Genomic DNA, 72,089 nt, shown 5'->3' on the forward strand with positions numbered 1-72,089 from the left:
GAATGTGAACGAAAAAGTTTGGCCATACAAAAATCATCGATAACCCAAAATAGGATGTCTTTTGAAGACCATACGTTAAAAAATATATTTGAAGACTAGTAAATTCAAAAGTTATTTATAAATTTAGCTTACAAATTTGTTAGAACAAAAAACATGGGGAATAATTTAGCAAATATGATAGACTATCCAAATTACAGACCGGACTGGATAAAGATTGTCGAGGATAGAAGCATGATACAAGGAAATCCAGTACTTTTAGTTGCCCAACATTAATTGTACTCAGTGAGGGGTGGGAGTTAATACGCGCAAAAACCAACACTACTGAAATGCTCAATTCTACGTTTACTATGGTAGTTTTGATCACTTTATGACAGTCTACGGTCAAGCCAGAACGCACTCACCTTTCAAAGGGTCAAGCGTTGACGAAGTGGTAAAGAAGCAACTCAATCTGATGGGCGGGGCGTTCTAGCTTCACCAACGAACGGTGGTCCCTGTTTCAGCTGCAGCTGTGAAAAATAGAGCGCATATTTCTTTTCTAAAATATCTTCTATGAGCGAAAAACCTTAAAATCCCAGCATATAGATCCAAATGTTGTGAATTCAAGTGTTCTAAGTAGGAAACAGCAAAGAGGTCCAAACTACTTTTACGGTGAACAAAAAACCTCTTAATGAAGACATTAATTAGAAAACTGAATCAAACAGGGTCGGCTCTTTTGAATGTTTTAGTCCTAGGATATCGAAACAACAACCGATTACATGAAACGCGACCTTCGTGTTCGAAGTAGGCCCAGTGAACGGCAAGAGTGCGGTTGACCCCTGGATTGCTGGGTGTGTTTGAAAGTGCACAAATGAAAAGAAAAGCTGGAGAAGTCGTAATTCCCACTGGAGAACATTTCTCAAAAAGACGCTAAAATCTCTATCGAAATCCTTTCGCAAAAGATGGAAGCGCGAATAAGCCTCCTCTCTCGGAAAGGTGTAACTATTAGAGCAAATCAATCACCTTCGAGTGTAGTTTGCTGATTTTAAATAACGCTGCCTAATGGCAGCCGGTCCGCCAATATTCCGAAAAAGCTTCTGTTCTGTCAACTTGAGGGTAGTCTATTAATCTACCATTGCTATTATGGGTAACAGAAAATAAGGGTTCGACTCCGGAGAGGGAGTGTCAGAAACGGCTGCCAAATGCAAGGAAGAAACAGAACTTATCTCCTCATGAAAAGATGAGAAAGGGTACAGTATTGACAAGCATTTCGAGTAGTAACTGCAAATATACTGCCTAAATCTGTTGTACCCCTTCAAGGATTTCCGATGTGAATCCCTGAAACTCCTATTTTAATGTATTGTCTTATTTAATTACTTGTTACTTATTATTGGGCGGGTGTGGCGCAGTCGGTTAGAGGTCCGTTGTAGCCACACGGTCGAGGGTTCGAATCCGCCCCGTGCTCCCAACCTTCATCCTCCGGGTCGATAAATTTACCAGACTTGTTTGGGAGGATAAAAACACTGACTTGATCATCGGCTGGCCCCCGCAAGTCATTGTATAGGCCAACACGCGTTCCAAAACCTCAACGATCACGAATTCCAGTAAAACGCGTTGGCGCATCCTGAGTGGATTGATACGCCAGTGACTTTACTTTACTTTACTTTTAATGAGCTTAGCTAAATAATTCCTGATAAATTTTTTTAGAACTTCCATGGCCACATGGACATTAATAAAGCAGGTCGTCATACATGCGATCCATGTAGTGAGACCACAATTCATTCTGAAAAAAGGTAAGCAGCAAGAACTTATTAACACTCTTAGGTATGAAAACAAATTCCCAAGTAGTAGATGAATGAGAAATTACTGCGGAGTATAGTTTGCAGGGCAGATTCAAACGAATACAAGACGAAAAATTGCTGAAACGACAAACGTGACGTAACACGTAGATGCATGGATCTCTCCACTATAAATCATGAACTTAATAATTTCCATAGTGACATTTCAAGTCGGTATCCTCACAACAAATCTCTGCAAAACTGCGCCATTTTTCGATCAGATTAACGACTCGTGAGGTCCACTTCATAGTAAGCAGTCATCGAAAAAAAAGTTCTAGATACGAAAAATTCTCCATAATGCGGTAATACATATAGCAAAAGATGAAGGAAATCCAGATCTTCATCAGAAAAATGCAGAATTCTGGTGACCTCCTTGAAGCTGAGCAGTGAAGTACAAGAAAGTGAAGATCCTTTCTTTATCTAATATTTACTTGTGTACGAAAATCCGTCGCAAACCGTCGGAAGCACTGGGAGTGGGTAACATTTTGGGATTATCAATCGAAAGCAAATGAGTTGCTGAATTCAAATACACTTACAGAATTCAGCTTTGACAAATGTGTGGGTAGCCTGAAAGTGGGCGACGTTTCGCCAACCTTCGTTAATTGCATTCACATCTCAGAAATCCTGCCATTCGAATATCCCGCGGATATATGTACATATAAAATGGAGCATTTGACGTATCAATTCGCTTCGGATGCGCCAACGCCTATTACTGCAATTCGTAATCTTTGAGATTTTGGAACGTGTGTTGGCATCGCTTGCGGGGGCCAGCCGATGTTCAAGTCAGTGTTTTTGTTCTCAGGTTCGCTACCAATTCATCGACCCCTTAGGCCCCAAAAGGCTTAGTAGGGACCGGGACGATATCGAACCTTCGACTTTGCGGCCACAGCGAACTTCCTACCGACTTCGTTACATCTACACACATAAGTACACATGAATTAAGCAAAATTATGAACATATCCACAGTTAGGTGGTCATCTAGAACATTTTGGATCCCCATATAGCATGATGGTTCGAGATTTCCATTGTCTTCGAAAATTGGTGAAAAATCCAGACTGAAAATAAAAAGACACGCATTCCTAGCTCTGAAAACTTATCGGACTATTTGTTCCTGACAACAGTTCAAAGTGTAACCTTCTATTACGGAAAGATTTGCTGGTTTTGGTCGGATCTGCTTGGTTTTCCTAATGCCGAACTTACAACTTGCTCTATTTCGTTACTTGTCGAATCTTTGAACAGCTGTCAACCACCTACAATCAATGGTTATGTCTCGTGACTCGGTAGCTGTTTCGGCCTCTCCCTTCTTTATAAAATCTTTTTTAGGGACATACATAAGATAACACCTTGTCGTTGTTCTCGAGTGACCAATTTGAGGAAAATTTTGACTGTTTCCAAGAAAACTTTATTTTTCCAGCCGAATTGTTTTGAATTTTTGAAGCCGAAAATGTGTACGAGTTGTTTTCGTACTTGACATACCCAGTTCTTATCGTGGACAGAATTTTTCGAATGATGTTGTAGTCAGTTCGATTTACAGGGTTTAAAATTTCTCTGCTGACTCCGTCCATCTATATAGCAGGCATGGAATAGCTACAGCGGTTCCGCTATGGTTCGCTGGGCATCTCATACCTTCGCTGAGCGATCCCGCCGGCTGCTACCAGTGTTCGCGGCGGCACAAATGGTACAATCTGGCAGTTTGGTGACTCTGCGCCTTGGTGGTTATCGAACATCCAAAACTGTACGTCCAATAACCGACAAACCACACACTCGCCAGGCCACACGGCTGTGAACGCTGTTGAGAACCTTCGGCAACTCCGCTCCACAGAGATAGAATTATTGTATATTTGAATATAAGTGGATCAGTAGTGGAAAAAAGAGAAAAAAAAGAGGCAGTGCTTCCTCTCCGTGAAGGAGACCGCATAAAAGAAGACAACTATTGTAGTCAGTATCCGTAGAATCTTTTGTACTACCCTGATAAAACATTCTGTGTTCATTGTGTTGCTTAAGACAAGTGAAGTTGATCAAGCGCACGTGTTTCTGAAAATTCAGTATGTTTCATACTATTACATCCTCATCTGTGTTGCTCAGAGCAAAATTTCCACCCGATTTTTTCCCAGAGATTCTTAAGAATGGAATAAAACTGTACCTAATAGAAGATCACATGATCTCCAATGAATAGAACGATAAGAAAACGATTGGAAAATGAACGCTTAGTTTCAAAATGCAGCAACTCAATTTCTACAATCAAGGAAGAAAAGTTATGCGAAGCAACCCTAGTGTGGAACCAATAATCAAGATAATCATAATAATTCGTGAATAAGAAGAAACCAAACACTCATATCGATATTTAGTTCAACGAGAAGAGAAAGTAAAGAAATAAAAAAAAAAGTAAAGAAATATTTGAAAAAATGTAAAAATAATGGATGTTACCGGAAACAGAGTAATCGTTTCCAAGATAGCAAATACTCTAGGAAAAAAAATTAATGCAATATATATATATATATATATATATATATATACTTTTTCAGACGTCTTTTAGTTTATTTCGGTGATCAACAGAATCAAAACATAAAAAAAGAAATCAAAATTATCTTTCACACACTACATCCAGCTACGGGCTTATCTTTCACTCGTAGGACAGAAGAAATCTAATTTTTAATTATTATTATTTCTGCACTAAACGAGCACAACAGGGGAAAATGAATGGACGCAAAGATGACTGCTACAAAATCCAGTTCAGCAAAGTCAGCAAAGTAGAGAGAGATTGCAACTGCTTCTAAAACTAGTGGGGAAGGAAATTGTTAGCTTAGTTAGCGGTAGTAATGGATCGGTTGTCTCCAGTAAACTACAGAACTGTTCGCAGCCTATTTTCGGATCTATACTCACATCTCTCCTCAAAAATATACCAGTGAGGACGACTCAAACCTACATCTTCAGAAGATCAAGGTAGAAGTAACTATGTTGGACGAAACCGGAACACGCACAACCCAACCCGACAGCAGGCAGACTTCCAATGGAGAAGGAAGGTTTCTTGGGTTGATAGCTGTCGCAACAATATTTCAGCGCTATTACGACTTCATTCTCCTAGCCCCGAAAAGACAGCAGTAACAGAAAAGTAGCAAAGAACAGAGCACTAGGAGAGAATAATGAGTACGAAGAACATCGCACTTTGTAAATAAATTCTATGAGCGGAATTATCCTTTAAACAAATTCCCACAGTTTCCCCTTTATCATCTCTGTTTTGTGTTTCTTTGTTGTTTGTTTGTGTTGGCTCTGTCCTCCGATAAATGCCGTTCATTTATCATCTTCTTTACAACAGCACCACCTTTTGGTAAAGAAGTTTATCGAAGAAACCTAGTGTGTTAAAAATTTTTCACGCCAACAGCGTAATGACTCCCTTAACCATAACGTCGTCCCATTTAGGAGTCGGGATGTCGTGAGTTATTTCCAGGATATTGTACGCTCTTCTGCGGAACAGTAGTTAACAGAGCTTCCGCCACAAAAACCTTACACGTTAACGATAGTCATAGCCAACATTAGTGACTATTAAAGGTGCATCGAATTTGTGTTTGTTACGTTTGTTTATCATTATTCTCCCTCGTCTCAAATTAACTTCACTTCACATATATAATCTCATTTCAGAACCCCTGATCTCGATGCCTACATTTTTGTTTGTAGTTTAAAACAGAAACAAGAGAAGAAAGTTCGCAGTTACGCGCGGCTCGATCCACAATTCCAGCCGGACGCCCTAACCTAGGATAAGCGCGCTCAATGACGGATAGAGTCCAGGAACTACACGAAAATAAGCTGAAAACAAAAATACGCCGAGCTTATCGACACCTTTTATCACACCATTGTGCCACATCTGGCCGTCGCTCCAACTGCTGGAACGACCGCTCAGATGCTTAAGGTAGCAAAATCAATTACCCTTCAGGAATTAATGAGATTGGTCGGCCTTTACCACTGATTAGTAACCCCGATCAGCACCAGTCAAAGCAAGTATTTTCAAACCCCACTCCCACTGAATGGCATCAAAATTGAGGAAACATTAAACAATGAATGGCTCATAAAAAGTGTTAAGGGCTCAACCCAGTGCGATAAAAATTCGTTCGTTATGCTCCGCGCAAAAATCAAATAAACAAAAAAACAAAAACAGAGAGAAATATGCAATACGGCAACAAACAAATTCGCCCTATGCGCGAAAGCGGCAAGAAACTCTAGTCATCTCACCTAAAAAAAAGAAAAGCTTACTATGGTCATCGGTTATCATCCCTAGCAATACGAACACTTCTGAAAACTCCCAGTACAACGAATCGACGTGGAATTTGTAGGAAATGAGAATGCGAATTGTTCACAGATGACCGAAAAGATATGCTAGTGCTGTCTGAAATTGATGCAAGAATAAAAACCTCATAAATAGAATCGGTGCCTGCAAGAGTTTAAAGCTTTGCAACTCTCGGACAGAATCACCTTATAATGTAATAGACATCGACCGGTCCGGCGTTGAAGACAGCGGGATCGGAGGCCATTACACAGAATTGGTCTATTCGCATAGTGCTTTTACTTGCGAAGGAAGAATTTCATCATCCTCAGTTCGCAGCCTTCGTTCGATACCTTCTAAAGAGAGAAAATGTTTGAAGGAATTCATATATGTTTACGATATATCTATTTAATACGGCTACGCAACGCCTTGTTTTTAAAATATAGACAGAAGCACCTTAGGTAGGTAAATACAGTAAGAAATGGGTCCCGCTTAATTAACTCTGGACGGTGAAAGAGCGTGGTCGACTAGAATGTTTGCTTAGGCATCAAAGCATAGGAAAGAAAATAGGTGGTGTATAGAAGAGTCAAAACGATATAGAGCACATCCAATTGGGTAAACGGCTGTTCCCGAAGCGTTGCGGCAGAGCGCAGCGGTTCAAATCTGCGAGATAAACGGACGAGAGTACGGCTGTCAGAAATTCATGAAAAATTAAATTAAGGTAATTGGTATATTGGGGTCGAAACGACCTGAAGCCTAGTGATGTTGCGTAAGCAGTAGCGTTCGATGCGGCGCAGCGGAGCTAACGCTTGAAATCGAGGTGACACCATTGCTGGCTCTACTCGTATAGGTAGGCTCCCAGCTGGATCGGAACCGCTGGCTCCACCACACGCTTCGAGCGCGGCTGCGTACGCAATTGCACCGAGCTTCAGTTCGTTTTGATCCGACTGTACGGATGAACAAATCAGAGAATAGTAAATAGGAAAACACAGAATAATACATTTATCCGTTAACCTACTTTTGTTGTGTGAAACATTCATCAGCCTCATCGTAGAGTTGTTGATATTCGAAGCACGACAGACTGGCTGTTGCTCATTGCGAACAATATCCGAACATCTAACCTGGTGTTAATTTGATTTGATGATGAAAAGAACGAGATTTGTGTTTTCTTGTTTTGCCAGCGAGATATTAGTGAAACTTTATTCATGGTCCGACGTTTCGTGCACCTCGTTTTTATAAAAGTTTGTCGCATGCTCAAAAGTGGTTCAAGATTTTTCGATATGCATATCTTATCAAAATCCTCCTCGCTCTTTGCCAAGCCTCGATATCATTTTAGAAACCTGAGAAAGGAAAAAAAAAGAAACTGATCAGTCCCATCGACCACAGAAGCCGATGAAACGTCGTGTTTATTTCATCTATTCGTTTTTTTTTTTTTTTTTTTTTTTGGAGTTCTTACTGGTGTACTTAGAATGATATTCGAGGCATGGCAGGGAGACAGGGGTTTGGTGGGATATGCATCGCATCAAAAACCTCCAACAGTCTTCAAGTCTTCGATGAAGACGACACCGTCGAAACCAGGCCATAAATAAAGTTTCGTCAACTTCGTTGACAAAACGAGAAAACACAAATCCATTTCACAATGCCGAGTTTTTAAGGAGAGTGACATTTAGATTGGAAGTAAAATTGCTACTAGAACGAATAATAAACGAGGTATAGGAGAATGGACAAACAAAATGTTTAGCACCTAAGGCTTTAGGGGGAAAATATAGTTGGGGGGAGGGGGAGGGGGGAGAGGGAATGGCACTCAATCGTGTTCTTATTTCTGGAAGTTCTCTCTTTCTTTTTTTTTCTCTTAGTAACTTTAGCGCTTACAACTCATAGATCCTCTAAGACTAATACTTAAGTTTTAGGGTCCCCAATGATTTAGTTATTTATTTTCAGAACCCCCCCCCCCTTCCCCGTAATCCCTTCCTTCCAATTACACTTCACCCGGCTTTAGCTTAGTTCAGACGAAAACTCCCTACTTGGTTAAGGTGACAGACGACAAGATGACAAAGAGAATAATCGATACTAAGGAAATCAAGTTACCAGCAGTAGCTCAGTACCAGTAGGTATAGTCGGGTGAAAAAAACATAAAGTCAGGTGCAGTCACGAAATCGCTTGCGCTCGAAGCGGCGCGGTAGAGACAGCGGTTGGGATCGGGGTGGGACCCTCGATAGCTTCTCTGGGACTGCAGCGATGAGCGGAGCTAGCAAGGGTTCTACCACGATCGTACCCGCTACTACCATCGCGCTGCATACGCGGATGCACCGAGCTTCAGGTCGTTCTAACTGGACTATAGACTTACTTTAGCGCATCAGTTGATCCGTAAAATGTTGTTTATTTTTATTTGTTCATGAGATATTATTTACTGATGGGTGTGGGACGTTTCACTAGGAAAAGAGAGTTCTGGGAAATTAGGCGAACATACAGCAATAACTGTAAGAAAACCAGTCGTGAAGGTTAGTTTCAAAAAAACAAGGATGGAGATCGACAATCAAGAAGATGAGTCGCAAATCACTCAAAAATTTGTTTTCAATCAAAAGAGTCTTCTGTTTTCTTAAGGTAAAGGAACATGACAAACTAAACGGAAATTGCGACCGCCCAAAGATGGTGGAACGAGGCATCCTGTCGCATATTTTTGATCTACTCAATAAAGGAGATTCGTAGAGAATTACGTGGGAAATAGGTCTCTTGCGTTCTCCACGATCACAATGGCATCCAAAATATCACTTATAACACTCTTTTTGTTATCCATGGTTTATCGATCTGTTAAGACAGATTCTTAGCACCATTTTGGCTCTATTTTTGACATTCTTTTTTCTTAATTTTTGCAAACCCATACGTTGTCACGTAGCTGTTTATTGATTTGCTTGAGCTGTGGCCAAGATTGGTATTCATATTGATTAACAGCTAACGTTTCAGGATTTTCGCTTTCATCTCAGAGCCTGAAAAAAATCAAAGCCATTAGTGATTTATACCCTCAAGCACCTTATCATCTTACAGAAAGAATCCAAACGGTAGGTGAACTCAAACAACTACACACTGGCTAAGGCTTACCTCATTTGCTGGATTTGGTAACGCAACAGACCACCACGTACCATAACTACGAGTCACAAGAGTTTTATAGGGACTTGGCTGCCTGCCCCGTAAATCAAAACCCGCAGAGATCTTGGTATGGGCCTAAGTCGCTTGTGATCACAATGCACTTATCCTTCCTCTTCATTCTTGGACTTTTGGCTGTGATCCAAAATTCCTCTAGTACATACGTTGTAAGTCAACGTGTCAGACAGTACGGTACGTTAAGTTCCGTAAAAACTATACAACTGCCCTAATATCCTGTGTTATAAGACCACTGGTCCCAACAGGAAAATCTTCGAAGCTTTTGATATGAATATGAGATTTCTTGTGGATTTAGTCTTTTTTATTTTTATTATAAGGTTACCCTGATTGTCCTTGGTTATGTTTATCTTTGCGAGCAACTTATAAAATAAACATAATTTTTTCCTGCTTATAAGGCTCCCGTGCATATGGCCAGTCTTCCATACGGGAAATTAGGGTAGGGCTCTGTCGGCTTGGTGGTTGCGCTAAGCAACGAACACGAAAATAAAAGTAATATAATCCAATATCTTATATCTTGATGTAATAATATATTAATATAATAATGTCAGTATGTAATAGGTAAGTAATATAGTAGTATTTTGTTGATTTTTTTGACTTCAATCCAAACACGACTGTGGAACATGTGATTTTAGCATTAGTTCAGAGTATTCTCATTCCCTACTGTTTCCTTTGTCTTTTCACTTATCTTTTCTTTCTTTCGTTTTTTTTTTTCTTTTTGATATTCCCAGATCCTCACTTGTCCATCTTCTCCTTCTGTGTGTATGCGCTTATCTTCACAACTAATTATTTCTGTACCCGTACTGTTTTCTCTCCATCTTTCTTCCTTTTTCCAACTTTCTCAAACAAAACAGAAATGCCCAGAGCTATGACATTTATCTCATGGATGAAAAATAGTGGTACATGAATGCTAAGAGAAGTTTTTAAGCAGTAATCCTTCAGTATCTTATTTCTTATACATGGGGAATTATAGTAAATCCTTCTTCTTAGACCTCTCAAGAGAATGCTGCTCGGGTGGTGGCTTCCTGAAGGGAAGCGTTTACATTTCACAACTCAATATCAAGACGTCACTAACCCAGAAGAGATCGAGATGAGTATTTGTCAAATTCCAATACTTGCAAATCTCATGGGTTATTTAACGTATAATTTAAGGCTGAATCTCTGGAGTTTTTTTTCAGTATTAACATTATTGCTCGGATAAAAAAGTCTCACTAAAATTCTCGCTCTAAGAGAGCAACTCTTTTCTCCTCGTCGAATTCCTTTCCAACTTATCTGATCAGCTAAATTTTGAAATAGCGTGGTTTTTTGTTGTTTTCAAAAATCAAACTACTGTCAAGGAATAATTATGACGCTGGAGATCATTGTCCTATCCTGTCCATCATTTCTTCGACATAAGTCTCGGTGAGCCATAGCTTTTTGTCATTTTGATGTATGCGGATCAACTACGTCCAAAGTAATCCCATATTCTTACATATGATCTATGAGATTTTAAAAGAACACTTTTTTTGTATATTAGGCTTATGGTCATCACTCATTCTCTGATTTATGCTTGGATGAAACACAGCACAGAGCTGCCCCACCCACATCTATCAATTTTGAACTGGTTGAAAATTATTGGAGTGCAGTCAAGAAAAATTTCAACCGATGCGCTTATGAGCATGAAAAGGGGTGGTTTAACTGAAATAACTATTTCATTATCTGCATTAAGTACATTCGAGTCGGAACGACATGAACCTCGGTGTAGTTGCGTAAGCGGCTCATAAGTGCGATAGGGAGGAGCCAGACCTTCTGGTTCAGGTGAAGGGGTCTAGCTCATGTAGTGCAACTCAAATGATGAGGATCCTTTCGCCAACCATCCAAAAGTGAAGAGGTTCGAATCAGCAGCTCCGATGTATGGAACGACTGCGCGGTTGAAGTAGCGGTTGAAATCGGGGTGGGACCATCGTGAACCGCAGCCATAAGTGGTTCGCCTAGACCCTAGCAAGGGTCTCCGCTAGATCCTAACCTCTACGCTCCTTCGCAGTGCTTCGAGCACAGTCGCTTACGACTCGACTATACTTTAGGACCACAAACAAGCACTGAGGACACATAGATGAATAACGCGTGCAGGAAAACGGTTCACATTCGTCTTCAGTGGATCTGGTGTCGTAGGAAGATCATGGCAAAAGGACCAGAAGGCCAGAAAGGTACATAGGCAGTGTGGTTGAGTGGAGTTGAAGTTCAAAGTTGATCACAAGTGTAGAACGAAAACTACTTATCCGTTAACCTCACTCCGTCGACTATATTCTGCTATAGTCGACGGAGTTTTTTTTTTATTGAGTTTATACTTTTACTACTTTCTCTATTACTCTACACTAGTTTTTTTTTTCCTTCCGAAAAAATTCATTAGGATATTTTTGAGCTTGCTTCAACTACAGATAAGCAGGACGTGGATGAGCTGTTCCTTCGAAGTTTTCCTGGATGCTCTCAGATCAATGTACTGTTTTGAGGATATCACAGAAAACAATGACGCGACACACTCAGAAATTAATAACTCCATTTTCTCCGAATTACAAAAATGGTTCGCATGCGGAATCGATTGAAATGCTGGAACCAATGTCGTTTGTTGTTCTTTCTGTATGCGACATGCCGTAGAGCCTGGTCAAGATTTTTTGAGGTGGCGGTTACGAACCAGTAGGACTGTTTGATTAAGTGGAGATGAATGGAGTCAGTGAGGATCCCACCTCGATCAGAACCGCGGTTAGTTTCATCGCGCCGGTTCAGACGCTGCTTTTTATGCAACTGTACCGTGCTTGATGTCTTTTTCACCCGACTACACCTATGTAGGATACTGTAACTGTACAAACGTCTTGTTGAAAAAAAGATGTCTTAATTGTAATCAGCATGTGAAAATACCCAAACTGAGAGATTTTAGATCGCTTTCAACAGATAAATAACTGAATATGATACAATCTATCTGCTGCTATCTCGTATTGCACTGAATGTAGTTAATATTGATTAGTGATTAGAATGTCTCCCGTTCTTCACTTCATCTTCATCATTCATCTTCTCTTACACTCCAATCTGAAATCAGTCGTCATATTTCTGCCCTACATTTATCGATTCACAGTAGATGTGTGTACAACAACTATATAAACATTTATGCATTTTCGAAACAACATACAGCAGCCTAGAATTTACTCCATGTGCAGCGCATCTCTTTGCGTCAACATATAGACCTTATAACACCTTACGAGTGCTAGCTATATGGTAACAAAAATACGACCTGTTAAACGAAAGGGAGGACATCCACATACGCAATCAGGTGTAGCTTAGAAGCAGATATCACATATCATACATGATTGATGGATGGTGGATGTTTACACTAATCAAAACCGATCGATACCTCCAGAAACAAAGCATATATGATACGTCATGAGCGGTGGCGACGGGGTGAGTCATACACATATATAAGTTAGAAATTAAATAATTCGGTGAAAACTTACTTAATTACACACCACGGTCATCAAGAATGTGACCGCATTCCCACTTTTATAGAAGGTACAGTAATATACTGTAAAGAAACAATACACTTAGAAGGTTGCACCATGCACTCACACGCACTAAAAGCAGGACAGACTGATAGATGAGAATGAAATTTAAAGAACACCACTGATAGGCTGGTTCTACCGGATCAATGAAACGTTAATAGAGGCACCTGGACGCGTTGGGATGCTATCATAAAGCCGATATAAGCAAATAGAATTGAATAAATGTGTGTGACTGGTGGGTTAGACAAAATGGGGCTACGAAACCCGCTCGCGCTACATATTACGCGTGCGCAAGTATTGAAAGAAACAATAGAAACTATACAACAAAATCGATTATCACAAACAACGTGACTATAACGATAACAACATGTTCAGGTAAGAGAATCGGTGAGCATATGAAATTCGGAAGAGCATTATCCACAACAAGAAGTGCGCCATTAATCGGTATCATGTATCGTGTCTGCGTTTCAGGATTTCCTTATTGGAACTGGCAAAAATAAATAAAAATAACTTTTTCCACGCAGGAGACAAACGAATCCCGGAATTATGAAGAAGATAAGGCCCGTCAATCACACGCTACCGCTAATGGCGCATAGTTTAGCCAGTAAACTATTGTTGATTCGTCCTGGATAAAGGAGAAGAAGGAGACTGTGGGAGTGCTGAGATGTTGGCTTGCTGCTTTGATATAGGTTCCTGAAATTTGAAGAGAAATAATGTCGTATAAAGAAGTTAATGACTATAAAAACAGTCATCGCTATCAGAAACAAACTCAAAAAAATCTTCCTCTAAATTGATTAGAGAACAGTTGGTAAGAAATTTCTTGAAACCCCCAAAGTCCTCAACATGTCCATTGCTACACGCGCTTCGAGGCAACTCCGTTTATCAGAAATGAAAATTTTCTAGCGCTTGCATTTGTTGCAGCAAACGATATTGAGATGTTAATATGAAGAAGAGGATAATCTAGCCCTAATGAAATAGTTCTCCTATATCAACCTGAGGGTTAATTACCTACACAAAAAAAACAAGTAAATGAAGAGCCATAACACACATTGAGGCGGTCAACGTGTTATTATTATTATTATTCTGTGAAATACCACCATAATATGAAGGATACAAAAAATATCCGAGCTTTAACAAACGCTACGACGCCTGTGAGAAGCGACACCGCCTATGAGAAGCGCCCCATCCGCTAACTCACAGAAAGCTACAGTTTTGAAAAAAAACTGAGAGAACGAAAAATATGCGGAGTCAAAGACTTGCCAAATAAGGGTTCTCACAACTAGTTGATGACGTCGTGGTGTTGCCATCTCGACCCAACGATGAACCTAAAATTATAAAATAAATTATTATAAAATGTTCATCAATTTCATTTCCATGGTAACAAAAACAGAAGGCCGAGAAACAATCCTCCACGGTAGCTACAAGCCAGTAAACCCTTTTAATCCGGATATAACGCTGAACAAACACCTACCCTCAGAGCTTTTACTGGTCGTACTTAAAGGTCTCGTACGATGCATCTGTTCAATGTCTTGCTTCGATCCACCCAGCTGTTTCACTGGATGTGTCGAAGTAGATGACGAGCTAGTGCTTCTCATTATTGGAATCAGTCCACGTACCTCAAAATCACCAAATAACAAATAAAAAAACAAAACCAAGGAAAATTTAATACAAACTCGATCGCCAGCTGATTGGTTATGCCCTCCTTGAGGTTGCAGATCGATGAAACTCTGCAACTCGTGCACAGAACCAGGACCCATGTGAACAATGTGCATAAAATCACTTGGACCAGATATAGGCAAATTACTTCGACGATCACCAGGACTGAAAGAAATTTTCTTCAGTGCCAAATAAAGAAATAAGGGCGGAACCATCTACGGTGGATTGATGAACGACACATTTCCATTTGAGCTAATTTTCGTTAAAATAGGTATATTCCGATTAGTTTGGATGAACCACCAAGGAATAGATAACGATGACAAAAGTTTTTAGTTGAAATGCTAACTGCGCAATACCGCATTTAGTCAAGAAAAAAAGAAAGAAAACTTGGAAGGAATTAATTCCTCCCTCCTAAGAGAACCATCCGAAATTATAACCGAATACGTGATTCAACCAACCAATTAGTTTCGATTAAGTAAATTATGAAAAACTATTTCATTATGAGGAAAATTAACACGAAACCAACCGAGGTTCGTCTTTTCCAGGCACTCTTACGGAAAACTTTCGTTTCCCTTTACTTCGCTTTCCTATTGAAGATGTTGATGTGTTGGATGAAGTTTGCGGCACGTACAATAAGTCTTCGTCTGAAGTGAATAAAGTATGCTTTGAAGAAAAGGCCAATACGCCAGCGCCAGCCAGCGGTATCAGAAAAAAAAATTGAAGGAAGAGGCTGGCTTGTTAGGAAATGCCAACTACGAGTCACTCGAGTAAGAGTTTTTGAAAAGAGAACAGAGAAGAGCTAGAGAAATTTGTTTGGAAATGGCGCAAAAAAAAGAAGTAAAAAGACCACAGAATATAGAAGCGGTGAAAAATGATACCAATGTTTCCACAAAAAAAAAACTTGACAATTGGGAGTTTCATTTCTGAGTGAAACAACACTTCCAGAATAATTGAGGAATACCCTATCAGATACCTTTGGACCACGTTTCAACAAACAAAAAAAAACAATTTTTAAGCTATTACCTGAAAGCACGTCGCAGAGCATTACCACAAACGGTGCATCGTTCACCACACATAGAGATAAAAGTCCATTAGGTGTTAAGGGAATAGCGGTTCTAAAACAGAATATTAAGAAGAGGATACTTGGAATGGAAGCCATAAATGAAAGATAAAAATATTTTCTTCGCGCTACACACCTTAAATTGATGGTTTGAATCCACTCTGCGGACATCACGTTGAACACATCGATTTCGTTTTCAGAATACACGCACAGATGAGGGCTGAGATGTGCAAAGCCGCCAGGACGAGGCGCAGACGGAAACATCAACTCTTGTGAGCGACTCCTTCGGCCTGATAATTATTGCATTTCTCTGAGTGATAATTTACGTGGAAGTTCAGTATTTAACAAGGTCGAAGGTGAGGAATTCAGTTATAGTCTACATTAATATCTGATATCTGAGTGCAAACACGACGTGCACAACTTTAGATATGAATAAAACGCATCCGCGAAAAGGAAAATCTACCTTGCGCATCCACGTATAGGCCTAGCTTATCGAATACGAGTAGATATTCTCTCGACGACGGCTCCGTAGACTCTCCCGCTACTTCAACCATTAGTTGAGCCTCGTAGTTCGACTGGCTAAGGAATTGCAACGACTGGTCTTCCATATTCACGAGAGCTTAAGAAGAAATGGTTATTGAACTATATAACATTCAAACGAGATCTAACAGAAAGCAAATAAAGTCGAACACAAGACACACTCACAGATGTGCTTCGTGTTGTTCTGATCACCGAGCGCCCATGCTCGGAACGAGTGTGTGAATCCAACAACAAGTCTACCACCTTCAATCGCCAACGACTGAGGCAATCCTGGCATCGCTAGTTCCTGCAATATTGCTATTTGAACAAATTCTGGAAGAACATATGAGGCTTGCGAATATGATATAACAACATGCACTTCTCTAAGAATTCTACGTGCTGACAGGTAGCAGGATTGCCTTACAGATAAAAAGAGTAAACTGTTATGATTTGAAGCACAACTAATATCCAATAGGGGTATCTAATCTTCCACACCGTTAGCACTAAGCAATTTTTATAAGTTAAATACAAGAAGTTAAGTCAATTACAATGAAGTTCAGAAGTACAATCAGAAACAGCTGTTTTCTAAGAAAAATTGAAATCAATTACCTTCCACTTTCTGTGCCTCTTTTCACTGCGATCGATTTGGTACACGATAACGCTCTTCTTAATTGCCACAGCAATATAGTGCACGTTTCCTGCAGGACTTACGGACGCCGTACCGGCAACCGAACCAGCACCCATTGCCATCAAATGACAACCTTTTGTGTCGGCAACCTTCAGAAATTTGTTTCAAAACTTTAAAAACTGTTCCATATCGAAAAAAGGAATAGACTTTTTGGCAGTAGGAGGAGCTCTTGGATGCGTCTCAATCGGAAAGACTGTTCCTTGTATCACTAACCCTCACCTTAATCCATTTCAAATCGCGACCATCGAGAGCAGCTGAGGGAATGAGCCGAACATGTCGATCTTTCGGAGGTCCAACCATAACGAGTAGAAGCTGAATGTCATTACGATATCTGATGAGTTAGAAGGTTCAGATGATGACGACATTCATTTAAGTTTGAAAATACCTGTTCCGAAGGATTGTACTCGACTTTCTCTACAAATCTTCCCTTGTTCTCTTTCTCACCACCAACTGCCACCAATGTCTGAAAAAATACGTCTTTGCTTACATTATTTTTTCTTGTATTAGTAACCTTTCTAAGCAAGAAAAGCATACAACAGAAGATAAAGGAGCAAACTCGCTACTCTACCTCTCTATCCAATTCCACACAGTACAGTCCTACATCTGCAAAACCAATGACCACTTTAGTTCGATCAATTACAGTGGCACATTGAGCTACTCGGATTGAGGGTAAGCTGGCAACATCGAAAACTTCCTGAATGCAAAGATAATTTAGAAATACAGAATTTTATCCAACCCTTTAAAGAACACGAATTTGTACGATTATTCACCTTTACGCTGAACGCGCTTCGATCTGCCAACCGTGACCTCTTGAGGAGGGTTTTTAACTCATTGAGTGCTATGACCCATTTCTTCCGTTCCTAAAATGTGAGCAAATGCAAATAGAGCTCAAAAACCCATAATTGGTCAAGGAAGCACGCGGTTATGAAAAATAAATTTAAAAACAAACAAATCAAAACAAAGTACGAACGGACGGAACTTCACTAGCTGTTTCTTATTCCTTAACTTCATATTTTCTGTGTTTCTACAAAGCAGAAGAATTGATATTATTTACCTCTTGACTATCCGCCATCAGCAAAGTATATTGTCTATTTGCTGTTCCGTCGTCGGTAACGGAAGCTCCTTGGATTTGGCTGGTTGTTATCCGGAAAATCTTCGCCAGATCGTTCCTAGGAAAAAATACTCCAGTGAATTTGCGTTACAATGTTGGAAATGAGAACTTTTGGGCAATCAGTTTTCGCTCTTTTTAATGCTAAACAATCTGTACAAGAAAAGTTTGAAAGACATTAACACACTTATTGGCATGGATCACATCCTGCTCGCTAACTCCAGTCACTCCAAAATCCGGGTCTCTCATGTCTAGCACCTGAAACATGAGATATTTGTAGCAGCACTGCGTCTGAAGATAGTTTAGTCGCGCAGAATATCTAAGCTTTTTGGTGCGTTTACAGAATCAGACAAACGCGAGATCAGACGAGAAATATACGACCCTCACGTATCAAGAATTATAGAACCAAGAAAAAGTGCGCGTAGTCCAATGAAATTCAAAAATGCACTTCTACCGCAAAAAAAAAAAAGAAATGTTACCGTTAGAAAGTTATCAGAAAATGTGGTCGCGAACTAACCTGTCGAATTACTGGCTGGATTTCGTTAGCCTTATTTTGACGATCGGTTACACAATCATACAGATACAGCTTGAAATCGCACACAACAACATAGGTATGTTGCCAACCCTGAAATTTTCCATTCACACTCTACTCCTCGGGGTTTCTAAGAAGAACGAAAATAAAGAAATTCTAACCTTTTTCACTCCACCAGCTCTCGGCGTTCTCACTAACCCTTCGTATGCGGTTCCAACACCTTTCAGGGGATCAATACCAAGTGGTCTCCGCGCGTCAGGTGGTACAGGACATTGTGGTACAACTCGGGAGGAACAGTGAACATGGCACGCGTAGTGACACGTTTGGCAATAGAGACCTACAATGCAATTCTTGGCTGTTATAAACAGAAATGCGAGGTCTTCTCTTCTCTCAGAGATTTTCCATCCCAACTTAGCAAATATAAGGAGGATAATACAAAAGTAGGGGTTCACACAAGTAGAATGAAATTGTTCATGATGCAGTAAATCAATGATTACCTTGCCGATCTAATCCAACCAGTATTGAGGTACAATGTCCACATTTTGTTGGCGCATTTAAATGAACATGTTGGAACTGATGACCTCGTCCGCTCAACGCATTGTTAAGTGATTGTATCACCTGGAAAATATCAGAAGAAATTATTACCGGCTCTACTTGGGTCAATAAGGAGAAGCGGCAAAGAAAAAGGATGTCAATGTTGAAATGTCGAAAACGACTAACCTTCGGACTCGCTCCTCTGTTACCAACCAACATTGTGGAAGCTGTTGAAGGAGTTTGGCTGTGTCTAACGGTGTTCTCGTAGGCCGGTGGTGGTGGAGCTGGTGATGATAACCTGAATCTGCACTTTTCGTTTTTGAATCAAAACATTACCGTTGAATGACTGATTCTAATAAACATCCGGTAACGGAGACAATATCGCTTACGCTGTACCACCGTATCTTCTGCTATTTGATATTTCATAGTCAGTACTGAATGAGTTATGCACAGAATCACGTGGAGTTGAAGTACGTCCTGGAGAACAAAGAACTACACCGATAGGAGTGGAAACAAACATCGAGTAGAACAAAATCGACAAACCCTCTGGCACCATATTAAAGAATGCTCGTCCATCTTCAACACTATCGCGGCTCCCAGCACGAAGTTCAGCTTTCAATGACTCGTTCTCTCTTCTCGATGCAGCTAACTGTAACGAAAAATGTTGTATATAGAGGTACAGACGAAGTAAGTCTTAGGCTTCCGGTAACAAGGAGGTAACTTATTCCCTCTAAGATAATTAGGAGTAAATAACAAGCTTAAAAATATGGATTTTTTTTGGTAAATTGCGAGCCCCTCAACCCCCGAAAAAACATGCAGCTTTTCTCAAATTCTCATTCATTCATCAAAATCATTCTCAAACTTCGTTTCTTTTCTGACACAAATTCAAACTAATTCATCTCAGGATGTCTGAGATCTAGTCGAACAAATCAAGGAACAATTTCCACACATGGCTAGAAAAAAAAAGCTAAAGTTCATAAACAAAAACTGAAAATTACTACATACCCGCTCCTCGCACTCATCCAAACGAGCTTTGGAGGCAAACAATGCAGATCTTGTTTTGCTCAACTCTTCTTGGAGCTCACATTTCGCTCGGATCTCTGCATTCAGGGCTTTCTTGGCATCCAAGATCTGAAAAAGTTCTTCTTCAGAACAAAGATTTCGTGAAGATAAAAAACCCAAGGCCTTCTAAAAGTCTCTCTGACTGTAAAATTCTTCACTCACCTCCATCTTTGCCGCTTTGTTCATACGCCTTGATCCCCATCCAGATGCAGGTGTCGTGATATTGCTGTATTGACCTGAATCATTCATCTATCCATTTCGATTCTGCACATGACATCCGTAATTGACGGCATCTTTTGTTGACACAAAAACACAGCAGACATGGCCGCCACTAAACAAACCATTTGGCGTACCGCCATTAGTGCCATTCTGAAGCTTCAACGTCTCAATATCACCAGTTATTCGTCGAGTCAGCAACTAAAATAGTGTCCTCATCATTTGAAAATATGTAGTGAATTAACTGCAATGAAAAAAAAGTATAAAAAAAGAAACAGCAATTCAAAGAAACATTTTCTTAGCCGAGAGAAGAAAATCTCACCTCCATCTCCTCCCTTGTTGCTTTCTCCTCATTAACCCAGTTAAGAATCTCATGAAGTTGTTGCTCGTTGATGCCAGGTCGAGTCATTTCACTTAAAAAGATAAAATGAAGAGTAAAATAAATAAAAAGGAATAGAAAACATTCCTCAACGGAATGTAATACAGTTTTACACAGCAAAAGTCAAAAGGTAGAGAAAAACGAGGCAAACTAAGAAAAGTAAAAATTCCTACATCTCAGCGTGTAGCCTCGCAAGCTCTGCTCGTAGTGTATCATTCTCTAACTTCAACTGAGCCGTATTCTCTTCGAACGCTTTCTGTAGACGATCATATTGCACCTAAAACCGTGTCTTTGAGATCAATGTCGGATTGGATGAGTCTATGCCGGAATAGAAGTAAGGGTAAGAGTATTGGGTAGGGAACATCTTTCTCAAAAGAATGCTCATCACTCACTTCCACATTCTTCGAATTTTGTTCTTGCTGGAGCGCAAACTGTGCCCTTTCTTCTTCTAGTTTAGCGCGAGCAGTTCTTAACTCAACATCCTTTTCATCGAATTGGGACTGCAGTTCGGCTAATTGGCCCTAAAAAGGAATAAAAAGTTTATAATGCCACGTTGGAAAACTGATAGTATAACAGTAAACAGATAACAGTATACCTGGTAATGCTCTACTAGTTGTTTCCTCTTCTTGTCCTCTTGTGCAACAATCTCAGCGTGACGTTCGTTCAACCTCTCTAGCTCTTCCCCAAGTCGACGTGCCTCCTCACCAGGCTTTTCGTCGCCAAATGCTGCCAACTTAAAAAAAAATTAGCGTACTAATTCATGTAAACGAACTAAATGAAAGAATACAATTGGACTTGAAAATAGAATTTTAAAAAAATTATTAGTTAAAGGTTATAGCAGATTCAATACCTTGGCCTGCAATCCTTCTTTAAGCAGACGCTCAGACTCTGCTGCTTGTTTTGCCTTCGCAAGCTCCATGTCGATGTCGTGACGAGCTTAATATGAGAGCTTTATCAGATACTAAAAACTTCTAAAAAAACAAAATTCTTCGATAACAGTGATGAAAGACTTCAAAAACATAAAGATAATCTAGGCTTAATAAGATGACGGTGCAACATTGCTTTCAGCAAAGAGTTGAACAAAAACTCTCTGCATTAGTGTTGTACTGTGGATGAGTAAAATAATGGAAATTATACCAAAAAAAAAACAATTTTTTCTGTTGCATATTCAACTACTTACTGCGCATGACCTCAAGTAAAGCAGATGTTCTACCTACGAAAAGAAGAATGAGCACGCAATAAATGGTTTGAAGACAATAGTAAATTAATGGGCGGAGTAAATGGGGAATCGATTGTTTCCAAAAATCGAACATACTGCTCTCTGCTTTCCTCAAGTCCGCCTTGAGACTATCGACTCTGGATTGAAGTTGAGCTAACTTCGTCTCTGTCTCAGCTGCTTCTTTCTCCAGTCGACGAGCTTTGCTTCTCTCATCAAGCAGTTCATTATTGAGCTGCAACAACCAAACCTATTCTTGCACTTTTAACATGTAAACACAATTGTAAGAGAAGTAGGAAACGTTCCATAGCAACAGCCGAAAAAAAAAAACGGAACAAACCTCTTCGAAGTCTGCTTTAGCCGATTCGCGATGCTTGATAGCTTCTTTCCACTCTTTAGTCTGGATAGTCAGCTTCTCCGCACCTTCTTCTAGTTCCTGCAAGGTGAAGACTAAAACACACTGCACTCTTAGTATGGGGAAGAAAGTTAGAGTTCAGGTAGCATGAAATTATCCGCAACAAAGAAAGCTTCTTTTTATTGCTATACATGCCTCAACCCTGACTGAAGCTTGCAATTCTAGTTAAAACTTTGATAAGCCTTCTGCAGCGCTGAAAATTTCTCTGTAATTGTTTCCCAGAATTTTGTTATTTCCATAAGCTTCTTAGGTGCTAACTTAACCATTTACATAGGATAGCTTTGAAAGCGCCGGTTACGATATAGCCTTAATTAGAGGTGTTGGAGGTCGGGAGGCACTTCAAACAGAACAACATATACAATACGAAAATTTGTGAGTAGTGAGAGAAATTCAGCCACATTTCATTCATAGAAAGGGAAAAAAGCATATAGTTCTCATATCAAATCAATTAACCTTCAACATTTACAACTGATATTCACATGATTCACAACCGAACGTCTAAACAATTCCAGGGAAAACAACTTGTAAAATAAGCGTTGGAAAATTAGGCAATTCAGTGTGGGTAAATCTTCGTCAGAATTCACTAGTTCTTTCCGGATCTGCATTATTTTCTTCTTTTTTTTTCAAAAAAATCTTCACTAAGCCACTAAAAGCGAAGACGCAGAGGGAATCCAAACAAGAACTAGCCCACTCCGGCATTGGCATGCGCATCTACATCACAGCAACTTCCCTGTGAACAATGTACGTATGCGCTACCATTAAATACACCACCGTTGGGTTTTCACAAATTTATTGACTAAATATCTGGATCATATATCATATACGTACACACAAGAACGAACAAATCAACAAACGATATGCAAAGCACTGGGATGCAATCCTAAACATGTACTAATGAGCAGAATTATGTTGGGAATCACAGAGGTCACACGACTACATATTCACAGAGCTATGCTCGAATTATGCTATGAGAAAAGTGATTATGACATCAAAAGCAGTACATTATCACTGATTGAATGTGATTATGACGTCACAATTGACACCGAACATGCATGGCATCATAGAAAACCCTTCAACTGACAACACATTAATCACTAAGGAGCTAATGCGCAACAATGGACAAGTAATATGTGAACAAACCATCGATGATACTTGTTTTATGACTTCATCATCACCTATATTCTCTGAACGCTGTTTTACCCCTTCATCATAAAGCGTGATAATAATTGGTGATAATTATCATCTCAAGATCTTTCCATCCAAAACAACAAAAGTGCTAAATTTTTACACTTCTCATATTTTTTTTGAATTTTTAGCACAAAAACGGTCTCTTCGTTAATTTTGTTCCAAGATATCCCCTCCAAGAAAGAAGCACTTTATTTGCAAGTGAGCCTACAAAATGACCATTCTCAACTGATCAGCTCTCTTTTTAAAAAGAAAGAAATACATTACATAACCTGCTTTAAACACTACCCTTCCCGAAAAACTAGGTCTCCCTTTAATCGATTTGAACACGTAAATAAATCAAATTCCCATAGATTATCTATCTGCTATTTTACCAACTTTTTTTTTTTGATATATGTAAATAAAAAGTTACGTGCTCAATCGCAGTGACGATGAAATCCTCAAAAGTTGGCATCGATGGCTAGTAAAAAAAACTAGATTTTGATTTTTTAATCATACTTCGTGAAAAAAATCTACAAAACACCTCTGCGACAACAGTGTGTCAGAATTACTTGAATGCGCTAGATCTAGTCTTTAAAAAAATGCTGAACAAACCAGAAACACTATGAAACATGCAATCCAAGCAACCTACATCACACAATCGCCGCCATAAATAGTACTATTACGAAAAAAAAAAAGCAAAATGCTATACACATGCTAAGAAGAAGATTCACATGCTCTCCCGACCTCTCCAACTATGGCTGAACCGGGGAACAACCACACCCACTGAGTGAACACAAATTTCATGCCATGCTGACAAATCTCCCGCGCCCAGCACCACAGCTCTTTAGCTAAAAGCTGTGTGTACTCTACTGTCTCTCCAAAGCCTACATTAGAGTAGCGATATAAAAAGGAAAAACCCAAGCAGAACAACATCCAAAGGAAGTATGCGCGTCTATGGCGTCGCTCACGTCTGCGCGCTTTGTGTAACCAACAAGTCGGTGAATCCAAGGACATCGCGACATCCCCGCTAAAACACGAATGCCTCCCGCATATAAGCGCACTGTCAGAATTACTATCACGATGGCAGCAGTAGTGCTGCGTTGAAGGCCTTGCAGCTAGGGGATCTGGTGGAGCGCACTCACCAGCACCACCACTACGGGATAGTGTGCGCTCCACTGAAAGACCCCCCTCACGTTCATGAGACATTAAATCCGGCAAATCTCCTGAAGCCTTCAGCGAGTCGCTCACCCGCTGCAGCTCCGTTTTCTCCAAGATGAGTTGTCGATTCTTCTCCTTCAACTCTCGAACCTTCTTCTCCAAATCTTCGACGGCCGGATCTTTTGCTGTTGCTGCACGTTCCTTCGACGCCGTCTCATCAGCGAGACGAGTTTTCAAGATCTACAAAATGTCAGTTTCTGCAATTCCATTTCGAAAAATCGAGTCAAACAAGGAAATTCCTCTTTTCAACATTCATCCTTTATTTAAGGACAAGACTACAAGACTTTAGGAGGAGTGATAGAAAGCTAACAAACCAGATTTCGGCGGTATAGGTCCTATGTAAAATCACTAAATTTTCACAATCTAATAGAAGAACTCCAATGAAAGGACCTATTGAAAAATAGCAACAAGGAAGTGACCTTGAAAGGTAATCTTCTGTAACTAACTGGCTTTCCTGATGTATGTCGGATCAAAACTACAAAATTACGGTGCAGTTGCGTAAGCGGCGCGGTGGAGCGCAGTTTTTGTGGTCGAGGGAGGACCCTGTTAGTAACACTCGTTACTGAAGTTCGAGTGAAGCTAGCTATGGTTCCATCTCGACTATAATCGCTAGCTATACTGTGCCTCTTCGAGCGTAGCCGCTTGCGCAATTGCATCGAGCCTCATCGAGGTCATTTTGATTTGGCTATATGAAGTAGAATAGGCCAACTCAAAAAAAACCCCAAAACTCAAGTTTTAGTGAATAATTGTAAACAGGCGATATAGAAGAGAGAGAAACGAATGACGAATAAAATTTGACCTTATGGCCGAGCGCTTAATAGTCTAATTTTTTAAAAAGGAATTTTCATTAACTGTTCGTATTGTTCGTTCAAATCGAATTCAAACAACTACCTCTTGTCTTTTGAATTATTTTTTTTTAATGTATCATTTATGTTTGCAGCTTATCACTAGGCCCTTACTCGCGAAAGTTCAAAAAGAAGCATACCCGGCTTTGGTTAGGTCTTTTTTTACGCTGATGGCATAATAGTTGTTTCCCATTTCTGTATCTCAAAAACCATTAAAAGTCATCGTGCTACACCCAGAAAAACAGTTCATAATGGTTCACTTTTTCCCCATTTTCCAATTCCCATCATAGTCAGGAGCTGCATTGACGAATAGCTAGTATGCGCCGCACCCAAGAGACAGATAATATGTTCACATTAGCTCTAAGAGGTGGTAAAAAAAAATAGTAAGCAAACGAAAAACGTTGTTTATGAAGCAATTACAATCACCTTCAATAACTTTAGGAAGAGAAAGCAGATCAATGCCCACCTGAATCTCATCTTTTAGCTGGGCAATCGTTTGTTCATAGTTCTTATCCTCCTCCGATCGGAGTTCGCCAGCAAATGACTGCACCAGCTGATTTGCCTCTGAAGAAGGAATCCGTTGAGAACAGAATTGAAATATCGAAAAAAAAAACAGCAATACGCAGACAAACCTTGACATTTCCTTGCCAGCTCTTGCTTCTCAACTTCAAGATCTCGTAATCTTTTCTCGTAAGCTTCAGCCCCCGCTGATCGGTTCTGATCTGCTCCAGATGTATCTCGTGATAAACAGTCGCTCAGCGATTTTGCGTCGGAGAGCAAACTTAACATTAGCTAGTATTCAGTACGGGCTAAAAAGAATCAAAGTTGGAAAACAAATCCTAAATGCCCACCTCCCGTGTGTGTACGTAAAACCAATAAATGGTAGATGATGACCCGTAAAAGCGGCAGTTACTCGGGGTGGTTGAGTTTCCTGCAAGTACTTACGCATAGTATGCAAAACATTTTTTTCTGAAAGCCGTAACAGCAGCGCGGTACACTTACACAAGGTGTAAAGTCATCCTCACAAATATCAACGTCAAAGTTTGACGTATCTGTTGGACTAGACACTTCTGGATGGTATGGAGGGTCCGCTAGAAGTACATAACTTTACAAAACAATTTACAAACATTCAGTTAATACAATCACTACAGTTATGGTCAACAATGACTGCGACACGGTAATTTGACCATTTTCCATGACTCAAAGAACTGGGATAATATATTTTCTTGACTAGTAAAGCTTTGTTCTTTTCTTTTCGTAGCGCTATAACCTCACTAAACTTTCGCATTAGGTTTGAAGTGTGTTTGCATCTAAGCAGCTACACTCTGTTCTGAGATTTACGTAGATGCGTACAGAATAGCAATGTCTGCAAAACTACGACACAAAAAAAAACACATTAGAGAAGGGAAAAAAAGAAAGGAAGAGAAAAACTAAAGCGGTGCGGGTGCGGGGATGAAAAACTCCCAATAAACCAAATCGCTTTACTTCTCTTTCGTTATCGATTTTGTGGTTCGGAAAAACTCGTGAATTACGAGATGTAATGAGCATTTCACCGGGTACCCACTTAAGGACTTTAACTAAAAGCAACTGTCACTCGAAAATGATTAGAATAGTAACATACAATCTCTTATTGCGGTCCAGTCGACTCCGGCGAAAAACGGGTGGTCACGGAAATCCGCAAAACCTCCTTTACCAAGCCGAACCTCAAACAACATAAATTCCCAATGCAAACAGAAACTAGTTTGATCCTAATTAAAATTGACAGAACAAAATCTCAATAAATCTTCTCACTTCTCTAGGACATATCAACTTTCGTATCAAGTCCTTTGCTTCTTCGGATATCGTCCAATCCACGTCCTCGTCGGGGAAATCGAGCATGTCTTGATGGCTCATAATTTTTCCATAGGTATCGATCAGGCGTTCCGAATAGAATGGTGTGTTTCCATAGAGCATTTCGTACCTGCACGAGGAAAAAAAAAATCCAATAGCGAAGCTTTCCAAAACGGGTAAAGGGACGTAGAAAGCGATGCTGTGAGTATGACAGGAACAAGCTCATATAAATCTTTTTTTACTAACCATAACCCTAAAAACACTACAGAGCGGGAGGTAAACGTGATTTTATGCCCCGATTCATTATCATGATCACTCCAGAAATCATGTTTATGAATTCGTCAAAAAAATCCAAAAGGTTAAAGTCATACATATTTACAATATTATGACTATTATATTATGACTGCTTCCGAGAAATCAAACGAGAAGTCATTTGAGTTCTCGGAAGCTGGAAGAATGTTACGATCTAAGAAGATAAACACTGACATGACACTGAGACATGCAAAACAATGGTCCGCTTATTTTGCATTCTGGATGCACGATAAGCGAACCATCCCTGTTGTTTATCTCCTCAGATGAGTAATCATTCTAACAAATACATGAACATTAACCCACATGCATATCCCTAATGACCACCAATCGCATTCTTTCCCATAATGCCCTTTTCCATCCTCCATTGCTCGCAGGATCTCTGGCGATATATAATCCGGCGTTCCAACAGCGACATTTGAGGCCACTGTGCCTGAAAAAGCATCAGTAAACTTCAGTAGACAACAGGACCTAATGGGATTGCTTTTTTTTTACAATGTGATGATATGCTAAATATCAGCTTGCAGTTCGAAGCGAATGGAAAATAAATTACCATCTGGTAGTAATCGAAGACAACTTCCGAAATCAGCTAGCCGTATATGACCTTGTATGTCGAGCAATACGTTATCTGGTTTCACATCCCTAAAAATACTGGATGTGGCATTTTATTCGAAAAAAATCCTGAAACTGTTGCTTTCATTGCTGAGGGGAAAAAATTTGAAAAAAAACATGACAAGAACATTAAAACCATACTGGTAACACTTTACAAAAACATAACTGCCTATAAATATTTCAAGCCTGAAAAAAGAAAGGCCCCGCATTGGAACCAAATGAAAGAATGTTACATTATCCTGCCAAAATGGTTTTATGAACCGAATAAGAAAGTCATATGTTGTCCCACAACACTTGAAGAAGTAGCCATGTTTAAATTGAAATAAAAACTCAAAATCAATAATATATTTCCCCAATTTTCATCAAACTGCTGAACAATCAATATTTTTTTTAACCAACACACATGTTTCTGGGGAAGAAATATGTTTATTGGTGAAAGTCAGTTCAATTCGCAATAAACAAGGTAACTCGAGAAGATGGATGATAATTGCTGGAGCAAGACCAACCTGTGAACGTAACCCAGATTGTGTATCGAGTCGATTGCTAGCACCATTTCAGCGATGTAGAACCGAGCCATCGTCTCCGGAATACGATCCTCGAACTTCGATAATAACGTTAACATATCTCCGCCCACGTAGTAGTCCATTACGAAATACTGGAACATACAGTATGCCTATTACCTAGATTTTTCACATTCACTTTTTGCAGTATGTAAATCAGAATTTTAATAATGCTTTCACCTACTGAAAGACGATTAAAACAGTTTCATGTGCTTAGTATGCGTCTCTCACCAAATTTTTCTCATCCTGGAATGCAAAGTGCAGATTGGTGATCCATCGCCTGTCTCCATAAACAAGTACATCGCGTTCCTCACGAAAACACGCTGTCTCTGCCCGTTTTAGCATCTCCCATTTGTTCAATATTTTCATCGCATAGATCTAAATCACAATTTCCATGAGTCCCATGTTCCATGTATGTCCATGTATTCTAAATAAAGCAATGCAACTGAATGTGCATGATTTCTCCTGCTTTTCTTTTTCGAAAAACGTAACTTCTTCTTGGTACACTCAATATCCCTCTTTTCCTCCACTGTAAACGTGTCTTTGTGAACACAGTCGTTTCCTGTTTTTCTTGAAGAAAAGTGGTTGCCATTAAATTTACTGTGTGCAAACAACGACATCTCTACACTCCAATTTTTTTCCCTCATGGTACAAGGCTGCATCTTTTCTCCGAAATTCTTCAAACCTAGCAACACGGTATAGCAGTGGTGACATATGATCTCACTGCTATCCCTCGAAACTGAAAACAGGCCAGCGAAAAGAAAACATGGAAGAAGTAATGACAAACAAACCTCTCCGACACCTCGCATCCTCACAACGGCCACCTCGCCGAAAGCTCCTTTTCCGATCACTTTGAGAAGCTCGAAATCATCGCGACATAATCTCAGCTCTTTTGCTTGTGTTACCACAGCTTTGACTGGAAAACAAAGGTTTTAATGGATATAGATTACGCAGGGAACTACACACAGTGAATTTAAATTTGATGCAGCATGTAAAGTAATATCACTTTGCTGTTCATGCATATTCATGTTTATCTGCGTGCAGTGAGTTTAGTAAGGATAAAAAAACAGAGCGCACAGCGTTGATCAATCCTCTATGGAGATGCGTCTACGCGTTCATCTTCAATTTATAATCGTTTGAGGTTAACTAACTCTTGTGCAACATTAAAATGACTTGGAAAGCGAACCGATGAGTCAAACCAGTGTTTTTTGTCCTCCCAAACAAGTCTGGCACCAATTTATAGACAATAGAGGGAGAACAATAGAGGGAGGGAGAAGGGCTCGGTTGGGCCAAGCACGGTCTTGACCCATCGATGGATCGCCCGATCACAGCCAACTAGCTTACCGACTGTGCTATATTCGCGTCAATAAATTTAGTAATCACAATACAAGATAAAAAGAGCGCAACAAAAAGAGAACAGATATAATTAACTTGAAAAAAAGATTCGAAACGGACTTAATTTGACGATAAACCAAAAAGCAATATGCCAAATTAGAAGCAGGGTATGTTCATTTTCATGAAAGAAACATAATAAAAAAGTAAGTTCAACAATTGCACAGTTTTCGAGATCAATTTTTAGCCAAGAATGTACCCACCATCATCACAAATATCATCGTAGTAAAAATTCTCAAATAACAGCTCTCCGGTGGATGACTTCTGATAGAGCACGTAATCCTCTTTAGAAATGCGCATAGCACCTTTGTATTCGTCACAGCTAATAAATTAATCAACGATTTTCAAGAAGTAACAGAATAGCAAAATATGCGAACGTTCAGCAGCAATGCACGGATGACTGTGAAGCAACAAATCCGAGCGAAAATAGCCGACTGGTCAGATAAGCTGCTCTGCAAATCTTACGCGGTGCTGCTGAACCGGAAAAGGGGGTTTCGACTGAATTCCTTTCCATTAATTCTTCGTGATTCGCTTCATCAACTAAGATTAGCTGAATGACATCTACAGAATTTACAATGGTGCTGGTAAATTCAATCGCTCTCCGTACAGTTTTGCATATGAACAAAATCCCATGCAGTTGTTAATGAGACTTTAGGCAGTGTCCCAGGAATGAAATTTCAAACAAATTGTGCAGCGAAGACGCAGACATTTGCAATACGTTCCTTATCTTGTATAGGATGCTTAGGAACCAGCAAATTATTCGATGATCAATCTCTCTTCTCGTCAAATCTCAAGTCGAGTTTTCCTTTCAACACAAAAAATGATTCAATATTGCTTATCTGATTAAGTTAATCTGATTTAGTTGCTTTACGATGACGTTTTTTGAGCTGCTTAATTGAATTTCGGAGAAAATCATTCAACAAAAGGATGTTACTATATACATGCTAATTATCATGTTATTAAGTCACTGATCATTAAAATTAGCTGATTTCGTACACTAAACTTTCTTCCTAACACTTCATAAGGATATCAAGTTAACATCAAGTTTAGTGCTAGTTTAGTGCGAAAAACATATACGAATGATGCTTTGTTTTTCCTCAATCATAAAGTAAATTGTTAGTGCCAATGAAATCATAGTTGAGATTTTGCACGCGTATGCTTTCTATTATAGATAAATGAATGAATAAATAAATATATATATCCTCAAAAGTCTTTATTAGACACTTGGGATGCAGAGGTGAGCGTGCATAAAACTCTAAAAATGTTTTCAGCCTATTCGGCATCATAAACGTAGATACAACGCCCTAAACCACTAAAGCACCTGCTTTTTTAGAAGGGTTGATATGAAAAAAAAAGACTTTCTTCATATTCTTCATTTAAAAAGAAAAAAAAAATCGAGCATAAACTTAAAATAAGCATTGGGCAATTTCTCTGAATATAAACTGAAGGCGAGAAAGTCATTTTATCCCAACAAGTGAACTCTTCATGTAAACCACAAAATACACCACCAGATATTTAAATAGCCAAAAAATCTTAAGCTAACATTTACATAGCATAAACGAGAAAATTTAAAAATATCAGAGAGTAATTCGATCAAATCAGACCAATCAAATTAGATTAGTGGAAGATTCAACACAAAACTTAAATGCATTCACGCAAGAACGAATTACAATATTTTGAAAAAATGTTTTCTAAAGAGTTTTCCTTCGAATCAGTTGAAATTTCCAAGACATAGATGCTTGATTCTTGTTGAATATAATATTAAATGTTCTAAAATATGAAAGGAGATCACGTTTCCAGTAAGTAAGAAGCCCAACAACAAGATATGTGGACAATGGTTCTTTTCTTTAATACGAAAGTTCACCAAGTAGTTCCCTTTGCTATTTCTTTTGACAGAAACAGTAACAGTGAAATGTTAGACGGAGTTTTAAAAAAATAACGAACAAATAAGAAGCAAAATACAAGCATTGAAAATAAAACGTACCCGATTCAACAAATTCTGCGACACATTTTTCCTTACGCAATGTACTGCTACAGCACTCATCGTAAAGGCAGATGAGAGTATCTAAAAAAAAGAAAATCAAAAAATGAAAGCAAATCACTATTGCACCTAAACGAGATTCTTCTCAAAGTGAACTGCTCTCGCTTCAAAAGTGGTTTTTAAAATACAGTTCATTCAATTTGTTCTCCTATTCAATGCGAACATTACATAACGTTCCGAAGTGTTTCAATATTGTTAGCTCAGCAAACATGAAAGGGCTTCATAAAATTCACTTTTAGGGCACATAAAAACTATAAAACGATAAAGTCAAATAAATGAATAACTTGACAAACATACGCACCGAGGAGCGCCTCAAACGACAATGCAGTGCTGCTCTTCGACGGTCCATTAAGGTAGTTGGCCTCGAGCTGAGACAGACGGCCCACCCCGCCGCTGTCTTCCACCTCTGCCATCTTAAAACATATTTGTTAAATAATCGAACATTGTGTACTTGTCAATAATATCTCCAAAACGTGATGACTAAACGACAGTGAACTATTTTTCGATCGATGATAAGGAACAGTAAATTCGAATATGACCAAAATTACGACGAAGTTATTACTTTGAATTATTATGAGGAACGAAAATGAACGTATAGTGTTTCTTTCGCTTACAGAAAGTTGCAGATCCAGTTACACCACCAAAAAAAAGCAAAAACTGAGAGTGTCGAATCGATAAGACTAGCATACAAACAATTGGATAAAGCCAGACGGCATGAATAAGCTATACTTTCCGAGTAAACGACCTCCTAAACTCCAAAAACAATGCGCTTCTCCCTTCTTTTTACAATGTTATAACATTATGAATGCTGAAGACTTATAGGGCACTACACACTATATGTACAGTAAACATTGATGTCACTAACTCCACTACTAAACAACGAGTAGAACTTCTGCTGATATTGCACGCTTGAAACAGTATAGAAAAGGATAGGTACATGGGTGAAAATCCAACGGATCACACTTTAAATCGGTCAGTCGTTTAGTGCAGATTGAATCGAGAAAAATTCTGAACGTAGCGTTCCTAGAAGGGAATGGCGACATGTCCTAAATCTAAACATACACTCGATACGTGAGAACCAACAGAAACCGTCAATTTTGTTGCTTAGATTAGCTGATAAACAATAGCATACCTCTGGTGATTGGCCTAAAATGCCTAATAAGTTGTTTTTTTCTGTTTCATAAATCAACTTGATGCAAATTCAATGCCTTTTAATTTCTGTCCCTCCGCTGTAGGGGCTGATATGTGTCATTAAAGAATTCCATTCAACGCACGTACAAAAAATGTACAAAAAATCATCTTTAAAAGATTAGAGTACGTTTCGTACTCCTTACTTGTTCTCATGAAGTTTATAGAAGACTGAAAAGTGCAAAGGAGGAGTCACACATTACTCGACCTCAATTACTGTGCCGAAAATAGCCCCTGAGCACTAACCAACTGACTCGTAAATAGCGAGCTAAAAACTCAAACTGAATTCTTAATAAGATCTCACATCTATAAGCCAAGACTCAGAAAAAAAAACACATTTCAAACATGTTTGACTTTGAAATCAATGTTGAAGGATCTGTTCACGGGTCAAAATAAAAAATAAGAATGATGAGTCTTAACCAGTTCTAAACACCGCTGTTCTCTGTGTATCTCAAAGCAACAACTGACATTCAGGCACACTTTGGCAAAGACATAAAGCAATGAAAATGCGTTAAAATTTCAACTGAATTGTATAAGTGGCGTTGTTCTCTGGCGAAGAAACATAGCGCAACGGACGAACAACATGACTGATTCCAGTAGAGATTCCTAATAAGATATGCAAGACCAGGGAGATGAATCGAATCCACGCATCTGCGCTTGACCGTGCATAATGTCTCTTCAACATGCATAAGTCAAAAGCTGACTACAAGCACTATCATGTGAGACTTAATCTTGACAACTGAGGAAAAAAATTAAAAATGAAACGAATTAAAAATTGTCGAAAAAAAAAATTGCTGAACTTAGGGCAGTTCAGAGCCAGATAAGAAGCAAGTAGATAAGTACTTGTGAAATGTGGCTACACATCTCTGCTTCTTCCGTGTGTTTGTGGAATATCTCTGCAAAAAGAAATGCGCGGGAAATGACATAAACAATTGTAACGATTATAACACATCCAAACAGAAAAATAAATAGGGCACTGGTTCAAGTCAAGCATACGAAATTGAAGAGCGCATGGAAATGTTATCCTTAGCATTACAAGTAAAAAAGAAAATATTTCAAAAAAAAAACCATAAAAACATAAATGCATCTGAAGCAGCAAGCAGATGTATGATTAACTATGATCATAAATTCCAGTCTACATTATGACATCTCCTGTGAGCTATAAGTAGTATCATTCGGAGCTGTAGCTCTCTATTCCCAATTGGGATGTCGTTTTGCTTCATAATGCATGCACCATGACTTTAAAAGACTAATCCGAATTCCATGAATATAAATGAAAAGCGAAAGTTGACATTCTACCTTCTACGATGCTCTGTCTTGAGGAATAGGCAAGTATTTCATTTCAGAGACTAAAATCAAGAAATTCCCTGTCTTTCAGGAGTATTAGTTCTCAAATAGGATCTCATAGAATCATCATGTTTTCCACAATTTCCATAACTCTACCCACCAACAACCGAACAAAAGGAAATTCCTCTAGGTGAACTGTGTTTTTCGATGCAATTCACAAACCAAACAATTATGCTGCCATTGGTTTCTGCTCAACAGTTCTATTATGAAATGCAAAGAGAGCAGTAATGGTGGATTACAAAACCGCCAACAAAATGCATCAGTTTAATTATCGTCATCCCCCAAAATTGAACAGTGGAGAGATTTTTTTCATTTTTCTTATTGTAGCAAACAATCCAGATTCGAGAACATTCAGAAATAATTTCGCTAAAAGAACAAACGAGAAAGATACGAACAACGCTATACAACCGTTGGAATTGGAGCGTCAGAAACGAACTAAAGTTAGCGAAGAAAAAAAGAGAGAAGCCGTGGAACAATTGAACAGAACTAGGGAATTCAACAAATCCTATTAAAGAATGGGGACGAACCAATGAACATATTCGATGTACATGCGCGCTTGTCAATTAAATCATTGTGTATCCGACAGAAACCATGTATTTCTCAAAAATTTCGCATTCACCAAACCACCAACGATCGATAGGGGACGACTAGGGCGATAGAGGGGGAAAAGAGCGCGCCAGACGCGATGGACGACGCACTCGCTAGGGCAGAAGGCGAGTGCGGCTCCTTCCTCTTGTGTGTGTGCGTGAGGAGTGCTGAAGTGCAAATTGCTTGTTTCTAAGTTGCTACTCATCACCACCTCAGGGATAACACAGGACATGCAAAGATACCGAATGACTTCGCTTCCTCGTGTGTCTGTCAACATCACAACACTTTCAAAAAAATCAGATTACTGTGTTCCCAAGAATGTACCATAAAATCCAGACAAATGCTTCACATCCTATCTCCAATTCGTCTTGTTTTTCCCACATAAAATCAAAGAAACACGGACTCCGATGCTATGAGAACTTATTTCTGGTATTATAAGTATCGAAAACTCAGTACCAGAATGAATCTAGTCAAATCTGAACTAAGCAAAGGAAAAAAAAACAAAAAGGAAAGCCAGGAGAATCCGTAAAGAACTAAATAAACTAAAATATAAAAATACCAAATTTCTGCTGCCGAAATCTATCAACTATCTGTTAAACGAGGAGAAATAGCACAAGGCTAAAGAAGTATTCGCCGCACTTACGCCTTAGGCGGTGTTCCCAAGGATACCACGTCGATTTCAGTGTAGATGTAACTTTCCCGAGAAAAAAAACTGAAAACGCCTTAAGGAAATAAAACCGTTTCGCAAAACTTAATTATCAGAAATACTGCATTCTGTTCGCATAATTGATGCTGTACTTGAAATGACTACAATAACATGGCGAACACCAAATACCGGATTTGTACAGAAACAGATAAACCAAAATCAATAATCAAATTAGAGGCGCCATACTTTGCACAAAACTCGATATTATCGAGTGCATGAGAACCAGCAGCTTGCAAGAAGTGAGTTCACAGTTGTTTTAAACAGTGTGAAAACTTGCCGATTATTAAGTGGAACGGTAAAAAGTTCATTAGCTCACACTGAGACGTGCGATTTTAACTTTCGACTGCAACTTACAAAATGAGCAGATTGAGCATGCAGCTCATTACTCTACAGAATTAAACATATAAACGCGATCACATTAGTATTTAAAAGTTAAATAATTAATTAAAACAAGTAGCAAAATAACTTACCGAACTGAGAGAACCAAAGGATACATGTGAAAACTAGAAGAATAAAGAAAACATATGTGAAATATCCATAAAAGAATAGATAATAATAAGAATAATAGAAGAATAAAGAAAACATATGGGAAATATCCATAAAACCTACATACAAATCGAAACTAAAATATAGGCTGCCTATCTACAGTTCGACACAGAAAACTGTCCACGTCATACCAGTCCAGTGAGCAATCAGCCTACTGCTCCTCCTCTACCACGATTCACCCGCCAATAACCACACTTTCAATAATCTGCTGTGGCTCGTTTTTTGTGATATATCGACATCAAATTATTCTATGTCGTGCGAATAACCGATACTGTACTCCATCAATACCCGAACACATATCCCCAACTTTTATGAGCTATTAAAACAAAATTTTGATAGCGCACAACCAGTTATCACAGCAACAAACTCGTAGGAAAAAAATTCTAATAAGAAAAGTGAGTAAGACAAAAGGAACGTAACTTTTAGCTTCAAAATAAAAGTACGCTGAACGTTTAAGATTTATCTGTGGAGCAGTATAAGGTTTCAATGAACGGTTCATCAAATTTTCGAAAAAAAGTAGTTGACGTTTCTTAGAATGCGTTATCAAGCCAGTGCTACCAGTGTGCAAAAGAATTCCATAATAAAATCTGTGTACATATTCAGCAAAAACAGAGAGCGCAAATGATGAAGCACTCCTATTAAGGGGAGTGTTCGATTCCCGCATGATTTGAAAACCACGAAAACTTCCAAAAACATTACGTGTTTGATAGGGTGAAGAAAGAAATGAAAGCGATTCTCAACCATTTTCCTCTGAATCATGTTGAATAAATTTAAGAACGGAACATTTCTAGGCAAAACTGTAAAAAATAAAAATGAGAAATTTGAATTTCTGATTATTTTGAGTGATATGGATGCGAAAATGATATTTTAGGAAAGAGTATTCTATGAAGGAAAGTGTGGTAATGATCGCGGTTCTAAAAACTGCCTAACTCCTGGAAGATTAGATCCATAGCTTTTTTTAATGGAGCCACGGGATTTCCGCTTCTATCTATTGCTAAGGTTTTCTGACGATGTATGAAATCTATCTATTGAAACATGGTTTCCGGTCCTAAGCTCTGTTGACTAAAAGGAAATCGCTGAATAACAGAAAAGTGGTGAAATTGATATTCCTTTGCCTACGCATTTTATGCAAAATAATGAACAAAGGTCATTATCAACCAATGTCGGAGATGCTTTTCGTAGAATATTCTTTTAGAAGGTGTTACTCCCATTTAGTTTTTCGTTTCATCAAAAAAAAAATCAATGGCATGACAGATAATGCAAACTTCCACCAAATGTAAAGATGTCAAGAACAAAAATTTTCAGATCAAAATTAAAAAAATAATTTCACAGTAAGATAAATATGTACGATCGGAGTGGAAAATGGAGAAAAGGTAGTGCTGGATAGTTATAGAGGAGATGACGTGGCGTATATAATGCTGGAACACGTTCACAGGACAACCAACGATTCGCACGCATACAGGATAAGGAAGCGATATAAATGCAAACATAGGTGGCTGACCAAAAGTGCGCAAGAAATTCGCCAACACTGTCAGTTGCACAAAAACTTGGTGAATAACTTGTGACGCCAGAAATTTTTGTCACTTGTTACCTGCGAAATAACTTCGAGACACACAAACACACACGTTTTAAAGGCATCACCCCACAAATCTGAGGTGGTAGGGATTACAGGTGGAGTATTCTTATTCGGGATAGTAGATTATAGAGAGAAAGGTGATTCCGTCCATTTCTTCCTAATTGCCGTAAAAAACGGCGCGGAAGATACGGCTTCAAGGGTTCTGGCGCGCTATTTTCTACAACGAGTTCGACTGGAGCGCGCCACCGTTTTTTACGGCAATTACGAAGAAGTGGACGGAATCCCCAACATCCATACTCTACTATCCCGTATAAGAATACTCCACCTGAAATCCGTACCACCTCAGATTCGTTGGGTGATGCCTTTAAACGTAGTTAGAAATATATCTAAATCTGAATTCAACTCAAGGAGGAAAATCAATGGAATTGTTCTGCACAGATAAAAAGGTGTGTTTAAAATCTCTATTTGGATTAGCTTGTCAATACAACGCAAAAAGTACATTCATAGTGACACTCAAGCTACGTCCCCCCTTACTGCAAATAACTAGAAAAGTTTTCTCACAACAAGAGGTGCAAAGTGCGTATCGAACAATTTTTTTCCATTCTCGAGAGAAAGCTTTTGCAACACACGGAAAAATATGCGTCCCTTGCATAACTGCACGCTTCTGACAGCAGTGGAAAGTTTCGTCACGCTATTCAACAACAAAAAAGAATACTTGGTTATAAATTGCTTCAAACATAAGTTCAAATCAGTTCTTGATCTTGCCTTAAGGAAAAAAGACAATGAAGACGTTAAGGTAAAAATAACATGTAATAAGAAAGCGCTGAGGAATGCTAGAGGAAACTTCTGGCCAAAAGTGAACATTCAGTACCTAGTTTTTAATGATCGAGTAATGATGACCTAAAATACTTCCACGCGTAGAGTACTTTTACAGCGGAAAATACTATTTGTGCTTTTTTCTGAAAAAAAAAGCACGACACACGAGCGTCAAAGTTGAAGTGAGACCCGCGTTAGCACAGCTAACAGCTCGCCGTAAATCTTTTACAGAAACCAAGGCAGAGTTACGTAGCATTGATAGAATTGCAAATTTCCACAATAATGTAATAAATCTTCACCTCAACTGCGGCGGCAAATGGACAACAGGTGTCGTCGTCGGCTTCGCGGTTTCGTTCTTCTCACGCGGCTCAATGGTCCTTGAGCTGAGAAGATTGCATTCGAAACCCGAAATCTGTAACTGTATGTTGTTATTGTTTGATGTAGCCAGCGATGTGTAAACGGTGGTCGTTTGCGGGAAATCAACATCAGAACAACACAAATACGATAATTACAAAACAATGCGGAAATAAGTTGGTTCTTTAGCGTAGTGACTGGAGGTTAATGCAGTAAAACTGACAGATGACAAATATGTGTGAAAATAACCACTTCTGCAACAAGAAGCAGTCACTAACAAAAATTCGCAGGAAGGATAAAGGTGGACATTCCAAAGGTTTACGAAGGAAAATCACTCGTAACCACTTTGAAGCCGCGTTGCCGACGTCAGCGCGGTTCGCTGTCAAAGCGCCCTCGAACAATTGTGCACGCTACATTAAGGATCGCGCTTTGCATATTTCACTGGATGCCCTCAACCAGAAATGTTAGCTTGGATGTTCTGGAGGCAAAAATAGCTATTGATTTCACGTTGAAAAACAAAAATTTTCATCCATTCCATTTGCATTCGGAGTCATCCTAGTGTCTCTTAAATTTCGAGAAACGAGAGGATTCTCTCACAAGAAAAAAAAAAACTAGCTAGCTGCAGAACGAGGGAAACTATGAAAACTAACAGTTTTAAGGGAAACGAAGAGAAAAATTCGCTGAGGACAAAGAAAAAAGAGAAAAAAACAACACAAAAACGGTATCTCACATTATATTGTACGGCTTAGATTTCCTGGAGCAAAATATTTCCAATCACTATATCAAAGAAAACATAATCCACAACAAATTTACTACACTCTCGAATAGTAGAAGAAGTAGTTGGAATTGAGTTGTTTGAAAAAACAGAGCACAATGCGAAGCAAAAACTCCAATTTTGGAGCTCTTACATGGAAAAAGCAGCAGATGGAGTGTTTCCGAAAAGTTTACAAGTGTGACGTTTTCTTTCATCTAAGCAACAACGTTATGTGAGACCGGTTTCCGGAAATCGGTTGCTTCACTTCGAGAAGGGAAGAAAAATAAAACCTTTCGAGGTCATTCTACCTTTGCAAGAATGCCTTGTTAATAGAATTTCATATAATAAATCAACTAAATCGGCACACTTAAGAGAACTAACTGATCTAAAAAGGAAAACAAATAGGCAGAACTGAAAAGAATGGAAAATAGAACTCAGAGAAAAGCTCAATGAGAAGAAGAATAAGAAGACTCCCACCAGAAATTATTTGAGGGAGAATTCGACAGAATGAGTTTGAGGAAAGAAAAAGAAAAATGAAGCACTACTACGGGAGAAAAAGTAGTGAGACTCATCACTCACGTACGACCACAAAGGAGAAGAAATGTCCGAAGAAAAAAAAATCGCCTCCGATACGACGGCAGCGCAAATGGGTAGCGGCTTTCATACTGGAGCGAGAGATTGTCCACAGAGCAAAATAGTTGATAACATCAAACAACATTTAAAAAAGTGTTTCTGGATCTTATAAAAAGTTGAGTATTGCTCTTAAATTATAGAATACTGCAAAGATATGTTCTCAATTTATAGTCATTTATCAATTAGAATTTATTTCACATTTTAACAACAATTTTGTTCATCTTCGAATCTCATACACTAACAACCAAATTTTATAACCTTAAAAATCAGTCGAGTGTTCAAAAAGTCAGGATCGGCACTTTTCCTGAATAACTAGAATACAGTTTGGGAGACCAAAGTTTCGGACTATTCGAGTGAATTTGAATATTTGAAGAGCGACGATTTCGGATTATTCGTGTATTCTTACGGGAAACTGCAGGATCAATGGTTCGAATCCGCCCTAGTGCTCACCAAGCCTTTCATCCCTCCGAGGTCGATAAATTGGTACCAACATTTTGGAGTATAAAAACACTGACTTGACGCAACGATTCGTTCCCGCAAGTCATTGTAAGGCTACACACTTTTTCACCGACCTCAAACGATTCTGAATTGAAGTCGAACGTGTGGGCGCATTCCCATAGGGATTGATAAGCGCCGTGCACTTTATCCTATTTACTTCTTATTCGCTCGGAATTCAAATTCACTTCGTTACCCAGCCATGTGTAGATTGTGTTAAACGATTAAAATAATGAAATAGGAAAAAAAAAACATTCGTTTCATACTATTACTACCAGAGACTGACTTAAAATATCTTTTAGGATTCACATGAGAGAATGAGAACTCCAATGCGGGAAATCCTGTTGACGAAGTGGTTGGAAGCTATGCAGATTTCTATTCGGAGAACAGTTCTTTGGTTATGACGAAGGATTCTACCCGACTAGGGGATGCTCAACATGATTTACTCGATCTAACATCGACTACTCTATAGTTTGGTCAAAACGACATGAAGCACGAACAGTTGCGTAAGCGGCTGCGCTCGAAGCGATGCGGTTGGGATCGAGGTGCACTGCAGATATGGGTGGTGACAGCGAGAATCCCTACACGATCATAACCGCTTCACCGCACCGCTTCAAGCTGTGATTGTGATTGAACTATGATTGTCTATCTATCACTTCTGCAGGTGTTTATAAGAATAGCATGACTAACCTCAAACATACGGAAAATCATACCAGAGAAAAAAAAAACGAAAAAAAAAGAGACAGCTAATGAAAGCACGCAATAATTTAGGAGGAATGAGGGTTCTACAATTCAAAATCTCGGAAAAAGGAAAAAATACGGGGAACTGCAACAATTCAATCAATAAATTCACAGACTTCACGTTTTTCGAACTATAACCGACAGAGTAACTAGTTCCTTTCGTTTCAACAGCATTTCTGGTTATTCGCTGTTACAACGAGTACTTACGTAAATGATGCTAAAAACATGCGAAACCAATTGTGTAATATATGGATTCATGACGACAAAGCACTTATTATCTCAGAATCGATTTAATACACGAAGAAAAAAAGAAGACAGTGTGTTCCAGACAAATTAACTTATTTTAAAAGCAGCATTTAAAGCAGAAGCAGAGCGCGAGCTTTAAGAATGTGCGAATTTAAAAGTGAACTTGTCATGAGTGGAGTTTTGAACATAGATGGACTAGGGAGGACCCCTTTCACGTGAGGAGGGAGGACTCGGACCCTCCTCACGTGAAAGGGGTCCGGCTCATGGAGTGCAGCTCAGGTGATTAGGATCTCTTCCCCCACCCTACAAAAGTGAAAGAGGTCTTTCCGCCAATCTTCTAAAACTGAAGGAGGTCGGAGCAGCGGCTCCGACTATCGCATGTATGAGTGGGATTTTGGTTTAGAACTAAAGATTGGAGGAGACCTTGATGAAATACCATCTGTGTGTAGGAGAGCCTGAATCCGCGGTCAAAAATCTCATCAGCTCGTAAATGCTCAAGGAATTGGGTGAGGTATAATCCATCTAGTTGCCGGTGCGTACGTCTCTGTAAGTGACTACGACACGCTCACAGTAATTCAGACAGTACTTCATCCAGCGCATGTCATTACCCCAATGAATGTAGCTGGAACGATCAAGGTGGCATCCTCGCTAGCTCCACTCGGACTACAGAAGTGAGTGGAGCTTATGAGGGTCCCACCTTGATCACAACCGCCAGCTACATTGCGCCGCTTTCGCCACTGCACCAAGCTTCAGGCCCTTTTGACCAGAGTACAACTTTTGGAAGTGTGAGTAACTCAAGTACCGATGCTCACACCCACATGCATGGGTTCCTTTTTCTTCTGGTTTGGACCTATATTTCAAAATCTATGAGTAATGGAACTAGTTATGTTCCCAGACGACGCAGCAGCAAATCTCCTCATTTTCGATTCAGAAAACATTTTTGGGTATGAAATGGAATAAAGAAGCCTGAAACACAGATAAGTGTAAGAATTGCATCATTTGTACAGGGGAAAACCCTAAAACGTATAAATCCCTACCCTTTTTGTGGAACCCCACTTCATTACATGTGTTTAAGCATTGTTTATATTTAATATGCTTCTTTCAAGTGCTCTCAGGCCTAGAAAAATGAACTGAGAGTGATTTTTCGTCTACTATATCCTCTGGTATGATTCGAAATCATAATATATGCAAAAGTTCTTTCGAAAATAGTGGTAATCATCGTTTTGGATAGAGTTTGTTCGATATAGTACTTTTTTTGAACATTATTCCTCATGTGTCTGCCATTACAAAGTATATTGGTAGTAAAAATTAAAAAAAAAATGAAATGAATGGCAGTAATTCGCGTCTGCCAGTAAAAATCCTCAGACTCTGCATGCTTCGATTTTAAGAAAGGGAGGGAACTAGAACCTTCAGTAGCTCATTTCCAGGCCTCTCAGACCCATACATACAAACTACTAGTACTCAGAACAGTGGAATCTCCACAAATTTTACAAATAATTATGCTGAATCGATTGATTCAAGTTGAAACTGAATTAAAAGAAAGAATTTAAAGCATAGTGAAGCAGCTTTAAGATTCAAGCCAATTGAATCAATGCATCAGAGGGATCACACACCACTGGATCAAAAACATGAATGATGAACCGAAGGGCTACAGACACTATCACAAATCAAGGAACTTATATATATATATATATATATATTTCGATCCAGAGGACACAGAATGGGCTTCTTTCGCGGATAACGAATAGCCTGGTGATAGACTAAAGGCAGCATACCACGAATCTGAGGTGGTGCGGATTTCAGGTGGAGTATTCGTATACGGGATAATAGATTACGGAGAAGGGTGTAGTTCCGTCCATTTCTTCTTAATTGCCGTAAAAAAAAAAACGGCCCAGAAGATGCGGTGCCGCACAGGGCTGGAGCGCTCCAATCGAACTCCTCGTAGAAAATAGCGCGCCGGAACGCTCGGAGCCGTATCTTCCAGGCCGTTTTCTACGGCAATCAGGAAGAAATGGACGGAATCACCTTCCTCCCCATAATCTACGACCCCGTATACGAATACTCCACTGGAAATCCGCACCACTCCAGATTCGTGGGGTGATGCCTTTAAGAAAAATCGATACATCGAAGATGGAATTCGTGATGTTATGGTGAGTACGACACAGAGATACACACACAGACACACACGTTAATGACTTCTCATCGAATGGAATAACAAATGAGGCACGAGCCGAGGACGACCAACCAGCGGCCGGTCCTCATCAATTAGGCGCGTACCAGCGATGGACGCGATATCATTCAAATCGATTACAAACGAACGTCTGAAGCTATTGTGGTTATAGTTCGAAAGTTCTCGTCTTATGGAACCAAGTCATACTTCTGTCTATTTTCTACTAGTTTCTGCCTACGAGGTTTCTAGCTGACTTTTCGGTTTCGTTGCCGTCTTCAGGGCCCTAAATAGAGTTTGATTGAAATAATCTCAAGTTTGTTCCCTCAGTTACCACACAGCCTGGATCACGATGTTTCGATAATCGTTCAAATTCAATTTCAAGTCGTTTATTCCACCATTATCGAAACGTTGAGTCAGGATAGTGTGGCACTTGATGGAATAAGCGTGAGATCATTCCAATTAATCTCTATTTAGGGGTGTGAACACGAAGAGAAAGCCGAAACGTCGAGCTGATAAAGGTCCCATCTGAAAATCTCCTGCAATTTCTTTTTCCAAACTGATCTAAACAGAAAATGCAAGGTTTCTGCTTGGGAATACACTTACAATTAATACATTCCAAACTGTTCTGATTTGCAAAGGTAGTAAAAAGTCAGCCTTGAACTATTATTGGAGCCCAGGGCGAGCAATTGCAAGCAATGGAAATCTGCAGTTGAAGCACTACCGAAAGGAAATTGTAGGCAAACAAGCTCTAAATGATGTAGGATCATTACATGACGCCACAGAAGTGAAAATAAGCGAATGTGTAAAGAGAAAGCTGGTTTTACTAAAGTTATGCAAAAAGTTGTGAAGAGAAAAACAAATAGAAGCTAACAAAACAAAAACATTGTGTAAGCAAAAATGTGGGCTGGAAACTGTGATATACTCAGGATTGATCCCATAGTAAACACTAAACGATCAAAAGAAAGCATAGAACTGAGATAGAATAGATAAAAGGACATAATATTCTCGTCAGACGGACGAGATCTGGTCTCCAGACACATTTCCAGTTTATGAATAATTTTAGCTCATCTGAACACAGGAAGAAAGAGTTTGAGGGATCAGTGCAAAACCGAAGGCGTAGGGGGTAAGATGACCTTTCTGGTCATATGCTTAAAACTGTATGAATAAAAAAAAATTGCTAAAAAAAACTTTGACGAGAAATAAAGAAATATGTAACTGTTAGCTTTTAAACTACATTGCTAGTTTTTTTTTTCGACAAAAACGAAAATCTTTTTGAAGGTAAAGGAAGAGGAAGAGAAACCAAAGAAATCGAAGCATCCAACTTTGCAGAGAAAAAAAAAGATGTTCCGGTAACATTTATGTCTAACATGGACGCATAAGCGTGCTTAGATAACTGCTCCTCTCTGTCCAGTGAGTTCTAAAAAAAGTCTCAAATTGGATATATTAAGATTGATATTGGCAGTGGATAAAGTTCTCATTCAAGTTTTTCTTTTGAATCCTGCAGCGCATAGTACTAGTACTGTAGGCATGCAGTTTATTATGAAAGGACGAAGAGCCTAGGAACCGATACTTTCAGTGTCAAGGAGGATTCTGTTTAAGGTTCACTCCACCTTTTTCACCATGAAAAGGTGGAACGAGCTAAGAATAAAAAGGTAAGAACGACAAAGACGAACCAATCAAATAAAACGAATCTCGATGCTGAAAAAACTATTGTTGCGGGCGTTTGTTTACCCCTCCGGCCGCGACGCGTCCGCAAGAACTCGCGTAGCTCCCCTGTCCGGGACACTCTTTCTCTGCAACCTGTCCTCTAGCAATCGGATGTGCACTGCGGTCATCGAAGCAAATTTAGGTAGCTACCTCGACCCGTGCAAAATGTACTGCGTGAAGGACTGCAGACAACGATTAAGAATGGAGGGATTTGTTTGCAGATGTGCCAATTTACAAAGTGGCAAGGTAATCGGAATTTTGCGCCACTCCTGCCACTAATCGGGTGCTTCTCTCCTGGAAATTACGACCTGATAAACTGATAAGGGATGACTTGTGCTAACGGAATGTGGAAGTGCATGTGATGACTGATCCTATGGAAGAATGCAAATATTTATACATTGAGAAAACAACAAGAGAACAAAAGAAGAGGAGAAAGAGAGAAGAAGAAACAAATTGGATAAAAAACTGTTGTTGAACGGGAAGCAAAGCCAAAGAAAAGAGTTGAAGCTTAGACGAATAACGGTGACAAGATGTGGATGGTTCCACAAGTTTTCCAGGAACATCATGTTTACAGAGACGCATTGAGGTGGAACATGTATCATCGATGAACACTTATCCTGCTTTTGTCGACAAAATCAACACTAAAGAACGAAATCGGTATTGCGATGGATTGATTGAAGGACATAAGCGGCTGTGTACGGATACATGAGAATTTTTATTCTCCGCTCTTCAATCGCAGAATTTTCAGAATTTATGGTGATAGGGGTGTTAGAACCATACAGCATCCGATAGCTGGTAGAGTTAATTTCGTAAACTCCAGGGGATCAATGTGACAATTATTCTTAGCATCGTTTATCCACAAAAAAAAATGAAGTGTGGAATATCCACAAAAAATTTAATAACTGGGGAATTTCTGTACAAGCATTACTTTTTTCAACTTATTCTCTATCCAGTACGTATGTACTTTCAGCCGTTTGTGTCGCCCCTTTTTTTACAAAAAAAAGGAGAAGGAGTCAGCAATACAAAATTTAAAAAATTAAAAAAAAACCAAACGTTAAACTAATTACAACTTCAATTACCATTTGAAAAAGAATGAGCAGTTCACACGAAACAAATCCAAGAATTCTCACGTAGAAATAAACAATCTGAAAGAAAAAAAGTTTGACTGGTTTCTAAAGTCGCATGGATACACACATAAAAATACCAGGCCAGACTCTGAAATTCTTCAGCCAAGAAGTGCCAAAAGCAAAGAAAAAAGGTCTTCCCAGCAGAAATGCAACGTTGCTTTCACTCCTTCTCCGCTCACTCTTCACATTTTCAGTGATATTAAGGTCGGAGCACCAAATGACTCATAAAAACTCCATAAAACCAATATAATAGTCTGTTCCTTTGCGAACGAAACAAACTACTGCGAGTGTGACAAAATATTTTTTGGAAACTACTGTAGATTCTAACTATTTGGTTGCTTCTTATTCATAACTTAAAAATAAACAATCCCCTAGGAAATCCTCTATGAGCCTTCCCAACTATCGATCGGCGCAGCGATAGCAATAAACCCTAGTATGGAGCCATAGTGCATTTCTCGTGAAGTGGTCTCATTTAGAATCGCGATGTACCCAAGCTTAAAGCCATCACCCCACGAATCTGAGATGGTGCAGGTTTCAGGTGGAGTATTCTTATAGGGAATAGTAGATTATGGAGAGGGAGTGAGATTCCGTCCATTCCTTCCTAATTGCCGTAAGAAACGGCCCGGAAGATGCGGTGCCGCACAAGGCTGGCGCGCTCCAGTCGAACTCCTTGCAGAAAATAGTGCGCCAGAACGCCCGAAGCCGTATCTTCCGGGCCGTTTTTTACGGCAATTACGAAGAAATGGACGGAATCACCCCCCTCTCCATAATCTACTATCCCGTCGTATACGAATACTCCACCGTACCACCTCAGATTCGTGGAGTGATGCCTTTAACCCTGGGCATACATGAATCCTCTGGATCGATAAATTGGTACCAAACTTGTTTGGGTGGATAAAAACACTGACCAGATACGCGACGTTCGGCATCCGCAGGTCATTTTATTGGCTAGACACGCGTTCGTAAACCTCAAACGATTCCGAATTGAAGTGAACACGTTGACGCAGCACGAGCAGATTGACTACAACAACGTTTTATCCTTCATTCAAAAGTTTGACTTCAGTGCTGTAATCAAGCAGACCACGCGGTTCTACATTATTCGGACTTTGCCTTTAATGGGAAATGTCGAAACAACGCTGTTTGTTAGGGAGGATAGAAACCAGATCCAGTGAATGACTCATCCGTTGCTGTTCTGTCCCAAGCCTGGTAATGTATGGAATTTTCCAACTCCATTAAAAGGGATTCATGCACGGAAACTATCAGACTATTCTGAATTTATGAGGTGACGTCAGTCACGACAGAATTTTGACTTCAAAATCAGCTAATCTTGCAAAGTTGGCGGTACGAGAGAACTGATTAAATGAGAAGACAGCACTTAGTTGATGAACGCACGAAAAGTCGGCTGAACGCGAGCGGCGGCACTCATGCTTCAAGCACCTGCACGACTTCTGTTGACTTATCGGGTCTCAACTCGAACGTACATATCAGAGCAACAAATAGGTCCGATCGAAAATCAGCAACGCATCGAAACGGATATAAAGATAAGTGGTGGTGTTGAATGTAGCCGAAAAAATGAGGAGGAAATTCGAGAGATGGGCGAACAAATCGAAAAAGAAAATCCATCACTGGGATAGATAAGAATGGAGACGATGGCAACTTACGAAATCATGCTTTGAAAACGGAATTTTTTGAACGAGTGGGAAGAGTTGCAGCGAAATTAATAGTGGTAGAAGTTACCAGTGGACGTGTACATAAATATTGTACTTCAACGAATGAAACGAACAAGTTTGATTTCAAATTAATCGAGTTTTAGGTGATTTGATGTAGCGGCTATTCGGAAAATACCAAAAAAAAGCCAAGCTGTTTGGGAACCGGATTTCTCGATATCTGTTAACTGTTCGAAAGAAAATCGAAAAAAAGAGAACGGTATGTAAATGAAGATTTAAACGATAGCAGTCTTAAACAACAAAGTTACCTTCAATTTCGCTTACCCAGCAATAAGTACACGTTTGCCGTTACATGTTCGTTTACTACTAGAGTATAGAAAAATTATCACGGTATGATGATCGGCTTTGCGTTTTAATTAATATGTGTGAGAGTGTAGTGGGAAAGAATGGAAAATTTTTGAAACGCGTATTGTGCATTGTATTACAATTAAACTGAAGACATTGGGTGTTTTTTCAACTTAACCTCGCTAGATTGAGAGCTCAGCTTACTACCTTAACACCACCAGATAAACAGAATACGTTAATTTCGCGTTTTTTCGTTTAACTCATAAAAATAACTCACTGTAAAATCAGTTCTGTGCGGTTAAAGTTGACCTACAACATGTCAAGCTTCACACTAAAACGAACTCTTCTATCACCTAGGTATAGGAAAATTCTTGAAGACAGAAAAAAAAATGAAGAGAAATCCGGAACGCAAGAGAGAACAAGAGTACAAAAGGTCTAATGTTAGTAATATTATTCTGGAAAACTATTTACCTAACGGTATTGATTCCACAAAAAAGAAGATTTGCTAGAATTTTCCCTTTTCTGCATTATTGTGTAAGATTTAGTGTCAGATTCATTTCCATTACTTTGGCACCTAGTTCCTGGATCAAAATACTACAGTATTATCGAAAGAGATTCAGATAGCACGAGTTTTGATAGGTTTGCATGGCCTAATTCAACTGTCACATTGAAAACGCGTCATCCCGGGGAGAAATGTGGGAAACGGAGGGCAAAAGGGGGAACTGCTGATGTCACTAGAGTGTAGCACTGAAAAAGTGGACAATTCCAAAAAACATTCTACAGAAAAAGAAAGAAAAATCGTTCACTGCTGTCCACGTCAACATAACAAAGCGGCTCAGCGTAACATTGCCACGAAATAATACGCCCATCTCGGAATTTATGAATACAAATATGAACATAAAACAGGGGAAAAGAACGACGTAACACGCGAAGAAGGAGGAAAAAAAAAGAAATCGAAGGCAGCTTCGACTTCCACATTGACATAGGGAGACTTTGAAAGTATTTTGAACAAGTATTTTCAAAGAAAAAAACTGAAATGAAAAGGGAGACGTTATGGGACCCGCATAAATTGAGGGAATTAAAAAAAGATAGATATAGAAAAGAAAAAGAAGAAAATAAACTTGCTATTATTGAAGAAGAATAAAGAGGTATCACGAAGCTGTGAAAAAAAAAACCATTTCGAACAATAAACAGGATCCACTCGCTTACGAACGGTGCAATTGCAGCACTAACATTCTATGAGGGACATTTTCCCCCTATTTTTCAGAATAGAGGATTAGATATTCCTAGGGTTTTCCCGGGTAAATTATCCGTACGATTTAATCCTAATGAAAATGATTTCACCAACGCAAGAGATGTGCAATCTCAGGAAGATTCGGACGGGTACAATACCACGCCTTTTGTAGCACAGTCAAACAGAACAAGAAGAATTTGGAAGCATATTCACAATCCTGGAACTTTGCTGTGAAGGCCATGCTGTGCTTAGAAAGCATGCTCGATGAAAAGAACAATGAAAATGTGAGACCGCAGACATGTAGATTGCCGACCGCACATCGATTGTCATGATAGGCTCTCCAACCTGGAACGATTTCGAGATGTTCATACCCTACCTCGCCCATGGGGATGAAATCTGGAATGAGCAGGGAGAAAAGGTTAAAAATGATGAAGGATAAAGCCACTAGCGTTAATCATTCCGCTTGGGATGCGCCCCACGTTCTCTTCAATTCAGAATCCTTTGAGGAACGTGTAACTGGCTTATACATTGACTTGCGGGGGTTAGCGGATATGTCAAGTCAGTTTTTTTTATCCTCCCTGACAAGTCCTGTACCCCTCCATCGACCTCGGAGGGATGAAAGGCTCGGTTGGCACTGGGGCGGATTCGAACCATCGACCGTGCGGCTACAGCCGACTGCTGTCCGACTGCATCACACCAATCCCGAAAAAACAATTAACACTCGAATAATGAATTGCTCATCAAAAAGATGAATTTTGACAGTAGGGGGTGTAAGTGAAGAGAAAGAAAAATGAATTGTTCATCAAAAAGATGAATTTCACAGTAGGACCTATAAGATAAGCAAAAAAATAGCTGCACAAAATAGAAATAAAAGATCCCGGCAACAACAACGAATTTTAGCATCGTCATGTTCCACTAAAAAATACGTCAGCCATTTGTTCGAGTTTATTTTGGAGGTAAATATTCAAAACTAGCCCTAGGATCACGACGTCAGAGACGGTGATGACTGCGTATATCTTATTGAATACCGTAGGACCACGTTCAAATAAAATTAGGAACGCAGACGTCTACGAAATGGCGCATAAGTACAACGATTACTAAGTCAGAAAAGGTCAAAACAAGTGCAGTACATCTTCTGGAGATCAAAAATTAGAATAATCCTCTCTGGTTACGGTGATGGTGTCTTCTGAATGTGTGAAAAACACGTGAATTTCAGCGTAAGCAGCTGCAATTATGTTCTATTTGAACGAGAATAGTTAAAATGTTGAACGAAAGTTGACGGGAGCTTTAAAAACACCATCTTCCGCGAAAATTGGCAACAAATAGTTCGCGGTAAGGGCGTCCTCGTCGTCTTCGACGCCGCAAAATCGTTTTGTGCGCGTAATTCGTCTTTGACACAGGAATGCAGAGCGCGGGATGAGCGGGACGATGGTAAACACAAAATATTTGTTATTTGACGAAATAGAAAACAATGCGAATAAGGAGCGTTAAGCCTTAGAAAAGTCACTGAAGCGTGTATAAGTGGAGGGTTACTGTTTATGTTTACCTGTTCACAGCGTACACAGCGCTGACCGCGCTTAGAAATTTGCTTTTGAGTCGATTTGCATTTGAATTCATTCATTGATTGAATTAGAGGTAAAGGGACTGAAAGAATTGTTGGAAGCTCCTCCAAGAAAATGAAATTGAGGTATGCGATGCGGTGGACTGAGATCAACTATGATGCGTGTCCTAGAAAACATGTACATAGCTAAGTGTTCTGGACCTGTTCTGAGCTGATCTGGTCGTATAGCCACCACGAGCTGTTGACCTCATTATTTGTCCGTAATCACAGAAAATCAGAATTTTATGGAGGGCCTTAAGCGATTGCATCGCTAACGTAGTTAAAGGCTACTCAGTTAAGGTCTTCAGAGGTTGGTCTCCTCAATAACAATATGAACCGCATATGCACAACAATTTTCAACATGAAAAAATTCCAACTTCTTCAAAAAGAGAAAAAAGAATTTGTAGCTAGGATTTCTAGATTCGAGTGATTTACAATGATCAAAAGAAAGTGCATTTGACTATTATTGGAATTTCTTCTTTAGAAATTTATTTGTAAAAATTTAAGATTTTTACAAATAAATTTCTTTCTATTTAGAAAATAGATTTCTATTTAGAAAGATGAGCTCTCTCTATCAAGAAAATCTTCGGCATATGTGGACAAGGATGGAAAAGAATTCTTTCAAATGTCATTCACAGATCATTGCCAATTTTGGCCACTGCTGAACATAATCAATATAAAAGCTAGGAATTCTTCCAGCTTTTTTTAAAAATCAAAGTTGAAAATTAAGGAATCAGGGTCGTCAGAACGGTGTGATCACTTGCATACAATGAGTAAATCGTTCGTCGCTAGTTATTATTCTGCTTGAAACTTTTCCTTAATTTTAGATTAGTATTCGAAAGGATAGGAATTCACAAAGTAGCAGTCAGCAAACTGAAGAATTCCAGCAATTTCAGCAATCGAAAAACGAATAGAAATTGGATTTGAATGGATTCGGCACATGAACTCCATTCCTAGATGCAACCAGCGTTCCTAGAACCAACCATCGCCAAAATCACAAAGTTTTCGTACTTTCTCTTACTTTCTTTTTTCCCACATATCCGAATAATTCGGGATGTATTTATGAGAATATTCTTCGAGTTGCTAGAGAAAAACAAAGAAGTGAACAGAACTTTCCATAAATTTGCTGAAAAAGAAGAGAAAAGAGAAGAAAAGAAGGAAAAGAACTGCAGAGAGCTACTTTCTGGACACTATGAGATGGAAATCTGGTAGCTAATGGAAAACCACACGTGGAAATAAGCGGAGTTCATAGGAGCGCCTGATTGATGGCACAATACGGGGTATGGGTTTCTAATAAAAGTTGATCTGAGTAGAAAAACGATTCTCATTAACTGGTATAATGACTGGTGATTTGTTACAGATTTAAGGATATTTGAAACAATTACGAAGACGAGTGATGTTCCCCACTGAACCAGTAACAAGAAAAAGAGGCTGTTTTGGCACCTGTTCCCGAAAGAGAAAACTTTGAATGACCTGCTGACAACGATATTGAGACGATTGCGGTAACGGGAACGAGAACAAGAACTTTGCCCAGAAAAAAAGAACAGAGGAGAAATTTTCGGCGAAGACGAGTTTTTTCCCCTTGCGAAACGACGTGTACTAGCCGCGGAAATCGGGTAATGTAGATGTGTGAGTGTGGTATGTCTGTCTATGTGTGAGGAGGGGTTCTTTCGCATTCGCAACGTTGCTCATCAGCCTGCACTCCTCTCGTTCGGCTCCGTCGTCAATCACGTTCGCATTCTTTTCTCGTTCTTTCGTAGCGCGCTGTTGCTGCTGCTGACCGGCACCGACGTACACTTTTTGACAGCTGCTGTCCGCGTCGGCCGTCGCCGCCAACTCGGTCGACCGACGGGCATTTCACGTTCGAAACGCTAATGAAAGTGTGTGGGAACGTGTTGCTAGCCAGAGAAGCGGTTAGAAATCTTGAAGAATGGCGGTTTTGTTTCACCACAAAAAAAAAGTGCAATGATTAGACAGCAGGCATACTTCCGTTATTGATGATGTCGTTCTGGAAACATCGTCCTGAAAACAAGAACATATCAAAGCTGCGATAGTAAGGACCCCGACTCTCCTTAGGTGAGAAGGGTCTAAGTTATGGGGTCCAGTTCAAGTGATGAGGATCCCTTCGCGAATCGTTCAAAGATGAAGGAGGTTCTCTTGCCAACGGCCCACAATAGAAGGAGGTCCCTTCGCCAACCGTCTACAAGTGAAGGGAGTCGGAGCACTGGCTCCGACTATCGCATCTATGGAACAAACACTTTTACAGAAAGTCTAGATGGGGCACATTTTACATCAGGTTTTTAAACCTATGGTCAGATGAGCATCACCGAGCAGCTGAAAAGAGCTGCAGCTCCTTTTCGACGACAACAGCTACACAAAATAGGTGCACATGACAGGTGTTTAACCAACTCGATGCGATGTGAAGTTCTGCGCAAGAGATTTTTAGGAGAGGTAAAAGAGAAAATAGTTGGCGTTGATCAATCTCTCCATGGTACGCCAACGTTCTGTGCATCTTCTGTATCCAAACTTCTGTAAAGGTGGGAAGGTAGCTCGTTTCTCTTCCATTTTTTTTTTACTTTTCGTCACCTACATTTTTACACACTTTTATGCTGGTAAGAAATAGTGGGAGATACAAGCATAGATGCGATAGGGGAGAGCCGGACCCTCCACTCGGGTGAAGGGGTTTAGCTCACTGGGTGCAGCTCAAGTGATGACAATCCCTTCACCAACCGTCCAAAAGTGAAACGGGTCCTTTCGCCAACCGTCTAAAAGTGAAGGAGGTCGGTGCACAGGTTCCGACTACCACATGTATGGATACGAGCATTCTTCTACGCTGGAGTAGACGACTTATAATATGCGTATGTAGCCTCTAGCACTTATAGGAATCCTCATATAAGAGAGAGGCAAAAATCCCCGAAACGCCAGGAAAAGATATATACAGTGATTGTACTTACTCGCTTTTGAATTTGCAGTGATTGTATCCATTTAGTTGTACTTTTGCACTTATTTTGTTATATAACCAAAGCAGGAGCAAGGAAAGCAAGGAGCATAAAGGTTCTGATAAGACTCTTATACGATAAAAGACAGGAAAACAGAAACAGTAAAAAAAATTAAGAGGAGGCTTGCAGGAATTTTTCGTGATAGCAGGAGCAGTCGTTACCGTTTTAAAGTATTGAGATTCATCGAAACAAGAATTATTCAACGCATTCTGTGACATCATTGGAAAATAGACAGACAACAGAGGAACAGAGGTAACATGGCGTGAAACACAAATACGAAGAAACTTCACATGGCTTGAATAACAAGAATGAAAAAAAAACGAGTGAAAAGCAAACAGAGACACGGGAACAATAGCACGAGAACACCTGTGTGAGAAGGAAGAACGACGAGTTGTGCAATTACTTTAAGCAAACATTTGCAGAAAGACAGGGAGAGAGAGGCAGAGATGGAGCTTAGCTCCATGGCGATGATGATTCTGAATAGAAGTGTGGAGTGCTTGTTTTTTGGAACTTAGAGGTTTCTAGAAGGCGAAACTGCCAGGTTCAACCATGAACCTAAATGACTAGGCTGTTATGCAGGCATGGATTTCGGATATTATATATATATGCTGATCTATTTTAAATATTTTATTCTATTTTTATTTTACATATTTTGGAAGTAATGTAATTATTCGAAACATCGGAAAATATCTCGGATGATTAAATTACTTCCAAAACTGATCGCAGACCGTTTAAAGATTGTTAAAGCTTAAAGGTTCGTCTGGTAGAAAAGCACAACCTTCATGTTCTGGTATGATGTAAGATGACTGTGAGATAAATTTACCTCCACCTCTATGAAATTCTCAGTTGACCCTCTCGCAAAATTTATCACTATGCTAAGAATTTAAAAATTTCTTATGCCTGTTATAACATAACATTTAAGGGAACTGTGAAAAGAAGCTTGAGCTTGAGAAAAGCTCCAAAAGCCCCATAATGACAAATCTCAAACTCCTCTGCTTAATACTATTATTCTAACATAAAATTTGCAATAATTGACCTAATGGGTAGAATAAGGACACGTCGACATCGACCTGAAGATAAGCCAGCATTTCTCAGCCAAGGTATGTAAGGCCGCAAAAAGTTGCAACACCACTCAACACACATGAACGTGACCGTAACCAGAAATTAGTACGAGAAGAAAAAAAGAAAGAATAGATTTCGATAGAATCACAATAAAATAAGAAAAACCCGAAGAGTACAAAAAAGTGCTGCATTCAAGCATGTATCGATGATAACGGGGAAAAATTGCGGAAAGGAAAATGCAGAGTCGAGTTAAATTGTCCCAACACAACTGCAGAAATCATTAAAATTATGAAAATAGCTAAGAAGAAAATTTTTCAAAACGATGTGACGGGAATGAATAGGTTCACACGCTAGTAACAATGGATCGACGATAAATTTGGGTCACCGCGGCTAGCTGGAAACGAGTTTTCGTAAAAAGTTCACCAAAAGTAAGATGGGTGGATTTTGCCGCAATTGCATGTTAAAAAAAAAACAAAAAGATATCGGATCGAAAACGCACTGCTATAGCTGAGTTAAGCACTTAAACAATATGATATATGTATATATATAATATATATATATATATATATATATATATATATGTATGTTTCCAAGGGATTTATCGAAAAATCTACCGTTTATCGTCTTTTCCCCGCGGAAAACGAGAACATCTTTGAAACGAAACGATTGCATTTGCAAAAACATTTTAGAACATAGGCTAGTAATGGTAAAAAAAAATTTCGTGACAGCTAATCAAATTAACAAAAAAAACTATAGAGTTAGTGTTTTTTCACCAAAAACCATAGAGTTAGTGTTTTTTTTTCAGCAAAAACCCTCACAAACAGAACAAACCTGATTTCAACCTGTTTTCATTTCGCTAGTAACGACCGTGACTTCTTACGGTTAAATACTTGTTCAAAATTATTTTCAAGGATTTTTTCCACAATTTTTCTTCTGAATTACAGCTACTGATAATGGTTCTAACCTTGTTTTCTTTTGTGTCATCTCTGCTTGAGTTAACTTGAATGTGTTGTTTACACTGACAATTAAACCTGACCTATAATTCACTTTCTTTTAAGTTTAATTAATGAATGAGACAACTTTCTCAGAAAGTGAAAATCTCAAGCAGGTGAAAACGTGAAAAGAATCGTGAAAACTTAACGATCCAGGTGTAAAATCGAATTTAAAATGCAGTTCGTTGCTAGGATATCGTAAGTTTGTCCTGGTGCAAAATAAGTGAATGACGATCACTTCCCTAGTCAAAGCGTTCGACGAAAAACCAAAAAAGAGTTCTTGAAGGGCACTCAACACTTTTCGGGTCTGTGTTTTTTGTATGATCGAGCATACGAGCACCGTGGACAAGGAAAAAAAAACAAGGAGGAATGAAAACTTAAAGGAAAGCGCAGGGAAATTAATACAAATGAAAATTCCGAAGGATGTTCTGAGCGAAAAATGTTTTCATAGCGATTCATAAACATGAACATAATGCGTTTCCGATATAGCAGTAAAAATTGATGACGCATCGCTGATTGCACAGAGCAATATGAATGGGCAAAAATATCGCAGCGATTCACCATCGACGATCGCGACACTAACAAAAGCGTAACTGCGATGAGAAGATCCGCATAGAGTTTGTTAGAGGTGGACGTAAAAGTGCACAACCAGTCTTCATGTAACTTCACATTAGCATTTCTATAAAATTCAACATATGATATTATGGGAATTCTTCGCATAACAACAATGTATCATATCGAAATGAATGTTTCCCATCGCTGAATACAACCTAGAAAAACAACAAAACTCTCATCGTCGTGGGATCCATCCAGTCATATCGATCAATTTAAAAAGAATGCAAGCTGATGTAATACCATTGTTGAACATAAAGATATTTATATTTTTAAGATTATAAATTCTTAAAAGATTTCAGGAGTTTCAGTAAGTGGGGATTTCTGCTTCGAGGCTGATCTGAACTCGTCGCCTCTCAGCACTATTGTCCATCCGGGTCCGTAGACAAACGAGTTTAAAAGCATCATTCCACGAATCTGAGGTGGTACGGATTTTAGGTGGAGTATTCGTATATGGGATGGGAGACTATGGAGGGGGGGGGAGGGGGTGATTCCGTCCATTTCTTCCTAATTGCCGTAAAAAACGTCCCGGAAGATGCGGCGCCGCACAAGGCTGGCGCGCTCCAGTCGAACTCCATGTAGAAAATAGTGCGCCAAAACGGCTGAAGAAGCATCTTCCGGGCCGTTTTTTACGGCAATTAGAAAGAAATGGACGGAATCACCCCCTCTCCATAGTCTCCCATCCCGTATACGAATACTCCACCTAAAATCTGCACCACTTCAGATTCGTGGGGTGATGCCTTTAAGTCAGCCTTGATCAAACTTCAGTGCAGCTTCCACCCGCGCGGTACCGTATACGCGCACCAAAAGTATGTTTCGAAACAGAATCGAGAAAAAAGAAGAAAATTAAGTACCCTTCTCGCTTTCTCTTTCTCAAACAGTATGACTCATCGTAAAAATATCATTCGGGAGTCTTGATGTGATCTTACGGATTCTGCACTGACATCATCATCATCATCTGCTTGACATCAGATTACTCGTTTGTCGCACGTGTTAAATGGAGGCTCCAACCAAGATGACGGACGCACTGGGTGATCAAAGATGCGATAATGGGAGCCGGTGCTCCAATCCTTTTCACATTTGGACGGATGGCGAAGGAACCCCTTTCACTTTGGACGGATGGCAAAGGGATCCTCACCACCTGAACTGCACCAGATGAGGTAGACCCTCTTCACCTGAGGAGGATCCGGCTCCTCCCTATCGCACCTATGTTGATGATGGTCAGTCAGGAGTGGCAAAGTGCCTCTGGATGATGCCGTTTTCAGGTTTTAGGCTAGATCGATTGGTATCGACCAAATTAATCGATTCACTTCTGTAAAAAGGAAGAGGAAGCAGGTGTAGCGCAGTCGATAAGGCTATGCACTATCGATAGTTCAAAATCCCCCGAGTCTCAGCCAAGCCCTTCATCCTCCGAGTTCAATAAATTAGTGTCAGACTTGTCTGGGAGGATAAAAACACTGACTTCATGCATCGGCTAGACACCACCAGTCATCACAGTAATAGGCTACACGCACGTTCATAAACCCCAAATTGAAGTCCGAACTGAAGTCGAGGTCGAAGTAGGCGAATCCGAGTAAGGGCTGATTAACGCTGCGCACTCTTTTTATTCTTTTATCCTTGGAACGAAAGAGAAAACTGGCATGACTAGCAGTAAAATAAATTAGGCTGTGTCGCCACGGAAAATTATAGGGCAGAGTGCAGTCAAACAGTTCAGTGCTGTGTTCAATGGAAACAACTCTTTTTTTTTTTGCGGGTGAGTGATTGCCGATCAGCAATCGGTCAGAACATGAAACTAATCGATAAGTGCCTCGTTGGCAATTCTGGGCCTGAACTATTGCTGGAATTTTAATGACCGTTACCGAAAGCGATGGTAAGATTTCGGGACTTCTACCGAATTGCCAAACACTTTGAAAAAAGCACGGTACTTGCATTCCTTAATAGATTACGATCTAGGAATGCGGTCAATCGAGGAACTGCGAAACTTCAATGCCATATTGACGAAATGACGCCGTCGGTGTTGTGTACCCATTTAATACATAGATACGAACATTATCATGCACAAGTGCGTAATTCTGCAGAATTCTCACAGAGAGGAATTGCAGAGGAAGAAACGGACTTTTTAGCATTTAAGACATGGAACAAACCCTACTCCAAAGAACAATTCTAACAGAAAGACTTTACATCGAAACCGTCCAGCTGGAATCTGTACAAAAACGACTGGTTCAAAGTTGACGAAAGCCTGCACCACTCACAAACCGTGACCTACGGCTAAAACAACATGGTGTAGTCATGTTATTCGCCAAAAGAGAAGAAAAAAGAGAGCTAAACAATCGTTGTTTTTAAGGTTTCGACCGACCAAACAGACATCGGCGCAAATAGGATCAGCTGCGTTAGATGATGGGATTATTATAGCACACGTATCGTAAATGGCCCAGATTAAAACGGCCATTGGTCCCGGTAACGATGCACAGCGTCTAAAGGACGTAAATGGTCCCAGAGCAAAAGGTTGATGTGCTGCTCAGTCCTTTTTATGAAGAGATCGGTTAACTAGTTTAAATAGCTTTTTTTTCCTCCACATTATATCTTTATTTAATTATTTCTGCGCCCTTTGGTAACAAATGTTTTGCATAGTCTATGTAAAAACTCAACAACAGTGTGCAGTTTACGTCAATTACTTATCTAAAACAGTTACTGGGACAATTCTGCTTTCTGGATACTCCAAAAAAAAATGGAAAAGTAATTGATTCCGTAAAGTAATAGTCCAGGAGGCATAGTCCGTCCTACCTTCGAAAAAAAACGACACAGAGATCTGGGTTAGAGCGATGATCGAGTGGAAGGGAAAGTTTTTAGAAAGTTTCAAAGGAAATAAGAACATTTAATGTATATAAAAAGTCACACGTAAAAAAGATAGAGGCTAAATTGAAAAGGTGGATCGTTCCGCCTCAACCTAGACGATCCACTTTAGACTAGCCTCTCTTGAGGCTCCACAGTAGGGAAGGGAGTCCAGATATAAAGTACTAAGACTTACATATTTTCCTGGACAAAAAAAAACGCAGCAGATTCAAGAATGTCTTTGAGTGATGAGCCGTCGTAACTTCATCTGACAGCTGTGAGAAGTTCGAATCAAAACACAGCTTGAACACATAAATGACAGATGTTAATCATCACTAACTCACTATTTAATACGTTTTTGTATCTTGTAGGCTTAGAATGTGCCAGCTGTTCGAATCCGATCCGAGAACGGATTATAGCATACAAATACACAAAATCCAGTCAATCGTACTATAACAAATAAATACAAAGAGGAATGGGGAGCACTGTAGCCTGCAATGTGCAATGAACATCCAGAAAAGTACAATCGAATCGATAAGCGAGGAACATTTTCAGAATGTTGGAGCGGATGCTGTCGAAATAAAGCGGCGAATCAATAAATCAATCAAACAAACGATCAGATCGATACGATGACATTGTCGACGGGTGGCTCGGCGAAACAATTTCATTTCTCGCCGCTAATCATCGTCGGTGTGCGACTGAGCGGTCCGCTGAGGGACGAGGAGGCGCCGCGTGAGGTTTGCGGCGACGGCGGTCACAGACGTCGTAGCGCGATCGTACTCTGGTTGTCGGCGGGGTTGAGGGTCACGATAGGAGAAAGACTACGCAAAACATGGAGCGTACAGACAGAAGCCGATGTCAGGTCAGGCAGGCGACCAGCAGCATCGTTCAATGATGTACGTCATCGATCAGCTTACACATCGGATTAGAAGACGTATATACGTATGTACGACATCCACCTTTGTCTCCCTGCCCAGTGTTGTAATGCGTAACCACACTGCTGCTACGATACCGTATCATACCGGAGGATTGTTACCGGACCTAATTGGAAGGACGGTTAGCTTACTGCCGGATGTCTGACCAGCAGCTAGTAGTTGGTATTCAATTACGGATTCAAACATAGGAATAGGACAGAGTAAGGTGATACACCCCCGCAATGTTGGCAACCATTAGACGACTCGCGATCCGGATCACATTTCTAGCATTACTGAGTAGAACAGTAGAGCGAAAGGAAGACATTCGAACCTTTCAGTACCAATAGCAGAGCTCCACCCTATCACTTACTCTTCTTAAGGATCGTAGGTCGGAACTCGGAAGTTGAATTTTTTGTTCTTTTTGAGTTCGTTTCCCGAGTTTTAATGAAATAAGCGAGACTTTTTTGGATTTTCCTATGTTCTAATGAAATTAGAAAACTTTTCTAGAATATTTAACACGCAGAAATCTGTCTTACTAGACATTTGAGTAGTTCTCCACGCTTTCGTTGACCCCTCTCCCTTTTTTTCAACTCTAATCACTCAGCAGTAAGCATAACTGTTTCTTTTCAAAGTCATAGCGCATTTAGCTCGATTACTTACATTTGCGAAACCGTGGTGAAACTCATAATCGGGTAACTTATAAATAATTTTCCTACTATTTCCATTCTTAAGCTATAATTTTTAGTTTTAGCTAGTAGTATTTTAAAGGATAAAGGATAAAGTTTCTAATTGATTTTCTTGAGCTGTAGCCAAGATTGGTATTGATCTTCCTTTATTAAACAACAGCTAACGTTTCGGCATTATCGCCTTCTAGTCCAGTAAAGTTTCTGTCGTTAATCAATCCGCTTGGGATGCGCCCCCACGTTCACTTCAATTCAGAATCATTTGAGGTTTACGAACGTGTAACTGGCGTATACAGGGACTTGCGCATGTGTCAAGTCAGTGTTTTAACCTCCCAAACTAGTCTGGTACCAATGTATCGAGCCCGGAGGGATGAAAGGCTTGCTGAGCACTCAGGCGGATTCCAACCTCCGATCGATCGTGCAGGGATCAGAACCTCTAGCCGCTACACTACACCCGCCCCTAGTAGTATTTTTGTAGCTAGCATTTTTAGTTTTTATTAGCTAGTGTTTTTTAAGCTTCTACGGTAGAGGAAATTCCTCTGCACCACCTATTTTCAAGCATTCCAGGGTGTGTGTGCATCAAACGGTAACGGTTATCAGGATCCTTGTGACAGATTGACAGACGCTACTAGATTAGCGGTGAAATATTTCTTTCAGAACATACGAGAACTTTCTGGAAAAATCAAGGGTTGCTGGAAAGAAAGTTGTTAGGTTGTTGGGCACTTGGACTTGAACTTGGATCTGTATGAAACCAGAAACTCAACGGAGGTTCAAAGGTTAGTCGAATAGAGCAAACGCGGCAATATTTGTGAATGTTGAGTTGTTCACGCATGCTTTCTTGACGGATTAGCAGGCGGCACTCGGCAACGGCACCGGAACCGGTCCGGAACACCACCCGGCTTCAGCGCTGAATAAGCACTGTTAACACCATGTCATTAGGAGGCACGAATATCGATCGATTGGGAACGGGGAGGAGAGAGACGGTTGGGGGAGGCAGGGGGAACAGGGGGATTTTATTAGGCGACGACTCGTTTCATGAAATTTTTTCACAAAAGAATACAGTTACAATAAAACCGGAACATGACCATAACCACATAACCAAAAACGCTTAAGTTTTGTCGAATTTCAAATATTTCTGCAAGGATGACGGATGTAAATGAACCAGGGGATCATAAACGAGTAAACAATCAGAAAAAAAACAGAAAAAGAAGGGAATAAAAGGGTAAAAGTCAACGAATAAACGACTCCTCCCAGTGAATGATGCTATGAAACACTAAATAACTTATTGAACAGAAGAACATAAACTAAAAAAGGCAAAAAAAAACTTGGATATAAATGCAACTTGTGGATTTTCCATTTCTCCACCGGTATTTCCAAGCATTTTTCTTCGAATAGTGATCATTATAATCGTCTCAGTGTTTCCTATCATTATTATTTGACGGCTTTTGTCTTTCGTACTTGGGATGATGGATAAAAACAAATCTTCACAGGCAATGGAAAGAAACGAAACTTTAGAGGTCACGAGAATTTCTCACTATGTACCCTCCATGCGTTATGAATAGTTTTCGAACACATTTCAAAAAAAAAATCGTTGAATTCTTCAAATTTCAAGAAATTCAAGAAGTTTTAAGAATTTGACGAAAAGAAAACTTCAGAAGAATGATCCATGAATCCACTCGCGAGAAATGCCTAGAAAATGGTTCGGAACTTGGAAAATTTCGTAAGACTCGCAGGAAATGTATAGAAAATGACCCAAAACATGGAAAATTTCGCAAGATTATACTTCAAAGTCCGTATATTTCTTGTTTCTGACATCTTTGAATATATCACTGGAAGTTTCCTGAACGATTTCTAATCATCTTCTCTTATTTATCGGGTCATCTACTAATTATTCATTCACTTTTGTTCGTATCGTTCAATTTTTCTTTCTCTTTCACCCGTAGAGTATTTCTCTCGGGCTGAAAAGGATCAGAACCATCCAGAAGAAAAACAGAGAAAGGAAAGAAAACCTTTGATTTATTGCTAATCCCAGCTTGTTTGCGACAACTGTTTCTTGGGAAAAAAAAAATCAAATCAAAACGTGCATTGATGTGAGAATAGCAAAAGGGAGTGGACTGACGTGTTCAGAAACTTTGCGGCCGAATAACATCAAAAAGCAAAAGCGATTGTGGAGAAGGAACGAAAACAGAAAGAAAACCCAAAACAGAACTGTTCGAAGTGTGCAACTGCTTCTGAGCTGATAATCCGTATCCACGGATTTCGTTTGTTGACACCCGAATCTTCAACATTAACGCAGAAACAGGAACATCGTTGATATAACAAGTGTAGGAGTACGTGTTCTAGAAAAAAAAGTAAACAAGCTGGAAAACAAATACAGAAGGTAAATAAACCGAAGATAACGTGAAAATCCCGAGCAAGGAGCTGCTAGATGGTATGATTCTCGCAGCACCGAAATGGGCGTGGACACGAACTATCGATTTTTTTTTCTGGTCATAGACATTTCATGGAATGCTACGACGTCAATCGAGCACAAAACACTTATTTGGTGAATGACGAGGGAATGATACACAAAAAACAACCGTTCTCCCTATTTTCCTTACGAAGCATGGCTTTGGGATTAGTATTTCTGGAATCCATTAGATTCCAAGCGAAATCCATGAGATTCAAAGATGCTATGATACTCTATCTGATGCAATAATAATGGGACTTAGAGGGGGAAAATTACTGATAAATACGCTACGGGTTCTTATCTTAGTTATCGTCCAAAGGATCTTTCTGGAAAAATTATTTTTGTATGCTGGTTCCTATGTTATTTAAAGAATTAAGCCTTTTATTTCACTTTTTAAGCAGTGCTTTTATATAAAACATTTGCGGGTACGGAGCATGTTTTGAATACTATTATACTATTATTACCATACTATTATTTATTATTATATTATCTAAGCTCCAACGCTGATGTTCGAATGGAGCCAAGAAAGGGATTGTGCGTCAGAAAGGAAGAGCTCTGGGTTCTGTACACGCGTCGCGGTCGCCGAAACAAACATATAGTCGGGTCTAAACGAAAGCACGGTGTAGTTGCACAAGCCGAAGAAACGCGGTTTTTGACCGCTCGCACACGGCCTTTGCTGGCGTTTCAAAATGTTGTTATTGTTTTCGTGTTTTGTTTTTGTTGGTTTGTTTGGCAATTTGATCAAATTTTACCACATGAAGTCATCCGAACCGATACCGGCCGCCATTTTTTGTTGTTTTCACTCTTTTTGCTCTTTTTTCCCATTTTTTCATCTTCTATGTTTCTTTTATCGTAGTTTTGTTATGTTTGTTGTATTTGCTTTTGTTAAAGAGATTCATATTGTACCTGTATTCTTAAGTTGATGTAATGATTTTGTTCATGTATTTATTTTCATTTTAATGTTCTCTTTTTGTTCCTAAGGCAGAGAGAGCAATCGAAGAAACAAAAAAAAGAACATTAACTTAGAAATAAATACAATTTTGATGCAAATCTCAAAAGCAAAACATAAACAAAAGCAATACAATAGCTTGAGAACAACGTAGATGCAATGCAGATGTCTGCAACAAAAGCAAATACAGCAAACATAAACAAAATACGAAAAAAGGGACGCAAAGGACAATAAAATCGGAAAGAAAACCAAAATGGATGAAAACAATCAACAACTGGGGGGAATATCGATGTGAGAGACGTCACATGGCAAAACTTGGCTCATTGCCAACCAAACCTTCCGCACGACATCTGCGTGCGGTCAAAAAACCGCGTTGCTCCGGTGCGATCGCTCGTGCAAACTACACCGTGCTTCATGTCGTTTTGACCCGACTATATGTGCCGGCGACTACACATACCAAAATAAGCGGATGCTTGCAATAAAGCACAGAAACAACCGTAAATTCTAAAAATGTGCTAGTCAACTACAAATGCAGAAGATTCCACCTCTTTCTTCCTAATTACAGTACAGTAAAAATGGCCCAGAAGATATGGCTTCGAGCGTTCCGGCGCGCTATTTTCTGCAACAAGTTCGATTCGAGCGCGCCAGCTTTGTGCGCGCCGCATCTTCCGGGCCGTTTTTTACGGCATTTAGGAAGAAATGAACGGAATCACTCTCCTCTCCATAATCTATGACCCCGTATAGGAATTCTCCACCGGAAATACCCACTACTCCAGATTCGTGGGGCGATGCCTTTAAAAGTGAACGTGGCCTGGGGAAAATCTAGAAGGGGGGGGGGGGGGGGGAGCACTCAGTGATTTCCCGACGCTCTAGCTTACTTTTTTTCTCTTAGTAACTTTAGCTTACATCCTCTATGACCCTCTATGACCAATACTTAGGTCTTAGGGCCCCGATTGATTTAATTATTTACTTTGAGAAATATAGGCGGGGTAAGGGCAGTGCCTCCCCATTCCCTCCCCCCCAACTACATTTTACCCGCTCCAGTTACAGAAATGAACGTAACCCATTACCAATGTACGTAAAAAGTAGAAGTACGTTTATTTAATTATGTCGGTCCCGAATATGATTCAAGTAACATGCGCAGAATTTTCAAAACAATAAACTGTCCGAAATTGTCCGAAAACTAACCGAAATCCATCACTCTACGTCTCTGACCTCGATGAGAAGCGATGAATCAGCGGTCTTAGTTTTCCTCTATAGTTAATTGTTACAAGTGTAACAAAGACAGGAAGCGGATGAAGAAACGAAATCGCTTCGATGCGCACATTTTGCGCGCTGTCAGTGGAGCTGCCGCGTGCCTGACTCAGCTCATCGTTTGTCGTAAATCGTACGCGGTGACAGATGGCAGCAGATGCGTACGATTCCGTCGTCGCACGTGTATGCGTGCGCGCGTTTGTCACAAAGCGCAAATTGTCACTTAAACCATTCCCCGAATAAAATTGTGCTCTCCAACTACTCGGAATTATAGTCGGGTCAAAACGACATGAAGCATGGTGCATTTGCGTACACGCTCCAAACGGCACGGTGGAGGCAGAAGTTGGGACCGAGGTGGGGCTATCGCAAACTGCAGCGATGGGTGGTGCGGCAAGGGTTCCAGCGCGCTCCTAACCGCTACGCTACACCACACCGCCTCGAGAGAAGCCGCGTCCGCAATTGCACCGTGCTTCATGTCGTTTTGGTCCTACTATACTTCGATATGACCTTGGGAGGTGGATACAATTTGTGACTTCTTTTCGAACTCAGATCTCATGAATTACTAAGTGAACTGTATTTTATTTTCTCACAGTTATTTCGCTGTTTGTATATGATCAGCGCGGATTGCAATCTATTATTGGTAAAAAGCTAGATCAGCGGCATAGACTGCAATGTCATCCACCGATGATGAGCATGATAGGGATGATGGTCAGGCCAAGACCTCTTCTCCTCCTCATTGAACACAACGACTCAAGAACATTCAAATTTTCATGTATTTTAGAGCCGTTCTCTTTGAATTAAATGAATCTGAATGGATGAATGAATCGTTGGATTTGAATCAGCTGAACTTTTTATTAGATAAGAATGACATTAACTCCCCAATTCGATCAATTCTCGATCGAGTAATCTACTCAACTGGCGCCAAGGGGTTTTAATCATGAGGAATCGAAAAAGTGACGAATACGAGACTAGGTGCCTAACTGATACGAAAAATTAGGGAATTCCCATGAATAGAAAATTGAAAAGGAACAGAAAATTACAAGGGATTATGGTGGTTGGCTCTCTTTGAACGAATTTCGAAGCAAATCTCGGTGACGTATAGTCGGGTCAAAGCTTCGTGAAGGTCTGCGTTGTTGCATAAGCAGCTGGATTCGAAGCGGTGCGGAGGAGCGTAGCGGTAAGGGTTGAAGGGGATCTTTGTGAGCACTACTCATCGCTGTAGTTGACGATGGTCCCACCTCGATGGTCCCAGCCCACCGAGCGATACTTCGTATTGCTTCGTACCGAGTATTCCAACATATTTCTTTCTTTAAAGGCATCACTCCACGAATCTGAGGTGATGCAGATTTCAGGTGGAGTATTCGTATACGGGATGGGAGATTATGGAGAGAGTGTGATTGCGTCCATGTCTTCCTAACTGCCGTTAAAAACGGCCCGGAAGATGCTGCGCCACACAAGGCTGGCGCACTCCAGTCAAACTCCTTGTAGAAAATAGTGCGCCAGAACGCCTGAAGCCGTATCTTCCGCGCCGCTTTTTACGGCAATTAGGAAGACATGGACGCAATCACTCCTCTCCATAGTCTCCCATCCCGTACCGTATACGAATACTCCACCTGAAATCCGTACCACCTCAGATTCGTGGAGTGATGCCTTTAATGAGTACGGCGACGCTCTGTTTTCACTGGTTGGAAAATGTTGACTTTAACACTTCGACATACTCCATGATTCAATCATCCACTCTCGAGACATTAAAGACATCGCTTCACGAAATGTGGAAAACACACGAGATAGAGATTACGAATATGATGGTGGCCCAGTCATTTTTTCATTTCCCGGCATGAGAACCGCCTTAGTTCCCAGTTCCCAGCCGCATGTTTTCCATCAGGTTTCTACACTACGTTAAATTCGTGGTACGCTGCCGATAACGCTTGGGATCAAGACTCTATATTCATTTCCGAATTTCGTTAGTAGGAGACTGATCGATATGTATCGATCGCATCACATTATATTTACATATCCTAGAGTATTCGTTGTCATTCCTTACCCTTTCTCTCACCAAATTGAGCATATATGTGTTGTGATGGGGAAATTGACCGCTGTCAACTACCAAGAAAACATGTTTAGCTAGAAGACAGTATCTTTAGCAATAATTTTACTTCTTATCTGATGACTGGAGAGAAAGTTGTCCAAGGAAGGACAGAAGATTTGGTAATAGGGACTTTGGGAAATCGGCTATAGCAACATGAATGCATGGAATGTAATTAAAAAGCGGATACGATAAAACCATTCTTGTGCAGAACCAGACCACATTCGTTCGAGTCGAAATTGTGAAAGAATCGACTCGTAATCGTCTGTATTAACTGCACCGAATAGGGTCGAAAAGAGAAGAATAGAATGATGAAGTAAATCAGCGGACTACGAAACATAAGCAATTAACCAGAGAGGGAAAGACGAAGGAAAAAATCGAAAAATCGCGGAAAAAGACTGCAGGTACCATCCCAATCTGTTAACAAAAATCGCGGAAAAAGACTGCAGGTACCATCCCAATCTGTTAACAAAAATCGCGGAAAAAGACTGCAGGTACCATCCCAATCTGTTAACATTTTTTTGAAGTATAGTCGGCTTAAAGCGGCATGAAGGTCGGTGCAGTTGCGTAAGCGGCCGCGTGCGCAACGCGATTGCGAGCGAGTCGGACTGCAGAGACAAGGGGGATCTGGCGAGGTACCATCACGATCGGAACCGCTTGCTTCACCGCGCTGTTTCGAGCGCAGCCGTTTACGCAATTACGCCGAGCTTCATGTCGTTTTGACAGTTCTATAAGTGTAGTAAGGTAAAAGCGATACGAAACATGGTGCAGTTGCGTGGGCGCCTGCGCTCGAAGCAGCGCTGCAGAGCGTAGTGGTGAGAATCTAGGGGGGACCCTCGCTGACACATTCTTCGCATTCAGTTCGCGATGGTCCCACCTCAATTCGAACCGCCATCTCCACCGCGCCGCTTCCAGCGCACCCGCTTACGCAACTCCACCGTGCTTCATGTCGTTTTGACCCGATTATAGCTAAAATCTAACCCCGCTTCAACCCGATCTGGAAGTCAAGAGACATGATAGATAGACAATCACGATAAGCGCAACGCTCACCGTTGGTCCAGATCCAGGTTGCTGTAAAAGATGCAGAGAAGGCCAACGTAAATTTGCAGACTTAACAAAATCTGTGGATGTACTCATAAGCTTAACTTTGCTGCAGTTGTCTGAAGCGCAATTAAAGCAGACGAACTAAGACTAACTATAGAGTTATTTTATAGAAAGAAGTAGGAAGGAATCCTCCTTGAAAGGTCCCGTTTCCGCGATCCATGAAGGATCACAAAATTAAATGAGGATGGAGTAATAAACGAAATAAGAAATAACACAGAAATTGCTTTCTATTCATGGCACAAAAGTAATACAGGAATGCTGAGTTGATGAACAAAATGCGACTTGGCTTTATCAAGAACATGACGACGCGAACTGGACCAGTTTGACAGCTGGCGGCGGCGCACGTCACATCTCGTTCTGCACTGATCCGCTGCCATCACTTTCGCCACTACTAATTAGCAGGTATGAAGAACCTATGAATGGTGGACATCAAGGGTGAAATATAGTTTAGGGAAACGAGGCCACTCAGCGGCGCCTTTATTTCTGGAAATAAATAATTAAATCAGCCTGACCTTAAGACCTAAGCATTGGTCTTAGAGGATCTATGACATGTAAGCTAAGGTTACTACAGGAAAAAAGCAAGATAGAGCGTCCAGAAAAAAACAGTGCTAATGAGTGCGCCCTCCCCAACTATATTTCCCCCACACCAATACAACATTAATTAGGTTTGTGGGGGCTAAGTGTAGTTGGGGGGACACTCAGCCGCGCTCTTTTTGGCCTGCACATCGGCACACTAGAAACGTCCATGGAGCGCGAAGATTGTTCCTAACGGTCAAATGTCGTTCTCGTTTAATCATTTGAGAAGTATTTCAGAAAGCGATCGATCGACAGGTTATCACTGGAAGTGAATAGCTGAGTTAGCCGGGTTAAAGGCATCACCCCACGAATCTGAGGTGGTACGGTTTTCAGGTGCAGTATTCGTATACGGGATCGTAGATTATGGAGAGAGCTGTGATATTCTGTCCATTTCTCCCTAATTGCCGTAAAAACGCCTCGGAAGATAGGGCTTCGGGCGTTCCGGTGCGTTATTTTCTACAAGGACTTCGATTGGAGCGCGCCAGCCTTGTGCACGCGCCGCATCTTTCGGGACGTTTTTTACGGCAACTGGGAAGAAATGGACGGAATCACCCACTCTCCATAATCTACTGTCCCGTATACGAATACTCCGCCTGAAATCCGTACCACCTCAGATTCGTGGAGTGATGCCTTTAATTCAGAATCGTTTGAGGTCTACGAACGTGTAACTAGCCTGTACAATAACTAGAGGGGGATAGCCGATGTGCCAAACCAGTGTTTTTATCCTTCCAGACAAGCCTGGTACCAATGTATCGAACCCGGAGGGATCTAAATCTTGGTGATACCTGCGGATTCGATCCTCCGATCGATCGTGCAGGCAGCGGAACTGCGCTACACCCGCCCTGTCCTCCTATAGCGCTCCAACAGATAGGTGAAAGATAGCTGATTTGAGTGCTCGCTGTGCGACTACAACGCGCTCGTGGTAAGTCACGCACGCCTTCGCCTCGTGCACAGTATTATCGTTATACATCTCCTTCCAGTCGGGTGAGGACGACCTGAAGCTAGGTGCAGTGGCATAAGTGGCTCGAAACGGCGCGGTGGAGCTAGAGGTTGAGATCGAGGTGGGACCATCGCGAACTGCAACGAAAAATGGTGCTGGAGAGGACCCTCCTCGGTGCTAACCGCTACGCCTCACCGCATCGCTTGGAGCGCAGCCGCTTACGTAATGACATTACGCTCCAATTCGTTTTGATCTGACTATAGGTACGGGACTGGGTTAAGCCTTCAGTCTATCTCTTGAGCTCTGTTTTTCTTTTTAAACGAAGCACCTGGGAGTTTGGAACAGATTTTAAATATAATATGTAACGCGTAACGGTATAGGATCTAGCGGACCCTTCCCAGAAACTGCCGTTGCAGTTCGCGATGGTCCCACCACGATCCCAGCCTCTAGCGCAACCGCATCGCTTCGAACGTTGCAGCTCACGCAACTGCACCGTCCTTCGTATCCTTTTGATTACATCTGCTCTTGATCTCATGTTACAGTCTCCTTACTTCATGCAGTATTATTTATTTTCTGCACGATGCATACCGCACAACATTTTTTCTCTGTTAGCTTTCGTGGAATTATTTGGACATTTATTTAAACACCATAGGGATATGAATATATAGATTTCATTT

At 40.1% G+C, this 72,089-nt stretch overlaps 3 protein-coding genes across 6 annotated transcripts in view; 2 read left to right on the plus strand and 1 right to left on the minus strand.

Annotated features, from left to right (window-relative positions):
* Positions 1–8,485: 8,485 nt before the first annotated feature.
* Positions 8,486–9,298, plus strand: RB195_013095 (uncharacterized protein; the record flags this gene model as incomplete). Its single annotated transcript, XM_064202763.1, has 3 exons — positions 8,486–8,573; positions 9,037–9,131; positions 9,242–9,298. The coding sequence occupies 3 exons, from the start codon at positions 8,486–8,488 to the stop codon at positions 9,296–9,298; spliced, it is 240 nt and encodes a 79-aa protein (XP_064058644.1).
* Positions 9,299–13,370: 4,072 nt separating this feature from the next.
* Positions 13,371–42,934, minus strand: RB195_013096 (uncharacterized protein; the record flags this gene model as incomplete). Of its 3 annotated transcripts, none has more annotated exons than XM_064202765.1 (48): positions 13,371–13,454; positions 14,022–14,086; positions 14,233–14,377; positions 14,435–14,582; positions 14,944–15,061; positions 15,441–15,532; positions 15,614–15,767; positions 15,941–16,096; positions 16,183–16,303; positions 16,606–16,773; positions 16,904–16,996; positions 17,070–17,147; positions 17,253–17,378; positions 17,455–17,544; positions 17,739–17,853; positions 17,980–18,050; positions 18,310–18,417; positions 18,486–18,661; positions 18,822–18,942; positions 19,045–19,156; positions 19,248–19,335; positions 19,402–19,507; positions 19,864–19,989; positions 20,083–20,156; positions 20,274–20,337; positions 20,459–20,549; positions 20,689–20,792; positions 20,908–21,036; positions 21,111–21,248; positions 21,366–21,451; positions 21,831–21,966; positions 22,072–22,167; positions 24,562–24,711; positions 25,843–25,940; positions 26,009–26,157; positions 26,228–26,307; positions 26,379–26,467; positions 26,998–27,079; positions 27,168–27,336; positions 27,822–27,948; positions 28,069–28,157; positions 28,634–28,782; positions 28,919–29,065; positions 29,479–29,603; positions 32,064–32,144; positions 32,422–32,533; positions 39,187–39,227; positions 42,913–42,934. In XM_064202765.1, 48 exons carry the CDS (start codon positions 42,932–42,934, stop codon positions 13,371–13,373), a joined length of 5,289 nt encoding a protein of 1,762 aa, XP_064058645.1. The 3 variants fall into 3 exon arrangements, with proteins under 3 accessions (XP_064058645.1, XP_064058646.1, XP_064058647.1); XM_064202766.1 differs by having other exon boundaries at positions 20,262–20,337; XM_064202764.1 differs by lacking the exons at positions 39,187–39,227; positions 42,913–42,934 and having other exon boundaries at positions 20,262–20,337.
* Positions 42,935–71,834: 28,900 nt separating this feature from the next.
* RB195_013097 (uncharacterized protein) overlaps positions 71,835–72,089 on the plus strand; it is a gene marked incomplete at both ends in the record, with an annotated part of 1,620 nt that continues 1,365 nt past the window's right edge. For both annotated transcript variants that reach the window (XM_064202767.1, XM_064202768.1), the window contains one exon: positions 71,835–71,971. In XM_064202767.1, coding sequence (XP_064058648.1) covers positions 71,835–71,971 — 137 coding nt within the window. The remainder of the gene's footprint in view (positions 71,972–72,089) is intronic.

This window comes from Necator americanus, chromosome V (genome assembly GCF_031761385.1).
Source record: "Necator americanus strain Aroian chromosome V, whole genome shotgun sequence".
NCBI classification, from domain to species: Eukaryota; Metazoa; Nematoda; class Chromadorea; order Rhabditida; family Ancylostomatidae; genus Necator; species Necator americanus.